This window comes from Lynx canadensis, chromosome C2, assembly GCF_007474595.2.
Source record: "Lynx canadensis isolate LIC74 chromosome C2, mLynCan4.pri.v2, whole genome shotgun sequence".
Classification (NCBI taxonomy): domain Eukaryota; kingdom Metazoa; phylum Chordata; class Mammalia; order Carnivora; family Felidae; genus Lynx; species Lynx canadensis.
In genome coordinates, this window is record NC_044311.2 from 41,381,838 (window position 1) to 41,446,422 (window position 64,585).

Consider the following 64,585-nt stretch of genomic DNA (forward strand, 5'->3'; position numbering starts at 1 on the left):
TGGTTCTTTTCAGAGGAAATTGTTCCATACGTAGCTGTAGATTTTTTTTTTGTCCATGAGAGGAAGTGAGTGCAGGATCTTCCTGTGCTGGCATCTTGAACCTCTTCTTCTGCTTGGTTCTTTTTTGTATCTGCCATGTCTCAGCTGAGCTTCCCCATATGTGTATTTAGCATGAACTTCTTTTTCGTTCTTGAACATACGAAAAGTTTTACAATCCTTATTTGTTTTTTCCACATCTAAGTCATCTTGGCTGTATTTCTATGGGGCCTTTTTTTCTTTTTCTAGATGACAGATCATAATTTCCTGTTACTTATGAGGTATATTGAGTCAACTGTGTGATGAAATACTGTTTGATATTAATGTATACTGTTAATAGACTAATTTACAGCCCTTCCCCTATTGCTGCCAACATTCCTCCTCCCCAAAAGCAAACCCACCCCCCACACCCCCCCCACCTCCACCCCCCCACACAAGCCAGAGGTAGAGAAAAGAAATAGGAAGCTTAGACAGGTGCATAGATAAATGATAGATCAATAAATTCTTATGTGTGCACTGATATATTTGCCAGAATATTCAATAAAAGAAGTGATTGGCTAGAAGATCACTAGGAATAGAGGGATAATTTTCACTCTATGCCCTTATCTATTTTTAACACCTTTATTGAGATATAACTCAGGTGCACAAATCAGTTGCTTTTAGTATATTTTCAGGGTTGTACAACAATCACCACAACCAATATTAGAACATTTCATTACCTTCAAAGGAAACCCTGTATCCCTTACCTTTCACCCAGATGTTTCCCATTTTCCACCACCCCCAGCTCTAGGCAACTATTAGTCTACTTTAGATTAGTCTCTGTAGATTTGCCTATGCTGGACTTTATGTATAAATGGGATAATGCAATATGTGATCGTTTGTGACTAGCTCCTTCAACCTTCATCTGCCTTGTTGCATGCATCAGTACTTTATTTCTTTTTGCCGCTGAATATTTCATTGTATTGATATATCATATTTATTCATAAATTGATGGATTTAAAATTTTTTACCATTTGTATGTATTATCTTTCAAAAAAATAAGGCATTATTATTGAAACGCAAGTAGTACAATGACTTTTATAATTATACTTTAAGTTTATGATCCATGAGCTTAAATTACTAATATACGGAACTCTGCAAGCTTTTAAACATTAAAAGCTGGGGGCGCCTGCGTGACTCAGTTGGTTAAGCGTCTGACTTCGGCTCAGGTCATGATCTCACGTTTCGTGGGTTCCAGTCCCGCATCCGGCTCTGTGCTGACAGCTCAGAGCCTGGAGCCTGCTTCAGATTCTGTCTCCCTTGCTCTCTGCCCCTCCCCCACTCATGATCTGTCTCTTTCTCAAAAATAAACAAACATTAAAAAATTAAAAAGAAAACATTAAAAGCTGAATGCTGCAATGACTGTTCATGTGCACATATCTTTTATGAAATGTGTGAATATAAGTGTGATGGTTAATTTTATGTGTCAACTTGACTAGCCTTGGTGCCCAGATTAGACATTTCTGGGTGTGTCTGTGAGAGTATTTCCAGATGAGATTAGCAGTTAAATTGGTGGATTTAGTAAATTTTCCTCCTCATTGTGGGTGGGCATCTCCAATCACTTGGCTTGAATAGAACAAAAGACAGAGAAAGGAGGAGCTTGGCCTTTCCCTCCCTACTCCCCCCCCCCCCCCCCCCCCCCCCGCCTTCATTACTTGAGCTGGCGCATCTCATCTTTCTTTGCCCTCAAACTAGGATTTACACAGTCTGCTTCCCTCATTCTTGGTATTTAGATGGAATTACACCAGGAGCTTTCCTGGGCCTCCAGCTTGCAGATAGCTGATTATAGGACTTCTCGGCCTCCACAATCATGTGACTCATAATAAATCTCTGTCTCTGTCTCTCCCCTACTGTCTCTCTCTCTCTCTCTCTATCACATATTATTGGTTGTGTTTCTCTCAAGAACCCTGACTAATATGTATAGGATAAGTTTCTGATAGTTTAATGAAATGCAGTTATATTAATAATTTAATTCATCTTTAATTCATTCACATATCCACATAATGGGAACCACATATATCAGAAGGGAGCTTCAACACTTACCTTTATTAGCTTATGATAGTTTTGTCATTATTTGGTTCACATAGAGGCAGAAATGAAGGCAACCCAATAAGTTACCCTGGGCAAAAATGTGACTCTTCTTTGAAGTATGTGCTTCAAATATTTCCAGCACTTTTTAATGGGCTTGGGTGGTAATGGATTTTAAATCACGTCTAACTTACTTTCCAAACAGTTTGTCAAAACTGAGTCTTATCTGAAAAAAACTATAGAAACACTTTTTTTCATTTTCCCATAATTTTTATTCTCCCTTCCATTTTCTTCAATTTCTTGAGCCAGAAAATTTCTTGGTCATATTAGAAGGCTTACAACTTGAAAGATACAATTGACCTTAAAACACAATGGGTCTGAACTACTCAAGTCCACTTACGCATGTATTTTTTTCAGTACACTACTCTAAATGTATTTTCCTTATGATTTTCTTAACATTTTCTTTTCTCTAGCGTAGTTCATTGTAAGAATACAATATATAATATGTAAAGCATATATGTGTTACTCAACTCTTCAGTGAGATTTTTGGTCAAGACTAAGCTATCAGTAGTTACGTTTTGAGGAAGTCAGAAGTTACATGTGGATTTTCTGCTGTGCAGTTAGTTGGTCCCCCTAACCCCTGCATTGTTCAAGGGTCAACCGTATAGTACTCGCTTATTCACTTTAAAGTGTGCACCACGGGGCACCTGGGTGGCTCAGTCGGTTAAGCGTCGGGCTTCAGCTCAGGTCCTGATCTTGCGGTCCGTGAGTTAAATTCCTGCGTTGGGCTCTGTGCTGACAGCTCAGAGCCTGTAACCTGCTTTGCATTCTGAGTCTTCCTGTCTCTCTGCTCCTCCCCTGCTTGTGCTCTGTCTCTGTCTCTCAAGAATAAATAAATATTAAAACAAAACAAAACAAAACTTAAAGTGTGCACCAGGTCTTACTTGGTTTTGTTATTTTGGCTAGACCATAACTATGTGAAATAATAGAAAGCTATTGGTAAGAAGCCAACGAAAGCAACTGCTATATTTCATTATAGTTGTGGCTTACGTTTTTACTACTTGATCCTTCACTTGACAAATCTGTTCCATTTGTGGGCTTTTCCCCAACAACTTCCTGGCTAGCCCTTTCCTAATCCTTTGTTTATCCTCAGACTAAACGTGGGCCTAGATATTCCTAAAGTGATTCCTAAAATCTGTTCTGCAGATGGCTTTTCTAAATATAGCCTTCATATTTAGATTTTAAATTGAGCCTGGAATCTTTTATTTCATGTACATTTTATATTTCACCTATGTATGTCCTGAAATATTGTACCGTGTACAATATAATCACATTACTGTACAGCAAGGGAAAAGATAACAGTTGTTTCAACTGAATATGTAGGGTATTTTGCAAAGAGGAAGGATCTAGAACTAGAAAAATGAAGTCATGGAAAATTCAAAGCTGAATTTATACAACTGAGAATATTAGCTAGCTCTTAGAATATGAAAAGTTAATAAATTCAGCATTTAGAGCTCTAATGGAATAAGGAAATTGAAGCATATCAGGTACCTATTCTGATATAATTTCATTCACCAGATAGTTTTAAGTATCTTCTATGAACCATATATTTAGGTTCCTTGGACATCACAAAGAGGATGAATAGTGAATAGTGTCTTCTTTTGAAAGCACAAACTTAAAAAAATTTCTTTGGATCTGTGAAACAAAAATGAGTAACAAAAACTGACTCAGTAGCATGTGATCTCTGTCTTACATGCATGAAGATCTGATTTATGGGCTGGGCTGGGTTCAAGTGATATACATTCTATAAGCAATAATTGATGCCTACCTCCCTAGTAGCCACCACTTGTTCCCACTTTTAAACTGATTTTTTTTAAGTTTATTTATTTTGAGAGAGAGTGAGAGCAGCACATGTGACTGGGAGATGGGCTGAGAAAGGGAGAGAGAATCCCAAGCAGGCTCTATGCTGCCAGTGCAGAGCCCATGGGGCTCAAACCAATGAACCATTAGATCATGACCTGAGCTGAAGTTAAGACTCAGATGCTTACCCGACTGAGCCGCCCAGGCACTCCCTGCTCCCACTTTTAAAGATAAACAAAGCTGGACACTAGTTTAAGTGGTAAGATCAAATTTTAATTAGTAATATTCTATTGTAATAGGGAAAAGAGTTTAACATGGCTTTAACTTCAATTTGTATAGAGGGTGACTGGGTGATACAAAAGGAGTACGAGGGAATAGGGCAGGAAATGAGTGAGGCCTCAGTGAGTCAGGGAAGTCAAAATTACAAAAAGTGGGAGGGGGGATTGGTTTAGTGAAACCCCCTTGGGTTTGATAACCTGACTATTGACCTTAGGCTCCTAGTCTCCCACAGAAGCTAGAATACCATATCTCAAGTCTTGACCAGAACAAACAGTAAGTTCTTTTGGCAGCCTTGACTTTTCTCAGGCAGGTACTTTGAGGGAGCTGAGGGTCATCATCCTAGGGATATGGTCTTGGGCTGTTAGTGTTTTGCTCAAGTCTTTGCGGGCCAAGGTTGTAGTCCCATCAGGAAGAGGGCTGAGCAGAGTCTGGCTAGGGTTTGGCCAAAGAGAGAGTTTGTCATCACTGCATCTTGATATTTCAGGTGCTTTGACTCTCACTACGAGTTCCCAGTGTTACATCTCTTCCGCATTATTACTTTGCCTCCCACATACCAAGCTGCAGGATGAACCCACCATGTGTAGAAACAAAAAGATAAAAAGACATTCTTGATGTTGAAAGGAAAAATAAAAGAATTGTCATTATTACCTTCCATTTTTCGCCCATTTCTCAATCTTGCCACATGTTGAGGGTGGAGAAGAAAGGGAGAAGGTCAGGGAGTGAAGAGACGATATAAGACAGGATAGTGTGATGGGGCACCTGGGTGGCTCAGTCTTGAGCATCTGACTTCAGCTCAAGTCATGACCTCAAGGCTGGTGAGTTCAAGCCCCACGTCGGGCTCTGTGCTGACAGCTCAGAGTCTGGAGCCTGCTTCGGATTCTGTGTCTCCCTCTCTCTCTGCCCCTCCCCTGCTCATGCTCTGTCTCTGTGTCTCCCTGTCTCTCAAAAATAAACAAACAAACAAAAAAGACACGGTAACCTGAAAATATTAAAGTTCATCTGGCAACAGGACCCATAGCAATGTAGTAGGTGCTTAGAAAGCATTCTAATGAGGAAATCTAATCCTTTCTTTATGAATCTTAAAATGTCTTGGAAGGTAAAAAATAATGCAGTTCATGATAATGTAAATATGGAACTCAATTTCATGAACATAAGGCTCAAGTTGGTATTTTGACATGTTCTCTACATTGTGTGAAAAAGGGTTTGGAGTGGGTGGGTAACAATTTTACAGTGGAAAGGAGATGATATATTTATATTGGGCCAAAGAATGGCTATGTCACCTTGTGCATGAGAAGTAGATTGATAATGCCACAGAACTGGGGACACTATAGCTTCAGAAAGGCAAACCCAACAGAGCCTGTGGCATGCAGCTTAGTTAGGATTGAATGTTGCTGTCAGATGCACCAAGAGATGAAAACAGGGAAAGGATTTAGCGGAAAGAATATCCAGCTGGGTTCCAGACAGGCTGTACTGGTTCTTTCATTATCCTGGAAGAGGTTGCAGTACAGGCAAGCATAGTATATTTATTTATAAATTAATTATTTATTTGAAAAATGAAGGCCCCAAGTTTCCAAGTAGGGAACAATGGATTTTTTGCTTGGAGAAGAGATTGCTGCAAAATGGGCAATCAAGTTACATTAATTCAGAGTATAAATTACCCAAGTGAAAGGAATGAAAGCAAATGATTCCATCTGTTTTATTTTCTTTCTCGGTTTATTCTTAATATCTTGATAGCATGGCTTTTTAAAAACAATAAGATTGCATCTTTATATATGAAAAAGCCCCCAAAAGGAATATGGAGGTATGAGTTCCAGTTTGGCCATGGACAAGACATTGAATCTTTATTCTTCTGTATTATTGGCATAATAATGCCAACTTGCATGTTTTAAATAATCTTTGTGAAGATTAAAAGAGAAAGGGCTGCAAGCCCCATGAGGGCGGCTTCTTCAAATCTGTGGCCAGGGATTAGTACAGTTCTGGCACAGAAGGTAATTAATAAGCACTTGGTGACTATTTCACAATTGAATAGTTATTCGAATGAAGGCTTTTTTAAAGTTTTCTTTATTTATTTGAGAGAGACAAAGACAGCACAAATGGAGGAGGGGTCGAGAGAGAGGGAAAGAGAGAGTTCCAAGGAGCAAATTCAATGCAGAGCTTGGACTCATGAAACCGTGAGATCATGACGTGAGCCCAACAAGAGTTGGACGCTGAACTGACTGAGCCACTCAGCTGCCCCTGAATGAAGGTTTCTTAAAATAACATTGGAAAGAACACTTTTCTTTTGGATTTTTCAGCCTGGCTAGTTTGATACTTCTGTGTTTTATTTGTTTAGATTACATGGTGATTGTTTCTCAGCTAATAGAATCAATAATTTCTGCAATATAACACTTTTCCTCCAGTATAAGAACATACTAAAATCTTCCTTATCTATATATTTTGGACAAGTTCCAGGCTATTTGAAAACAGTGAATCTGTTTATAAGAAGATGAAAGAATTCCCCATCTATCAATGTTTACTTCTCTAGCTCTTGGAAAATAAACGTAAAGGTTTGCAGAAACTCATAAAGCTACTGACATATTAAAATTTCATCAAAAGATAAATTTCAACTCTTGGAAAATAACAAAAAAAAAGTGGTATATATTTTGGGATATAAATCATTAGAATAAGGCAATGAAACAAAATAATAGGAAAACCAAAAGCCTTAGTTAGTCTATGCTAAAGAATTTTTCACATGAAAAGTAAAGTGGTACATTAGCCCACTATTGTGTTCTAAACAATCTTGAGAACTGAGAGAAAATTTTCCTTTGCTGTTATTCATGGAAGCTTCAAGAGAATTGAAATGATACTTAAAAACAGCAAAAACAACCAACTAAACAAAATGTACAACAACCGTATTTCAAGAAAGAACTGACTGTGATGATCCTGATTTCAACGTACAACATGTCGTAGAGAAAGTTGTTTAGTTATGTAGACGATAGATACACAGAGAGAACCTTGAAGGAGAAAGTAACTGGTTTCTTTGTCAACATGAGAAAAATTCACAAACTCATTAAACAATCAAGGCGTGGTGATATTTTTTATTGTTTGAATTAAGGAGATGTTGGATTGACTTACTATACCAGTATGATTATCTTCCAAACCCAGCAAATTGGTGGATGTAGACACAATCTGAACTCTACGAAGATTCCCTTTGCGTGTATCACTGTAATTCGTCCTCAGCAGGGAAAGAGGGAAGGTGAACTACAACAAAGCTGAGTGATGCAGTACTGCACCTTCCTACTTTGGATGCACAAAATTCTGGAACAACAGAAGGAGTTTATAAAAATAAGATAAAGAGAGATTGTGTCAAAACTGATTAAATCCTCTAGTGTTTATCAAAAAGCTAGAGCCAATGCCAGAAGAAATATAAGACGCTCATCAAAGAATGAAAAAGATAAAAATTTGGCCTAAGGCTTGAAAGGGAAAAAAGAAGCCAAAAGAAATTTTCCAGTAAGTGTGACAAAATCAACACTTGGAAGATGATTCTTTTCAGAAAAGAGGTACGTTTTAAAATAAATTTCTGATGTTCATTTCCCCCTAAAGTGTACTCAATGAGAGTGCACATGGTTCCCAAATACAGGGTAGGTAAATTTGATGAACATATGAGTTTCATCCACATCTGGGAAAGCTAATCACATGAAGCAGTGATTGGCATTGGTCTCTGGAGGAGGAAACCTGGGAAATATCATACTGTCTTCTACTCACGGAGAAAGCAGAAATGAATCGTTGGGGGAAGAGTCTCAAACTCTCTCATCTGTGTTGAAATTCCTTGGCGACAGATGCTCAGAGGGAATGAGAAAAAAATACTTGAGGGGCGCCTGGGTGGCACAGTCGGTTAAGCGTCCGACTTCAGCCAGGTCACGATCTCGCGGTCCGGGAGTTCGAGCCCCGCGTCAGGCTCTGGGCTGATGGCTCAGAGCCTGGAGCCTGTTTCCGATTCTGTGTCTCCCTCTCTCTCTGCCCCTCCCCCGTTCATGCTCTGTCTCTCTCTGTCCCAAAAATAAATAAACGTTGAAAAAAAAAAATAAAAAAAAAATACTTGAAATTGCAGCTAGACAAGGATGATGCAAAGTGTGAAGGATAAAAGGTAAATAGATTTAAGATCCCATATATTTTAAATATATCTAAGTTTTTTTCCTAAGTTTATTTCTTTATTTTGTGTGAGTGAGAGCATGAGTGGAGGAGGGACATAGAGCGAGGGAGAGAGTATCCCAAGCAGGCTCTGCACTGTCAGCATGGAGTACGATGCGAGGCTTCAATTTCCCAAACTGGAGATCATGACCTGAGCTGAAATCAAGAGTCTGATGCTTAACCAACTGAAGCACCCAGGTGCCCCTATTGTATATATATTCAAATGAAGAAATATACAAACACTTTGTTATTAAAAAATTTGGATCAGATAAAATAGTATACATGAATGTATTTTGGAAATATATTGAGCCAAGACAAATTTGGATTCCTCATAGTTTATATAATCTGAAGCTGAATTCTCTGATGAGCTAATAAGGACCAAAGAAAATTCTTTTATTCACCTCTTGGCTCTTTGTCTCCTCATTTAACATTATGGCAAAGATAATGTGGATAGTGAATAAAAAAGCAGATAAAAATGTAGGTGAAAAATAATACAACACTTTCCCCAACTACTTATTTGCTACAACAGCCCAGTAAGGTAAAAGGGTTTTTGTTAGGACTCTGCCATTAACTTCTATTCTGTAAGCAGGCTTTTGTTTTGCTTTGTTTTGTCTATAACAATGAAGTTTAGCATGCCTTAGGCCTGAAACCTAGACTTCTAAAGAAATTCCATTATATGGACTACAAGGTCTTTTTCCTTGTTTTTTAAAACCTCTGGTCAAAAGAATCACACTGTAGGTATATGACAAACTTCTTTTTGAACTAACTTCTTAAGATATAACATTGCATTAAAATGGTATATATTTGGGGCGCCTGGGTGGCTCAGTCGGTTAAGGGTCCAACTTCGGTTCAGGTCATGATCTCGCAGTTTGTGGTTTCAAGCCCCATATTGGTCTCTGTGCTGACAGCTCAGAGCCTGGAGCCTGCTTTGAATTCTGTGTCTCCCTCTCTTTCTGCCCTTCCCTCGCTTGCTCGCTCTCTCTCAAAAAAAAATAAACATTAAAAAAATAAATAAAATGGTATATACTTGCCGTTTGCTTTGCTATCTCTCTGCAGCACTCATGTTACATTCTAAAATTTTGGCAGAAGAACTATGTTAGTTAACAGTAATGTACTGAATGAATACTGAGGTATTTTCCAGGCTCCAGATGGGAAATGCGTTTGAGCTTCAGAATCTATCTAGAATCATTATTCTCAACCCTAGCTGCTGCTTAACTTAGTCTGACAGGAGTTTTAAAAAATCCACGCTCCACCCAAAGAGACTCTGACTTAACTATTCTGGGGTAGGGACCAAAAATTAAGTATTGCTTCTAGCTGTAGTATTTTGATGGAACCATTATATCTCCTCTTTCTCTTTCTTGCCTCTCTGTATGGTATTTGTTTCTCATTACAGCCTGGCTTCCCTGATTTCGATGGTCCCTGAAGCAACTGACTGTGGAATGAGGGGGGGGTCATCTTGTAAAAGCCTGGCTCCCTCTGTCATAACCTCTAGATGAAGTGTGGTCCATGTCCACGAGGGGATATGCAGTGTCTAGAAAAAGGGACCCGGAGCAGCTGATATAATAGCACCCGGTTATAGAGGAATTACCTACGGCTTTTACCTCTCTTTCCCATGCTGACATGTTAAATAAGACGTTTCATCAAAACTCCTCTAACTACATTTTTTAAATAATATTGTTGATTGATTGTTTTCACTTTCATAATGAAATTATTTTTCCTCTGAAATGATTTTGTGTTTATTAGTTTTCATGAAGACTTTTTTCCTCTTCTATGCAGATACATGTATCTGCCACATGGTGGCAGCCAGCATGTTCTTGAACCTTAAGTTCATCTGCTGGAAGGGGCTGCAAGGGGTGGAAAGATGGGGAGAAGGTGTGGGAGTGTTGGTGAATGGCATGGGGCATGATTTTCTTTTCTGACTACCTGGTAGGGAACCACGAGAGCAACAAAGCCTCTCTAAGAATAGGCTCGTTGATCATTCAGCAAGAATTTCATAATCTTTGAAAATTGACGACTCCCAGACTTAAAGTGGAATCACCTGCTTCCTTCTGTTCTTGAAACTAGTCCTTTCTTACCTTTTCCCCATCACCAAAAATGTATTCACGTTTAGCTGTTTAAAGCTTTTGAAGCTAAGACTTGTCCAGTTAGGAAAAAATAAACAAATATAATGTTTCGGGGGCGAGTTGTTTGGTTCTTTGCTACCAGGTGTGTTTTATCCCTCATATCTCTGCATTTATCACTCAGATAACGGGCTTGTCTGATAAGGGAGAGGAGGGTTTTGACAGTGTCTCTTCAAAAAAACATTGGAAAAAGGCTCATTTTGACATCAATTTGGGTCTGTGCTAACTCATAGCAGAAGTCATCAGGTCACAGGAGATTGGCGCTCCCTGCAATGTCCACACTTCTCAAAACCACTAAATTTTGCTGTGATAAACAGTACGTGCTGGTTAGAACTGCAGCCGTTGGTAAATAAATTCAATGCACTGAAACCTTTTGGGAATCTGACACACCTTGACCAATAGGTCTAATTCTCATAATTTGGGGCCACTGTTAAACTAAGAGAATTACCACCACCACTATGAGCCCATTGACCCACACATGTTTATTTAAGAAACATTAACTTGATTTGAAGCATTTCTGTTTATATATAAGGCACACATTTTTTCCCACAGTCTTCCTCTATTAAAATTAAAATTAATTAAGAAAATAACAGGAGAATAATACACAATGTCTGTCTCTATGAAATCCAGAGTGATGCTAATGCTGTCGGTATGGGGATGCAGGATTGTGTAGTTTGATAACTTAGACTTTGTGTTTAGATGGTGCCAGGTTCAGATTTCAACTCTATCATCATGCAACATTGGGAAAGCTACATAACAATTCTGAATCTCACTTCTTGCATCTAAGAATGGTATTGTGGTTTTTGATAAGAGTGTTTTATACTTTAGATGGGTTACTGAATGTGGCCAGGAGGTAACACTGGGCTGGGAGAGTTTTTATAATGGTATTTCTCTAGCAGCAATCTGATGCCTAATTTGACCTCAGAGTTCCTGTAAGGAGGCTCTAGGAGAAATACTTACACAAATCATTTAAAAAAATTTTTTTAATGTTTTATTTATTTTTGACAGAAAGAGAGACAGAGCATGAGCAGGGGAGGGGCAGAGAGAGAGAGAGACACAGAATCCGAAACAGGCTCCAGGCTCTGAGCTGTCAGCACAGAGCCGGACATGCGGGGCTTGAACCCATGAACCATGAGATCATGACCTGAGCCGAAGTCGGATGCTCAACCGACTGAGCCACCCAGGCGCCCCATACACAAATCATTTTTAAATGAATTTTATTGAGATAATAGATTCACATGCTTTGTAAAAAAAATAATATAGAACAATCTTTAAACCTTTCACCCAGTTCTCCTGCTAGTCATTTTGTAAAACTAGTTTAACACTACATCCAGGATATTGGCTTTGATACTATTGAATCTTACTTAGATTTCTCCAGCTTTATTTACACTCCTGTGTGTGTGCATGCGCACACGCACGTGTGTGTATATGGGGGGATTTAGTTGCATACAATTTTATTACAATTGTAGGTTTGTATATCTAGTACCGCAGTCATGATACTGAACAAGCCATTATCACAAATATCCCTCATATTGCCCCCGTATAACCACGCCCACCTACCTCCAGTTGTCCCATATACCTTATCCCCCTCACTACCACTAGAAACCAGGAATCTGACCTCCATTCTAAAATTTTATTTGAAAGTGTGGTATAAATGGAATCATGCAGTATGTAACCTTGGGGATTGGCTTTTTTTACTCCATGTAATTCTCTGAAGATCCACCAAAGGCATATGTACCGATAGTTTGTTCTTTTTATTACTGAGTAGTATTGCTTGTACGTGTACCACACACTTTGCTCTTAACTATTCATCTGTTGTAGGACATCTGGATTATTTTTAGTTTCTGGCTGTTATGAATAAAGCTGCTATGATTTTTTGTGTGAATATACATTTCTTTTTCGTTGGGACACATGCCTGAGATTCTGTGGTAGTTGCATGTTTTTGTTTTATGAGAAACTGCCAAACTTCGAGAGTGTCTGTATCATTTTGCATTTTTTTACCAGCATTGTATCAGTGAACTGTTTTCTTGGATCTTTGCAACATTTCATGTGGTAACCATTTTTCTTTTGGCCATTTTGATAGGTATACATTAATGTCTCATGGTGGTTTTAGTTTATATTTCCTAACGGCTAATGATGTTGAACATCTATTTTTTTCATAAGCTTAGTTGCCATCTGTATATCTTCTTTAGTGAAATATCTGTTCATGTCTTTTACCATTTTCTAATTCATTTTTTTTTATCTTACTGTTGAGTTTGGAGAATTTTTAAATATATTATATGGGTCTTTGTTGGTTATGTGGTTTGCAGTTATTTTCTCCTTGTCTGTAGCTTGTCTTTTCATCTTCTACCTTCCTTCCGCTTGCCATTAGGCTTACCTTGCCCCCTTTTATCTAATTTCCTATCAGATATATGATTTGCACATATTTTCTCCCATTCAGTAGATTGCTTGTTCATTTTGTTGATAGTTTCCTTTGCTGCGCAGAAGCTCTGGAACTTGATGTCGTCCCACTTATTTTTGTTTTAGTTGCTTTTTTTTTTCTTTTTTTTTTTTTTTTTTGGTGTCAAATCTAAAAAATCATCACCAAGACCAATGTCAAAGAGCTTACCACTGTTTTCTTCTAGGAGTTTTACAGTTTCAGGTCTTACATTCATGTCATTAATCTATCTTCAGTGATTTTTTGTACATGGTATCAGATAATGGTCCAGTTCGTTCTTTTGCATGTAGCTGCCCAGTTTTCCCAGCACCATTTATTTATTTATTTATTTAACATTTATTCATTTTTGAGAGAGAGAAAGAGAGAGAGAGAGAGAGAGAGAGAGAGAGAGAGAGAGAGAGAGAGAGAATAAACAGGGGAGGGGCAGAAAGAGAGGGAGACACAGCATCCGAAACAGGCTCCAGGTTCTGAGCTGTCAGCACTGAGCCCACCACGGACCTCTAACCCACAAACCGTGAGATCATGACCTGAGCCAAAGTTGGACGATCACTCGACTAAGCCACCCAGACGTCCCTTTCCAGCACCATTTATTGCAGAAACTGTCCATTGTATATTCTTGGCTCCTTTTTCATAAGTTAATTGACCTTATTTGTGTGGGTTTGTTTCTGGGCTCTCTATTCTGTTCCATTCATCTATGTGTCTGTTTTTATGCTAGTACTATGGTGTTTTAATAAGTAATATTTTAAATTGTTGAATACAATGTAAATTAAATGACTATCTATGAATCCCCCAAATAATGGTGAAATGTTGCAATAATGAATATAATATGCAGAATATATAATTCACGTGATATTATGTTCTTAATCCTAACTCCATAACTGTTATTTAAATATCGTAAAATCTGGTCTTAAAATGATTTTTTAGTGATCTAACTTGTAATTGGTAGCTCACAACCAAAATGAAGGATGTCAACAAAAGGCAAGGAAATTTTTTAAAAAAGAATGGATTGTTTTAATAATTATTTTTCTAAAAATAGCAGCAATACTCTAAAGCCACTAATTTGCACAAACTTTTTATAATACTTTTAATTGTTTGTAAAGTCACTAGAAGAGAATGCACACGTTTATTCATGTATATTATTAGAACTTGCAATGGAAGTTTTCATGGCCACATTTTAGTGAGGAACATGGAAAATTTCATAACTTGTCCAGCATCTAGTAGGTAACATGTGATGGAAGTAGTATTCAGACCCACACTTGCTGCATTTCAAAGCTTATGGTTTCCCATTCTAAACCAAATGACAAAGATTTAGCTTGCTCCAGTACATAAAGTGATACTGCCCTTTGGTCAGGACTGTCTTCATGGGCTTGAGAACTATGTAGTAATACAGAGCCCTGTACTGGGTTTAATGTGCAGCTACTGCCATCTTGAAATTTTACTTGTGTTTGAACAAGTGACACTGAATTTTTAGTTTGCACTGGGAAAACTTTGGATATTTCTGGAAAATATCTCATCAGCTCTTTTAACAGTCATCATGTATAAAGATATGATAAAACCTATCCTAATCGATAAACAAGATTATTTTGGAAAATTCTGAGACTGCTCCATTTCTTACCATTAGAAAAATAACTTCACCTTTCAGATATCCATTGTCTCTTTCCTAGGAGAATGGTATTCATTGACCATGAATGTGCTATGCTCACTTGTTGCTGAGGAGCTCTTCAACAATGGTAATGTTTCTGGAGTTCTCCAAAGGAAGATATCCCACTGGGAATTAATGCCCCTTCATTTGACTTGAGCACACCTTTTAAAAGCAAACAATAGGACTTGGAGCAAAATTAACTTCCTCTGGTTTACAGAAGGGATACTTTGACCCTTCTTTATATTTTTTTTGGTTACTTAAATTTTATTTTATTTTTTATTATCATTATTTTTTAAATTTACATCCAAGTTACTTAATATATAGTGTAATAATGATTTCAGGAGTATAATTTAGTGACTCATCTCTTACATATAACACCCAGTGCTCATACCAAGTGTCCTCCTTAAGGCCCCTTGCCCATTTAGCCCATCCCCCCCACAAAACCCCTCCAGCAACCCTCAGTTTGTTCTCTGTATTTAAGAGTTTCTTATGGTTTGTCTCTCTCCCTGTTTTTGTATTGTTTTTGCTTCCCTTCCTTTATGTTCATTTGTTTTGTATCTTAAATTCCACATATGAGTGAAGTCATATGATATTTGTCTTTCTCTGATTTTGATTAACATAATACACTCTAGTTCCATCCACATTGTTGCAAGCATCAAGATTTCATTCTTTTTGATTGCTGAGTAATATTCCATTATATAATTTTATGTGTGCGTGTGTGTGTGTGTGTGTGTGTGTGTGTGTGATAGTACTGCAATAAACATTGGGTACATGTGCCCCTTTGAAACAGCACTCCTGTATCCCTTGGAGAAATACATAGTAGTGCAATTTCTGGGTCATAGGGTCATTCTATTTTTAATTTTTTTTAATGTTTATTTATTTTTGAGAGAGAGAGTCAGAGCATGAGCGGCAGAGGGGCAGAGAGAGAGAGGGAAACACAGAATCCGAAGCAGGCTCTAGGCTCCAAGCCATCAGCACAGAGCCCAATGTGGAGCTCGAGCTCACAAATTGTGAGATCATGACCTGAGCCGAAGTCTGATGCTCAACCTACTGAGCCACCCAGGCACCCTTCTATTTTTAATTTTCTAAGGAACCTCCATACTGTTTTCCAGAGTGGCTGCACCAGTTTGCATTCCCACCAGCAGTGCAAAAGGGTTCCTCTTTCTCCACATCCTTGCCAACATCTGTTGTTGCCTGAGGTGTTAATTTTAGCCATTCTGACTGGTGTGAGGTGGTATCTCATTGTGGTCTTGATTTCTATTTCCCTGATGATGAGTGATGTGGAGCATTTTTTCATGTGACCATTAGCCATCTGATTGTCTTCTTTGGAAAAGTGTCTGTTCATGTCTTTTGCCCATTTCTTCACTGGATTATTTGTTTTTTGGAGGTTGAGTTTGATAACTTCTTTATAGATTTTGGATACTAACCCTTTATCTGATGTGTCATTTGCAAATATGTTTTCACATTCCATCAGTTGCCTTTTAGTTTTGCTAATCATTTCCTTTGCTGTGCAGAAGCTTTTTATCTTGATGAGGTCCTATGAGTTCTTTTTTGCTTTTGTTTCCCTTACCTCAGGAGACATGTCACCAAAGCTGGAGGCATCACAATTCTGGACTTCAAGCTGTATTACAGAACCAGAAAAGACCCCTAATAGCCAATGTAATGTGAAAAAGAACGGTAAAGCTAGAGGCATCATAATTCTGAACTTTAAGCTGTATAACAAAGCTGTAATCAAGATAGTATGGTATTGGCACAAAAACAGACACAAAGATCAATGGAACAGAGAACCCAGAAACAGGCCCACAAATGTATGGCCAACTAATCTTCAACAAAGCAGGAAAGAGTATCCAATGGAAAAAAGACAGTCTCTTTAGCAATAGGTGCTGGGAAAACTGGACAGTGACATGCAGGAGAATGAAACTGGACCACTTACTCATACCATGCACAAAAATAAATTCAAAATGGATGAAAGACCTAAATGTAAGACAGGAAGCCATCAAAATCCTAGAGGGGAAAACAGGCAACAACCTCTTTGATCTCAGTCGCAGCAACTTCTTACTTTGACACTTTTTTAAATTCATCTTCAAAATAGTTAATTTGTTGATGGGGAGCAGTGTGGGAGAGAAAAAGAGAGAAACAGACAGACAATAACACTATCAATAGACTTTGTCTCCCACCAGAAAGAATGTATTGGTCTCACATTGTGTTCCTATAGCACTTTTTATAAATCTCATTAATTGCCCTTATCACCTGTTAGTGTTGTTATTAGTTTAAATGTGTTTGTTCCTTGTTAGGTTCCTGAAGTAGTGGAATACATTGTTGTTCATCTTTTTTATTTTTTGGACCCCTAAAGTTTAGTCAAATTTTGATGGAATGTTTGATGAAATGAAATGCCAGATTTCCCTTGTACTCATATTTTGGTAATTATACATCTCAATCACAATTATGCATTTTTCAGTTGAGTTATATGAAAACTTCCCCAAACTAACACTTAATGAATCCCCCAAATGGATGCGTAAGTGCTTCATTACCTAAAAGCAATGTTTCCAATTAGTTTCCACCTCTGGATTTTATTTTCCCACTGTGATTTAGCTAATGTTTTAGCTAAAGAGAAAGTCAGCCACTGATTAAACTAGTGTTTTAGCGTAAAACAAAATGAACCATTATTAACATAAATCTTTCTCCAATAGCATTTGACAAAATCCACTGCTAATTATTTAGCCAACTACAGATGTCCTTGTCAGGTAGTAGGATCATAAAGATTCGTTTTGCTTTTTGCTTCCTTTGATTTTCTTTTTCCTGGAATATGTCAATATGTCATTTGCATACTAACTATGCACTTCTCTTGAAAGACACAGTGCAACTGATGATATGGTCTTCACAGAAAAGGGCAATTTTTTTTTTACATTAAGAAAAAGAAAAACACATATATATTTCAGGAGTCATAAGACCAAACTATTCAAAACCTTGTGACCAGTAAAAAAAATTTTAAAGCAGACTTGGAAATACCAATATTGCACCAATTATCAAGTATAAAGCATGACAGAACAATTCTGAACTTTTTTTTTTTTTTTTGGTCAGAGCAGTGGAATGCTGGAGCCAGCTTGCACAGGCTAACAAGAATGAAGTATGAACTTGTCTTCCCAACTGTTCGTTCAGTGACATCACATGATAGATTGAAATCAGCTGTCATGGGACTTTGTTCACCAAGGTAATCATCAACCGCTATAAACCAAGGCCTTTTATCTCCCTGGAAAGCTAATGATTGGACATTTACCAGCAGACCACTGGGTAAGATTTGGCTTGATTTCACAACAAGAAAATTACAAGAAGATAAAATTACAGACTAAAATCACTCATGAACATAAATGTAAATATCTTTAACAGAATATCAAATAATTAACCCAGCAAAAACAAACAAAACATTATGATTGATATCATCCCACATCAATCAATGTGGTTCACCAGCCTATCAGAATAAGGAGAAAAACCATATCACTTTATCATCAGATGCATAAACGTCATATAATTAAATTTAAACTGGTAAAAATCTCAGCAATTTAAGAATAGAGTCAAACTTTCTCATTATGACTGAAAGTATTTACCAAAACCATAAAGCTAACAACACATATGAGTGAAATATGAAAAAAAACTCACCTTAAAGAAAGTTGGGAACAAAGCAAAGGTATCTACTGCCAATACTTTTTTTTTCAATTTACTTAATTATTTTAAGAAAGAGAGAGAATGTGAGCTGGGAGGAACAGAGAGAGGGAGAGAGAGAGATTCCCAGCAGGCTCTGTGCTGTCAGTGTGGAGCCTGAGGTGGGGCTCAAACTTATGAACCATGAGATCATGACCTGAGCTGAAACCAAGAGTTAGATGCTTAACTGACGGAGCTACCCAGGCACCCCAGCTGCCAATACTTTATTCACTATAATATTGGAGACCCTATCCGATTAAAAAAAGCAAGGGGAAAAAAGCAAATCCATAAAGACTGGGAATTATAAAGTATAATTATTTTTATCTGCCAACAACAATTGTGTGTACAAAAAACTCAAAAGACTTTACAAAGAAACTACTAGAACTAATAAGTAAATTTAGCAAGGTGATAGTATACAAATCAATATGCACAAAATGAATTGTATTTCCATATACTAGAAACAAAAAAATAGAAAATAGAATTTAAAAGATGCCATGTACAAAAGCACCAAAACATCAAATATCTAGTAAAACATGGTTATGAAAAATGTGTAAAAGCTCTCTACTCTGGTAACTGTAAAATTAGATGACAGAAATTAAAAACATAAAAGATACACCATGTTCTCAGATTGGACGTTTCAATATTGTTAAAATATCATTTCTCCACAAACTGATTTATAGATTCAATGAAATTCCAAACAAAAACCCCAGCAAGTTTTCCTTTACTTGTTTTTGTCGAAAATGTAGAGTAGCCAGAAACCTCTACGTGTTTTAGCTGTGTTTGGCTTTAGTGATTTTTCACATGCTGTTCACTAACACATTAAAAGTTAATTTTTAAAAATTCTCCACGTATCCCCAAATTTCCTGCTATGTGACAGCTAGATAGTCCAAAAAAGAACCTGCAATGTAAACTTGAGGAACATCAGTGCATAAGGAATGGCACAGGAGGAAATCTAATAGACTGGGAATGAGTGAGAAGTGGGGAATCAACCGCAGGGATTGGGTTGTCAGGAAAATAATGAAAGGGAAGAGTTCAGAAGTTAGCACCAAATGCCCAGAGAAATCAAGTAAGGTAAGATCTAAAAGGATCTCTTGTTGAAGATAAGAGAATGGTGGAAATGCAGAAGAAATCACAGTGACTGGGTGGTAAAAGGAGGTAAGTGGAGAAAGAAAGTAGGGAATAGTCAAGCTTATAAGTGAAAAAACAACAAAAATTTTAGAGGTAGATATGCAATTGAGAGGAATTGGAAGAAAGTAAGAAAATTCTATTGAAGTACTGATAAGAAAGATATTTTGGAGAGTAGTTCCTAAAGTTGGCTGCACATGAGGCTCACCTGGAGAGCTTTTGAAAATTCCTGTGTGTATTTAAGTGCAGAAGGTATACAGGAAATCTCTATGCTGTGAACCTAAAACTGCTCTTAAAACTAGTCTATTTAAAAAGAAATCCAGTGCCCAGGCTGTCTCTTAGAGGAATGAAATCAATCACTGGAGATAGGACCAAAGCACCGATAGCTTTTTTTTTTAAGCTTCCATGTGATTCCAATGTGTAGATAAGTCTGAGAACCACTGCACTATTCTAATGCTTCTCATACTTGTGACAAAATTACCTGAGAATTTGTCAAAACAGAGAGGTCTAGGGTGGGGCCTATGAGTTTGCCTTTTCTAAAAACTCCCAGATTGTGTTGAGGTTCATGACTCATAAACCACACTTCCGGGAACATTCTCCTCCAGGGAGAGAGATTGAAGATAGAGAGAAAGGAGTAATTGAGTGGGCAAGATGCTTTGGCGGGGGAGGTGCGGGAGAAGCATGTAGATCACCAGTGGCTTGGTTGCTTTTCAGATGGGAAGAAAGGCAGGTGCGTGTGACAAGGAGAAAAAAAAGGAACTATGAATGTGAATTCAAATAAATTTGTTGGTGGATTAGCAGAAACTTAAGTAAGTTCTGCTTTCATGACTCCGAGCATTTTAGGCTAGTACTGGGGATATAGAATGGTCAGATGTATCTAACACATACATAATCATGAAATGATCATTTATAACAATTACTCAAGTGGCATCAAAATTAAATTCCAGACAACACCCAGGTTACATTGATGTATGTAATCAGGACACATTAGCCCAAGAAAGTGTGTGCAGCTGTAACCATATTGACTCTAGCATTTGTTTTCTCACATAAAAACCAAGAAAGCAGTGCTGTACTACCAGTATTCCCAATATCTGCCCCAAAGCAAAGATGACTCTTTTGCTTAGAAAAAGGACAGTCATTCAATAGATTTTTGGGGTGTAAATGTATGGAATCCATGCTAGACCAAACTAATCCAAACCCAAAACTTTTCTAGTCATCCAGTAGTTTGAACACTAATTGTCCATAATTATCCTACAGGATTTGTTTGTGGAACAGATGCCAGCTGATCCAATTGCATTGCTAGTTGCACCGGGAATGATGGTTTTACAGGATGGTTGTGGAACAGTTCTGAGAACACAGTCCTTCAAGAATAGAAAGGGCCAGGGGTGCCTGGGTGGCTCAGTCGGTTGAGCGTCCGACTTTGGCTCAGGTCATGATCTCGCAGTCTGTGAGTTTGAGCCCCGCATTGGGCTCTGTGCTGACAGCTCAGAGCCTGGAGCCTGCTTCTGAATTTGTGTCTCCCTCTCTCTCTGCCCCCCCCCCCCCCCCCCGCTTCTGCTCTCTCTCTCTCTCTGTCAAGAATAAATAAACATTTAAAAAAATTAAAAAAAAAATAATAGAAAGGGCCAGCAAGGTTGACATCTCACATGCACTTTCAAGGGCAATAAATACTGAAGTTTGTGGTAGAGATGGGAAAGTTCCCAATGACAGTTCTTGTGAGTTGACAAAAATGTTATGGTTTTATTCCATCGATGATGCATCCTGCAGTATGTACCAGAAGATACCACGATGTTTAGCCAAACAACCATGATGTTTAAAGATAGGGCCATTTGGATGACTCTGGTGGTCCTCTAAATTTTTAATAGGCCTTTATGATCTGCTCAATTTGGTCCCTTCAGCAGCTCACAGAATTCTAGCTGAAATCTGGTAATGTATTCCAGTGCAAAGGTTCTCAAAGTGTGTCCTCATTAGCAATAGCAGTAGTGTCACCTGAGAACTTGTTAGAAATGCAAATTATTACCAAGACTTATGGAATCAGATACTTTGGGGTTGGGGTACAGCGATCTGAATTTTAATAACCCCTCCAGATGATTTTGATGCATGCTAAAGTCTGAGGACCACTATTTTAGTGAATGACCAGAAGTTAATAACCAGGAGCCCTGGGGTTTTCCAAAAATGTCAGCACTCACGTGTCAGTGAACTATTTTGGTGGAGGACTTGGAAAACACTTTCTAGCATAATCTACTTTTCTCAGAGAGTGATAGGGTGTCATAGCCACCTACATAGTTGCTGACACTAACAGGTAATATATTTTTATAATCTTTTATAACGTCTTATTTTGGATCACATTTTAAAATTCTAGTCGCCTTGTTCTAAAATTCTATTGGATTGGTTCTGTCAGGCAATTAAAAATCCCGTTTGCTCCCTATCAGATGTACTTCCTGGCTGATAATTGTGTGAGCATATGTGAGTCCCACATTTTCACATATTCAATATTTTTTTCAATGAATAAATTTTTTTCAATAAATAAATTTATTAAATACATAAATTCACTAAATTTCAATAAATGAATTTATTCAATAAATTAAAAAAATTGAAAAAAAATGAGGCACCCCATTAATGCTGCTTCTTGGCCGTTTCACATTCAGAAAACAAATACACAACAAACTCACTCCAGTTTATGTAGCTGTTATCTTCAATAACTGATAGAAATCAGGTACTCTTGGGGTGCCTGGGTGGCTCAGTCGGTTGAGTGTCCGACTTCGGCTCAGGTCATGATCTCACAGCTCTTGAGTTTGAGTCCCGTGTCGGGCTCTGTGCTGACAGTTTGGAGCCTGGAGCCTGGAGCCTGCTTCGGATTCTGTGTCTCCCTCTCTCTGCCCCTAACCCACTCGCATTCTGTCTCTGTCTCTCCCAAAAATAAAAATAAACATTAAAAAAAAAAGAAATCAGGTACTCTTTAACGTGTTAATAACAACGACAGCTATACTTAATGCAAATACCCACTGGCCTCAATAGCTTCGTCCCTGCTATTAGCAGGGCTTCGCTACTCCCCCAGCCACTCCTCATGTCATCATGTCATACTAGACGCTATACTCTAGAGGTACTCCATGTGTTTTCAAAAGGCAGTCTGTGCCTGTTAGTTCCCCCACTGCATGCTGTTCTCTGGTTCCTGTGCTCTCGCTTCCATTTATCCATCTCTAAAATCATCTGAAAAAACCTCAACTACTCCGTAACATGTTATGAGAGTGTCAGTGTTCATACCAAGGACACTGGGTGTAGGTGCTATCAAAGCTTCCAATCCTCAGGGCGTTAGAAGAGCATCACATCATCGATAAAAGTAGGTGTAAACTTTGTCCCGGAAACTATTTCACCTGTGTCAGAATGCCTACATGGTCTCTTCTTGATCAGCTTTACCAGATTCTGGCCCCCAGTGCCAAAATCAGAAAGGATGGGACGGGAAAGAGACGCCATAGCTTATACATCTCTCTCCTTCTCCTGTAACTCTTTAATTGCCTGAGATGTATTTGAGAAGTTGTGAGCTGAAGACAGATTTATTTTTTCCAGCATATCCTACATAAATAGTTTAGAATCTTGTACTGGAATGTGAGCATTGAAATCTTAATGTTTTTTGCTTAGTCTTCGGATGCCTGACCAAGGCAAAAGCAGATATATTCAATTTTAGCATTCTCTTAACAACTTCAGACAAAACTCCTTTCTCCTCTAAAAAACTGTTTATATCTCTATAAATTGAGGCAAACAAACAAGATACCAGTTTGTGAATAGTGTGTTAGTATTTCTTCATGTTTTGTTGTGGATATGTGGGTATCTGAACTATCAACATTCAGTTAAATGTGGCTCTAATAACACTGTCTAACATATACTAAGCATTCAGTATGTATGAGGCATTGTGCTAAAAATTACCTAATTTTGGGGTGCCTGGGTGGCTCAGTTGGTTAAGCGTCTGACTTTGGCTCAGGTCATGATCTCGCGGTGCGTGGGTTTGAGCCCCGCATCGGGCTCTGTGCTGACAGCTCGGAGCCTGGAGCCTGGTTCAGATTCTGTGTCTCCCTCTCTGCCCCTTCCCCACTCATGCTTTGTCTCTCTGTCTCTCTCTCTCTCTGTCTCTCTCTCTCTCTTTCTCTGAAAAATAAACATTTAAAAAATTATCTAATTTTATGTTCCAAACAATGCTGTAAGTACTTTTCCACATAGAAACTTTAGACGGGCTGAGTACCTTGCCCCACTGATCAAATGCTGATCCAATCAGACCTAGATGAAGAGGGAAAACTGGATGTGTCTTCCAGATGTTGCAGGCAGATAAGTTCACAGAAGAATTGTGAACGAGACAGATAATGTGGAAATGAAATTGCTGCACAAAATTTTGGAGTAAAAAAATCATGTTAGTTTTCTTCTTTAAATTAATTTGCTTCCAAGTTTTTCTCACTAAGAGAATTCAGTCTTATGTATTTTTTTCCCTGAGGGTGTGTGGGATATCCTCCCGCTAAAAGGTCTTTGGGAAGACTCCCAGGGAATGTAACAAAGAGAAACTTGGGAAAAAGTTCATAGGCCAAGATCCTGTAGTCCTCTATAAAGCAGGAAAATATGATGTTCTATATGTGAATCTCCCAGGCCACAGCACCAAATAAACATTTTAGACGTACGTGTGGGTCCATTTACCTCAGAAGTGGAGTGCATGACTATTAGATGAGCCACTTTTGACTTCTTCACATTTTTTATTTCATCTTTGTAGAACGATCTAGGTAACATATATTCGAAGCATGAGCTTTTGCAAACAAAAAACTGCTCTTTTCTTCTGCAGACGGAGATCCCTACCACCTGGACAGGATTTATCCAGAGCATGAAATGGCAAGCCCTAGTGACAAGGGCTGTCCTATCCAGACACTTTTTGTAAGGAAAAGTAACCTTCATGTGGGAATAGTCAAGCCTCATTTTATTAGATTTCACTGAGTCTCTATCCCTTTTGGTTCCCTTTGGAAAGTATCTGTGTAGTTCTGATGTAGGGTGACCTGTTCTTTGGAACTTACTCTTCATCGAAACCAACCATATCTAAGAGGCATTATAAATAATTATTAGTTAATTACACAGTGAGGTAGAATTGAAAAATAAAATCACATAAGAAAAACTGTTTCATAGGTAACACTGTCTCAGTTTATTTGGGCTATTATCAAAGAACAGCATAGACTAAGTAGCTTATGAACAACAGAGATGTATTTCTCACTGTTCTCAAGGCTGGGAAGTCCAAGGTCCAATTACTGGCAGATTAAGTGTCTGGTAAGGGTCCACTTCCTGATTCATAGTTGGCTGTTTTCTTGCTATATATTTATTTTATTTTATTATTATTTTTATAATATATGAAATTTATTGTCAAATTGGTTTCCATACAACACCCAGTGCTCATCCCAAAAGATGCCCTCTTCAATGCCCATCGCCTACCCTCCCCACCCTCCCACCCCCCCCGCCCCAATCAACCCTCAGTTTGTTCTCAGTTTTTAAGAGTCTCTTATGCTTTGGCTCTCTCCCACTCTAACCTCATTTTTTTTCCTTCCCCTCCCCCATGGGTTTCTGTTAAGTTTCTCAGGATCCACATAAGAGTGAAAACATATGGTATCTGTCTTTCTCTGTATGGCTTATTTCACTTAGCATCACACTCTCCAGTTCCATCCACGTTGCTACAAAGGGCCATATTTCATTCTTTCTCATTGCTACGTAGTACTCCATTGTGTATATAAACCACAATTTCTTTATCCATTCATCAGTTGATGGACATTTAGGCTTTTTCCACAATTTGGCTATTGTTGAGAGTGCTGCTATAAACATTGGAGTACAAGTGCCCCTATGCATCAATACTCCTGTATCCCTTGGGTAAATTCCTAGCAGTGCTACTGCTGGGTCATAGGGTAGGTCTATTTTTAATTCTTTGAGGAACCTCCACACTGTTTTCCAGAGTGGCTGCACCAGTTTGCATTCCCACCAACAGTGCAAGAGGGTTCCCGTTTCTCCACATCCTCTCCAGCATCTATAGTGTCCTGATTTGTTCATTTTGGCCACTCTGACTGGCGTGAGGTGGTATCTGAGTGTGGTTTTGATTTGTATTTCCCTGATGAGGAGCAACGTTGAGCATCTTTTCATGTGCCTGTTGGCCATCTGGATGTCTTCTTTAGAGAAGTGTTTATTAATGTTTTCTGCCCATTTCTTCACTGGATTATTTGTTTTTTGGGTGTGGAGTTTGGTGACTTGCTATATTTTTATATGGTGAAAGCACAGGGGAGTTCTCTGGTGCTTCTTGTAAAAGGGCACCATTGTCATGAGGGCTCCACTCTCATGACCTAGCCATATCCCAAAGGCCATTATCAAATACAGTCACACTGGGGATTTCAACATATGCATTTTGGGGAATGCAAACATTCAGTCTATAGCAAACATAATTCAAGAAACATCACCTGTTCTGTTAATTGTGATATTATACAATGTCACAATAATATATTGTGCTGCAAATAAGTAACATTTTGCAGTGACTCCCATAAAGAAATTGAGTCTATTTTTCCATTCCTTGAATCTGGACTTGGCTGTGTGACCTGCTTTGTCCAATGGGACATTAGTAAGCATAACTGAAGCAGAGGCTTGAAATGAGCTTGAACATTGTGCTTGCGTTCCTGATGCCTTTGTAACAGAGTTAGTCATCATGTGTAGAAGCTTTGGCTAGCCTCCTAGATGATGTAAAATATGAAGCTTGGTGCTCCTATTGTCTCGGACAACATATGAATGAGGCCACCTGGGATGAGACAGTCCCCAAGCAATCTGTTAACTGACTGTACACGCAAGAGTGAACAAGGTCTTGACCTGGAGAACTGTACAGCAGAATCCTGGGCTAAATAAAATGATCGCTTCAAGTTCCTAAATTGTGGTGTGGTTTATTATGCAGAAGAAATTTATACAAATAATTATAGTGAAATAAAACTTTATTTAAATATTCTCAGTGAAAGTTGTTTAATTTTGCTGAAAGCTGGCAAAACTTATGGCCAGTGTTCAAAGTACATGTAGTCCTAGAATAAAATGAAAAAGGAATGTAATTAGGTTGGTTTTTAAGGTGCAGGCCTTAGACATGAGAGTGACTTTAGGGTCTTGTGTTATAATAACGTGATTATAAAACCTATTAAAGGAGAATTCTGAGAATCAGACCTATAAGAAAGCAACTTCTAAGGGAATAAGAATGAATATTTGTCTACTCTCAAACACACCAAAATAATAAATTTGAATATAAAGGCCCTTAGAGAACAACAACTAATTCTACTTCATTTTTTGTATATTTTTTCATCATGTATACTTAATATAAAAAAGTGTAGGGATAGAGAAGGGAAAAAGTTGTATTTCCAATCCCTGCAAAACTACCACTAATATTTTGATTCAAATTCTTTCCAGACACGCACAATTGGTTATATTAATATGCTTATAACCTATTATTTTTACTGCATAATATATTCTGAGTATTCATGCCATTAAAGTTCATTTACTGAACATTTAGTTTGAGTCTTGAACGTTCTGTTTTAGAGATGTCTCATAATGTGTTTTTAATAAATCTCATATGGTATATTTTAGGTTGTTTTAGCTTTTTAATTTATTAGAGTGATGTTTGCTACATAGAGTATACATTGCTATTTATTAGAGTACACATAATTATTTTTCTGCATTTGTATTAGTTTTTTAGAAGAGAGTAAAGCATATCAAATATATGAACATTAAAAATTTTAATGGATAACTGTAGCTCATGACTGCCTGATTTCCTAAACTTTCATCAGCATTGAGACTTTGTCATTAGAAAAAATGAAAAGGGGTATTTCATTGTTTTCTTTTTTTGCTTCTCTTCATATGTTTTTGAAAACATTTTCTTATGATTATTGGTTATTTGTATCCTCTGTTTAATGGTTGTATGAATTATTTTTTATATTCCTTTTCCATTTCTGTTGGGAATTTGATATTTTTTTCTCATTTAAATAAAATTTATATTAATATAAGGATATTATTTATTCCTTGGTCATATTTGAAGCACATAATTCCTTTATTGTTTGCTATTAAATATTTAATATTATAATTTGTTTTAAGGTACAGAAGTTTAAGGTATTGTAATTTAGTAGTTTGTTACTTTGTGATTTATTTACTTTAAAAATTCTTTCCATCTAGAGATCAGGGGTGGGTGCTGTTTGTTCATTTATCTTTGGTAAATAATTCACCATCTCCTTCCTTATGTTTGGTTTGGGTTTGTTCTGTTCTCTTAAAAACCTTTTAGAGATGAAAGTTAGCTCATTAATTTTCCACTTTTCTTCTTTTCTTCAGCAAGTATTTACAGTTATACATTGCTCTTTAACTTTACTTGCATCCCAAAAGATTTGGTGTGTAATATTTTAGTTAGTATACAATTTGATATATTTTAAAATTTTATTATGTGTTACTTTTTACCCCTGAGTTATGTACACATTTCTATATATATAAAATATTTTTAAATGTGTATCTTTATCAATTTCTAATTTAATTTTTTTTAACGTTTATTTATTTTTGAGACAGAGAGAAACAGAGCATGAACAGGGGAGGGGCAGAGAGAGAGGGAGACACAGAATCCAAAACAGGCTCCAGGCTCTGAGCTGTCAGCACAGAGCCCAACGCGGGGCTCGAACTCACGGACGGTGAGATCATGACCTGAGCCGAAGTCGGACACTCAACCAACTGAGCCACCCAGGCGCCCCAATCAATTTCTAATTTAATGTTATTTGCTGTGACACCAAGATCCAAGTGATACCAGTTCCCTGATTTGTTGAGACTTATTTCTTGGCCCATTATGAGAATAATTCTTGTAAAAACCTTTTTTTGAGAACAACTTATATTATCTACTTGTTTAACACAAAGTTCTACATGCATCCATTAAATCAACCTTACTTTTTTTGGTTCACATTTTAAATAATTTTACTATATTTCTGTCTCCTACACCAAGTAAAAATCGAAAGGGGTGCATAAATTTCCCACTATGATGAACTTGCCATTCTCTGACAATATAACATTTTTCTCAGTGTTAAACATTGATAAACATTGTATAACACTGATCTTAGGGGCACAAAGTCAAGAATTATTATATTTCTTTTGAATGGAATTTTTATTATAATGTGGTTACCTTCTCAATCTCTGTCCCTAATGTTTTTTTGTCTTAAAATAAAATTTTTTGGTATTAGCTTTACTAGCTTTTGTGGTTAGTATTTTTCTGTTATACATTTACCCATATTTTCTTTCTTTACATTTTTTTTTCATTAATTTAGATTTGTCACCTATTAAGAACCTGGGGATAATTTAAAAATCTAATTTAGGGGTGCCTGGGTGGCTCAGTCAGTAGGGCATCTGACTTCAGCTCAGGTCATGATCTCGTGGTTGGTGGGTTCAAGCCCCACATCAGGATCTCTGCTGACAGCTCAGAGCCTGCAGCCTGCTTCAGATTCTGTGTCTCCCTCTCTCTCTGCCCCTCCCCCACTCATGCCCACTCTCTCTCTTTCTCTCAAAAAGTGCATAAACAGTAAAAAAAAAAAATGTTAAAAATCTAACCTAACAGTTTCTATTTTTTAACTTGCAAGTTTTTCCCATTTACATTTATTGTGAATACTGTAAACAAAATTGTATACAACATATTTAATTGATATCTTGATATAACTGAATAATTATTTTCTACCATTTCAATTTTCTATTTCTTTTTGCCCCAACTTTCTCCATGCTTTTCTCTCCCTTTTCCCCCACTGTGGGTTTTGTTTGTTTGGTGATTTATTTGCTTTCTGGTATTTTATTCCCACTTTTCCTCTATACTAGTTTCAAATTTCCAGTCTTTTTGTTATTTTACTCATTACCCATGACATTTTAACATGCACATTTAACTTATCTCCTGAACAATACAAAGACCTTAGAACATTTTAATTCTAATAACTTCTCATAACTCATATATTTTTATTAGCTAGTATTTTTGTTTTGTTTTTTTTTTGACCTCACAAATTAGATATTTGCTATTATTTTATTTTTAAAAACATGTTTACATTAACAAATGTGGCTAGCATTTTATTTGCTCATGAATATTATTGAACCTCAGATGATCGTTTTCAGAGCATGCTCCTTCTTCCTGAAGTGTTGTATACACTTTACAATAATCTAGGTGTTGTAAAAATCTGGGTTTCTTGACATGCAAATTTATTTATTTTACTTTCATCTTTAAGATATAGTCTTGAAGAAAATAGAATGTGAGAGTTAAGATTTTTTTTAATGTTTATTTAGAGAGAGAGAGAGGGAGGGAGCACAAGTGGGGAGGGGCAGAGAGAGGGAGACACAGAATCAGAAGCAGGCTCCAGGCTCTGAACTGCCAGCAGAGAGCCCGATGCGGGGCTCAAACCCACAAACTGTGAGATCGTGACCTGAGGCAAAGTCAGACCTTAACCACTGAGCCACCCAGGCGTCCCAAGATTGTTTTTTAATCAGTACCTTGAAGGTATCATTCTACGGTCTTCTGGCTTCCACTGTTTCTGTTGAGAAGTCAGTTGTCAGTCTCATTGCTTGCAGGTGATTTGTCTTTCCTTTGTGGTTACTTATTTTTCTTTGCTATTCTGCTTCACTCTTAACATCTATATTTAGATGTTAATTTTAAATTATGTTACTTAGGATATTTGTCCTTTATGTATCACTGAGTTCATATTTCTTGGTTCTGAAATTTTCTTTAGGAGTTGCCTGTTCTCCTATCTTATTTGGAACTCTTGATTTTCATATTGATTTGTCTCTCTCTACTACGTTATGAATATTTTCTCTACTGCATTTCTTTTTTCCCTTTTTCTTCAGTTATATTCAACCTACCACTTAATCTGTTTTTTTTTCTGTTTCTCCAAATTTTTAATACTATTTATGAGGCATTGTGTGACCCAGACCTGCATATGTCTCTTGCCATTTTTTATCATTTCATAATATTTAGAGAATGAAGGTAATTTCTTATGTTCATTTGGCTCCAAAGACCCTAATATAATCAAGAGCAATATTTTCCTTCTTAAAATGTCTACATATCTATAGTTTCCAAATTAACAGTGATTACAAAAAGAAACTTACAACATTTTTAAATTGTAGGAAATAACAGTAAGTTACAATGAACAAGCCATTTTGTTCCTATTTTTTAGCAATTTAGTCTCATTTTTCATCAAGGATTTCAACTTCAGTGATCATGTTTACAGGACACTCTAGTTTTTACATCCTTTGAAATGTGAAAACTAAATCCATGATATGATTTTGGGGACTTAAAACTAGACCAAAAAATACAATTTGCGGTCAATCTAGATTTGAGCAAAAGTATTAGCAAAGGTGCAATGGTAACCTCAGAAAATATGATTTTAAGCTAAATAAAATAAAAATAGCCTCACAATGAGGAAACTTGCTCCAAGCATCAGCGCTTTTATCTTAACATCAAGATCCAATGGAAACTGGATTCCAAATTTATCAGCATTGGTGAATAGTTCCCTCATAAATCCAGCCCATTTTTTTGAAATTTTGCCAAGAACTATTTCTTCATCCAGAGACAATAAAAGAAAAAAATATATATATATATGTATGTATGTATATATATAATCTTAGATGAAAGATCTGAAATAAAAATAGGTATTCCTATCTCGATTTTAGTAATTAAATATAACCCATATGAGTTATAATCATGTTGGTCATTTCCTGCAATAAATAGAATGTGCAATATGACATATAATAACTTGGAAAAACACCTACAGACAATATCTATCTAAAAGATGTTCAAATTATTGTACACAATTGATTATACAGTCCACCCTTGAATAACACAGGGGTTAGAGGTGCTAAGACCCCTGGCAGTTGAAAGTCTGTGTATAACAATGGATTCCCCAAAACCTTAACCACTAATAGCCTACTATTGACAAGAAGTCATACTGATAACATAAATCAATTAATATATATTTTATGTTATATGTATTATATACTGTATTCTTACAATAAAATAAGCTAGAAAAAAGAAAATGTTATTAAGAAAATCGTAAGGAAGAGAAAATATCCTTACGCTACTGTACATATATTTATTGGCAAAAATCTGCATATAAGTGGACCTGTGCATTTTAAACCTGTGTTGTTCAAAGGTCAGCTGTATATGATACATATGGTATTTTATATGTGATAACTTTATATTACATATAAATTATTTCAATATATATGCTTAATAAATATAATTGCTTAAATTTGACTTGAGAATCAATTTAACTTTAAATGAAAACCACTAGTTTTTCATCTGTTTTACACAGTTAGCTCTTTATTGAGATCTTAATTTTCTGAATCCCTCTACCCTTTCTCATCCCCTTTTCTCCCTACTTATCTAAATTCCCTAGAGCATCACTTCTCATACCAACTAATATTTATTTCTCAATATAAGAGATATTCATATAAGATAATATTTATATAAGAAAATAAATTTATCTGTGATAACTCCTACTACTTGTCTGGTAATGAATGCCATGGAGGAAAAGGTAGGCTGATGTAATGGAATACAGTTGGGAGATAATAGGCAGGCTTAAAGAATTGGGGGGGTGATTTTACAGGAAGCCTCTTAGGCAAAGCACCATTTAAGTTGAGACTTAGAGGATCAATAGGAATTAGTGATCAGGGTAGTAGTGAGAGAGTCAGCAACATGTGAAAAGGCCCTGAATTGGGAGGGGCTGGAGCAAAGTGAAGAATGGGGCTAGTTGCAGAAAATGAGAAAGGAGAGGTATGCAGAGATAGATCATACATAGCCTTGTAAGTAACATTAAGGAATTTGGGAAAAGAAAGATATGGAAGAGTTTTGTGTAATCTTGTCAAAATTTCTCCAGTGTTTTCGTAACTAACTGGCAATGCCACTTTCCCTCATCCTTAGCCTAATATCTTATATTTTACATTGCAAAGAAAATGGAAACTACTTGACAGGAACTTACTAATTCCTAGAACGTCATCTTCTCTAATAACATGAATAGTCAATTAACACTTATTTTGTATGTTATATATATCATATACTGTATTTTTTTATTTTAAAAAGAGTGTGCACATGTGGGGGAGTAGAGCAGAGAGAAAGATAATTTTTTTTTAATGTTTATTTTTGAGACAGAGAGAGAGACAGAGACAGAGTGCTAGTGGGGGAGGGGCAGAGAGAGAGGGAGACACAGAATCCGAAGCAGGCTCCAGGCTCTGAGCCATCAGCACAGAGTCTGATGCAGGGCTCGAACCCACAAACTGTGAGATCATGACCTGGGCCAAAGTCGGATGCTCAACTGACTGAGCCACCCACATGCCCCAAGGGAAAGGGAATCTTAAGCAGCCTCCATGCTCAGTGAGGAGCCTGATGTGGGGTACAATCCCATGACACTGGGATCATGACTTGAGCCAAAATCATGAGCCAGACATTCAACTGACTGAGCCGCGCAGGTGCCCCTCCTATATATATTTTTACAACAAAGTAAGGTAAAGAAAAGAATATGTTTTTAAGAAAGTCATAAGGAAAATACATTTACATTAATATATATGTGTGTGTGTGTATATATATATATATATAGAGAGAGAGAGAGAGAGAGAGAAATATCTACATACAAATGGACACAGACAGTATTGTATCTATGCCAACACTCCCTACTTCCTTCCTGTTATGGTGAATATGATGAATAAGCTATTTCTGCTCCCATTTGAAGCTTATTTCCTATATGTGCATTAGGTCCCATACCAAGTAAGAGCAGAATTCATCAAATATTTAACATCTACTGTTTCTCCACACTTTCCCTCCCATTTGGAGCCTTTCCTTTAAAATCAAAACATGCTGAGGATATACCTTTCAAAAATACCTTCCTATCCACCTTGTGCCCCATTCAGCCAGGAATAGGATTAGGGTAAAGCAGTGAGATAAGTCACAAAAGTGCATAGTCTGTTTCTGTCTTAAATTTTTGTTTATAAATTTGTTCATAATGGATATGCATTATGATTTTAATTTTTAAAAAGATTGATTTTAAAAAAGATTATATTCAAGTTATCATTTGCCTGAATTATTCAGTTTTTTGGTGCTTTCTTAAATTTTGTGCCCAAGATGAATGGCTTACTTCCCTTACCATAGTCCCTGGTCCTGTAACTCATTACTCCTTTATCTGTTTCCTACTCTTCATAACCAAAAGTATTGAAAGGGCTGCCCACATTCATTCACAACATGACTTTTTCACAGAATTGTACTTCCCTTTCTTGCTCATTCTTAGAGTTTACCCAAAGAGTGCCAGCTATAAAATCACTTTGTTTCACGCTTAGAAGAAAGAGGAAGTATTTTATACAAAACCTTAGAGAAGGCTCCGAAGATATCTGAATAAAGTAGGATTTATTATATCGTGTAAGATATAAAACAATACACGGAAAGCATTTTATTTTTTTATGTCATTAATAATGAACCACTGTAGCTTTGGCTTCTAGAGTTTTATGCACAGGCCACTCTGTTCCATTGGTTTTCAACTTGAAATACAAAAGAGTAGAATCCTGTGTGTTCATTTTATTCATTTTTGAAACTAACCATGTTATTGTCATAATTCATTTGCTTAAATATGTTTTACTTAATCAGTACATGCAGGTGCCAATCAGATCAGTAATTACTAAACTGAATTAACATAATTGTAGAGAAGGAAAAAAAAAAAACGGAGACATGATTTCAGATTAAAAAAACAAGCAAACATGTCCTTAATAGAAGACCGAATACTTTTTTCCAATCAAATATTTTATCAAACCAACAGTATTCTTAGGAATATTGCTTAGGAATGTTGCTTAGGAAACCAGATTTAACTAAGTGTAGTTAGCCGGTTGCTTAGTTTTGTTAACTATATTTAGTATTTTTAGTAGTTAACCTCCCAAATTATTATCTGAATGTTGGCCATAATCTGAGAAATGTATCAGTAAACACATAAAAATTTAACAAAATTGTATCATAAGAGTTTCAGAATTTTATAAAAGTTAACACGAATATTTATATAGCATTTATATATAACTTATTTATTATATTATTATTTAAAATTTATAATCAATGCCCAATTTATGTCATTGTTCATTGCAATAAAGCTTAATTTTCTCTTTCACTACTCCTTGAAATATTAAATACCATACTTGTTGTTTAATAACTACATACTTGAAATACAGCTTAAAAAGATGCCCTATGGGCACCTGGGTGGCTCAGTCGGTTGAGCATCTGACTTTGGCTCAGGTTGTGATCTCACAGTCCATGAGTTCAAGTCCCGCGTCGGGCTCTGTGCTGACAGCTCAGAGCCTGGAACCTGCTTCAGATTCTGTGTCTCCCTCTCTCTCTGCCCTTCCCCTGCTTGAACTCTCTCTTTCTCTCTCTCTCTATCTCTCAAAAGTGAATAAATGTTAAAAAAAATTAAAAGAAAACTAAAAAAAAGATGGCTTATAATCACAAGTGTGTAAGCCTCAATGAAGCAAGGAAACTATGCGTTAGAAACTCAATTTAAAAAATAGTCAAATAGTTATAACGTCATGATAACATTTTTATCTTATTTTAATCAGATTTATTAATATATTAGAAAACAGTCAACTAATTTGAACATGATTATTTTTTTTTTTTTTTTTTTTTTTTTTTTTTTTAAATTTTTTTTTTTTCAACGTTTATTTATTTTTGGGACAGAGAGAGACAGAGCATGAACGGGGGAGGGGCAGAGAGAGAGGGAGACACAGAATCGGAAACAGGCTCCAGGCTCTGAGCCATCAGCCCAGAGCCTGACGCGGGGCTCGAACTCACGGACCGCGAGATCGTGACCTGGCTGAAGTCGGACGCTTAACCGACTGCGCCATCCAGGCGCCCCAGAACATGATTATCTTATAATACTCACATTAAAATCTAAATCCGTGAGACAGCTGGAAAGCATACATGGCCCTCTAATTTTCATTACATCCTCCTTATTCTCATTTTTTATTTTAAACTTTGGCAAAAATGGGTGAAAGTATTGATACACATATCCAATTTTTTCACCAGGAGGAGCTTCAACTTTTAGCTACAAAAGATTGAGAAATGTAGTATTGGCCAAATGAGATTTATTTTGATTTGTAAGCAGCAAATTAGTTATATGCTACCTATTAGTGTTTTGTACATGTGAACAGAACTTTCTGTGTTTAAAGCATGCCCTATGTTTGGGAATGGACGTGGAAGTGAAAAAAAACTAGGATGTAGACATTGAACCCCCCAAATTGAGACCTGATGCTGCTGTTCACTTACTACATGAAATGTGGACATGTCCCTAAACTCTCTGTAACTCATTTTCCATTTGCAAAAGGGGGATAATAACATTTTTTAGGTGTTTATGAAGATCACTTTTTAAATTGCCATGCTCATGAGACATGTCTTAAACCCCAGTCGCACCGACAACTGTTCTATTACCAATATGTGAAGGACTTTTGTCCCTCTATGCAAATGTAAATTTGAATTCACTAAAGCACTTTAAGTTGATTGTGATTTAATGCCCAGTTCAGGGCACCTGGGTGGCTCAGTTGTTTAAGCACCTTAGGTCGTGATCTCAAGGTTGGTGAGTTCCAGCCCTGCGTTGAGTTCTGTGCTGACAGCTCGGAGCCTGGAGCCTGTTTCAGATTCTGTGTCTCCCTCTCTCTCTCTGCTCCTCCCCCTCTCGTGCTCTGTCTCTCTCTCTCAAAAAATAAATAAACATTAAAAAAAAATTTTTAAGTAAAGCCCAGTTCAGAGATTGGTTGTATAAATTATGGTGTACCATCTACACGATAGGTTATTATCCAAGCATTTTTAAGTGTGGAGGAAGCTATATACATACTGATGTAATCTTCAAGTTACATTGTTTTGTGTTAAAAAATTAGAGAAGAATATCTGCCAATTTTGTTAAAAAGACACATGTATGGCATACATATGTGCATATCACACAAATATTCATAGAATAATGCTGGTAGAATAGTTAAACTTGTAATACTAGTTCTTTCTGAAGAAGAATACAGGTGGCTTAAGAAACGAGAGTTTGAGAGGCATTGTTTCTCTGGAATATAATTTTTTCTCTTTTTCTCTTTTTTTTCTTCCTTCCTTCCTTCTTCCTTCCTTCCTTCTTCCTTCCTTCCTTCCTTCCTTCCTTCCTTCCTTCCTTCCTTCCTTCCTCTCTCTCTCTCTCTCTCTCTCTCTCACCATGTATAAGTATTCCTCAGACTGCTAAGTCAAGAAGGTGGCAGTGGTGATGTAGCTTGTGAATCTTCTCAAAACTCTCAGAGAAAAGGACAGGACAAGTATGATAGCTAAACAAACAAAACCACTATCAAATTCTTTATCAAAAGTAGATGCAAAAATTATAGCTCCACATCTCAAAATACAAGTGGATGTAGTGAGACAAGTGACAACAACAAGCTATTCCTGAGATCCTAGGAATCCAGATATCACTAACAAGAAAGGAAAGAAAGGGATCCCACTCAGTGAAAGCTCAAGGGACCAGTCTGAGAAACACAGCTGAAAATGGGATGAGACTTCACAGCCCCTAATTCATTGACACTCCATTCAAAGGCTGAGAAGTACATGCAGAAAAATTCAAATAAAAACCACACTATTTTGGAATAGAAAACTTTGATAAACCTAAAGATCTTGTGATCTCCATTGCCTGAAAAATATTTACAGTATTGTGTATTATTCTCACTCTACAGGTATGTGGTACAAATACATAATTCTCTAACATATTTCATTCTGGAAAATCTTGTGTAGCCAAACCCAATGTTGTAACATACTGCTCAGTGTTGAGGCTTTTTTGGAAGAATTCAGATACATTCTCAATCATGTAGAAACAATATTTACTGACCTTTTGTACGTAGCAGTTTCTCCAGCAACAGCTACTTCTTAGAGTTCTATGCATAGTAATGACATCACGGCCTACATTATCATAAATTGTCATGGTAAAAGGTCTTGAAGGTCCACAGAGATATAGGAGGAAACAATTACTTCTTTCTTCTGCATAATAAATTCTGTGTCCTTGATTGTTCATGACTTCATATTTTTTACTAGTTGCAAAACAACCGAGAACTAAAGAATGAAACAATGTGGTGTTTTATTAGTGATGGGAGACATGTAAATTGCCTATTAAATTACCTTCAAATATGCAACTTAGGTTTGGTAATAAATTACTTGACTCTAAGTCACTTATCTTCATCGGTGTCTTATTTTTGCCTTACAAAAACTAAAACAGATATAGCTACTCTCTGGTCCCTTTCACTGCTAAAATTCCATAATAGCTTTTTTTTTTTAATCATTTTTGAATTTCTGAGAAATTAACTCTATTTACTGTCATGTTACTATTATGTTTTGAATTATGTTAAATGTTATTCCTCTTCATCTTTTTCTTCCTCAGGATATGAAAAAGACATTCAGTCTTTAATCTGGATAGTAGAACCCAAGAAAAAATATTTTACTGATGCTAAACTGGAGACAGTAAGCACTTTTATATATTATCCACATAAGATAATAATTAAATTCATCTCTTTTGCAAGCAAATGGAAATGTTATCTTTTGTCCTAATAATTTCACTTCTGTGATCATACAGAAAAAAGTCCTAAATTTGTTCAAGTGATTTCTATACCAAATGTTCACTTCTGCCCTACTTAGAAAAGTAAAATGGAAACAAAGAAACAAAGTAAATACCCAGCAAGAGGCAATAATAGTATCCCCTTTGAGGATTATTGTGTTGCTTTTAAAAATGTTGGGTTTTAAGTATGGAGGGTCCTGAAAAAGTTAAAAATAGAACGACCTATGACCCAGCAATTGCACTCCTGGGCACTTACCTAAAGGATACGAAATACTGATTTGAAGGGGCACATGCACCCCAATGCTTATGGCAGCATTAACAACAATAGCCAAACTCTGGGAAAAGCCTAAGTGTCTATCAACTGATGAATGAATAAACAAGATGTGTGTATATACAATGGAATATCACTCAGCCATCAAAAAGAATGAAATCTTGCCATTTTCAATGACACGGATGGAACTAGAGTTTCTTATGCTAAGGGAAATAAGTGACTCAGATAAAGACAAGTACCATATGATTTCACTCGTATTACAATTTAAGAAACAAAGCAGATGAACATAAGGGAAAGGGCAACAAAAAGAAAGAGGGAAGCAAACCATAAGAAACTCTTAACAATAGAGAACAAATTGAGGGTTGATGGAGGCAAGTGGGTGGGGGGATGGGCTAAATGGGTGATGGGTATTATGGAGGGCACTAGTTGTGATGAGCACTGGCTGTTACATGCAAGTGATGAATCACTAAATTTTACGTCTGAAACCAATTTACCACATATGTTAACTAAGTAGAATTTAAATAAAACCTTGAAATCTAAAAAAAAAAAAGTTGGGTTTTAAGATAAATAAAACCAAAAAAAACCCCATTAAGTGAATAACTCTAAAAAAAATTGCATAGACAATGATTAAAAGTGATTTAAAAAATTCATCAAAGGAATATTTTTTAAAAGCCTTCAAAGGAAATATATCAGTAGTTGTACAAGGATGATATTTTTTCCTACCTTTTATTAAAATTTCAGATGTTCTTGAATGAGTATGTTTAATAAGTATATGTTACACTAATATACATTTAGCATTTCATTTTAATGTTAACCTTGGAAACAGGTATTTACAGAATTTCCTCATTTTTTAATGATTTTGGTGGCCTATGAACATAATTGTTTTCATATTACAAAAACATTTAAAAGATATTCATTTTTATTTAATATTCAAAGATAAATCCTGATTCAGTATTGATGAAAAAGTATTTTGACTGCCTTTTAAATTTAATTTCTTCTTATGAGTAGGAATTACATAGGCATGGCACGAATTTTAAAAATTTTTAAATTTTAAAATTAAAAAAAAAATTTAAATGCACACACACATTATTATATGCACTACTTTGTAATTATTTTTGATACTTAGCAATATATCTTGGAGCTATTCCTGACAATTCTGTAGAGCTGTCTCATTCTTTTAAATAAATGCACAATGTTAAATTGTATGAATGTATCATTTAGAGCAATTTTTAGCCTTCATCAGAACCATCTGGAGGGCTTGCTAAAACACAGGTAGTGGAACCCCACCTCTAGATTTTGTGATTTAGTAGGTCTGTGATGAAGCTTGGGAACTGGATTTCCAACATGTTCCCAGATGATGTTGATGCTGGTGGTCTGGCAACCATACTTTGAGAATAAGTAGTTTGGAAAATTAGTTCCCTATAACATAGATGGTTAGATTTTTCTCAATATTTTTGCTATTTCTGTGACTACTTAAATTGTTAAGTATTATAAGTACTATAAATTATAACTGTGGCTTTTTCTGTCCTATAAATTCTCACAATTGGTTTTTCCTTCTCTCATTAATTTTATGGCTCCATACTATGTATTTTATTTAAGTATATTCACCCACATTTCAGGGAAAGCCCAGGTCTGACTCTTTGATTTTCTCAAATGGCTACCATTGTGTCTTGTTCATTATAGGTATTCAGTGGGGATTCTGGAATAAATGGTCATTCATAAAATGAGTCATTTAGTGCAGGGCAGCAGGAAAAAAAAACAAAGAAAACATTCATTTTTGAATGCCAAAATTGAAAAGTTTTTGTGAATAAAACCAAACCATAAATGTCTATTTTAGTCTTAGATTCTCTAACGTGTATACACAGAGTCACAATGGTGATAATTTTTTTTAACTAAACACTGATTTAATTTTATTTACATGTATCATAGCCTCATATACATGAAACAAATACTTGTACTAAGTTGAGGAGATAGAGGTAAACAGTTGCATTCTAAAGAACAATTTCTCTGGCTTGGGAGTGGAATTGAACTGCCCAGAAACTTACCTGGATTCTGCTTCTCCTAGCAGAATTCCTGAAGGATCTGCAATCACTGCTTCTCTGAAATACCTGTATTTGAGGAATTTAGGATGGGAAAACTCTTTTAGGAAATAGACCTACTGTTTAGCAGGACTAAAAGTGCAGACTAGAATTTTTAGGAATGATCTGGAGCCATTACCTTTGTCCTTTTCCATGAGAAGACTACTATTGTATTTATCTATCATTGACTATGGACTTCTGTATATTCTCACCATACTTCAAGGTTTATTTTTGCCCAGTCACATGAAGCATTTTAATGTATAGGGAGTGGATGAGCTACAGCACAAGTTATACATTCAAGAGTGAATATATCTGTGTGTTTGGTACATACCTTCCAGAAGATCGAAACGTTGACACACTAGTAACTGATGTATCTAATAGAGTAGAAAATAAAGATAGGTAGTATGAAGTAATTAAATTAAACTTAAAGTATCTACCAATAAACATATACGTTAATACCTATATTTAGGACATTTAAAGTAATTGACCTATTATTGACATCTCTCTATTTTCTGTCAAATGTTATATACTAGTCTAAATGTGAGGTAGGTTTTTTTTTTTCTTTCTGGCCATCCATATACAGTATACTCTAAAAATGTTTTTGTTAAGTATTAAACAATTACAAGTGCAGTCAGACATTTATCCAAAGCACAATTACGAGTTAAATATAATTATAAAGATGTCTTAAATAGAAACCCAAACCCATCATGCAAGCAGGTAACATTCCTCAATGCTCTCTTTAGGGAAGTAGAAGATGTGGGAAAAAAGGTCGTCTGTTCCATGTGAAAGATAGTGAAGACTAGAAGACTTTACATGCTATAAGTGAAATTCTGTGACCAAATTGATAGGGTTGCTAGATTTAGTAAAACAAAATAAAACAAAGCAAAAACACCAGAATGCTCAGTTAAACTTGAATTTTAGCTAAATAATGAATAATTATTACCATAACTATATGCCAAATAATGCATGAAACATTAACCTAAAAAATATTTGTTTATCTGAAATTCAAATGTAACTCAGTGTCTTGCATTTTATCTGGCAATTCTACAAATAGACAAAAGCAAAAAAGAAAAGAGGGACTGGAACTCTCTGCCACTGGTGGGTCACACAGAGACTAAAAATAAAACAATATATATGTACCCTTATACTTATTGCAGCATTGTTTACAATAGCCAAGATATGGAAGCAACCTAAATGTCCATCAATAGATGAATGGATAAGAAAAATGTAGTATATATACACAATGGAATATTACACAGCCATCAAAAAAGGATGAAATGGTGCTATTTGAGACAACATGGATGGACCTAGAAGATTTATGCTAAGTGAAATAAATCAGACTGAGAAAGACAAATACATATGATTCCACTCATAAGTGGAATCTAAAAAACAAAACAAAAAACAAATGAAAGCAGAAATCAGACCTATAAATATAGAGAAAAAACTAATGGTTGCCCGAGGGGAGTGGGGTGTAGGGAGTTGGGCAAAAAAGGTGAAAGGGAGTGGGAGATATAGGTTTCCAGTTATGGAATGAATAAGTCATGGGAATAAAAAGCACAGTGTAAGGAATACAATGATATTGTATTAGTGTTGGGTGTAATAGGACAGATGTTAGCTATACTTGTAAACATAGCACAAAGTACAAACCTGTCAAATCACTAAGTTACACATATGAAATTAATATAATATTGTGTGTCAGTTATACTAAAAAAATAATGAACCCACGAGTCACTAGTTGGTAATTTACACAGACCAACATCACAGTGAGAAAATACAATTACTAATTCAAATGCTGATGCCGGGAAAAAATCTAGATTTCCTCAAAGCTAGTTCTGTAAATGTTTTTGAGAAACCTTGTTGATAAAAGCACCTTTTTAGTTTGTAGTATCAAACACCACTACCACAAAGACAAAAAGATAAATGAGCTTAAAACAATGGAAGCAGAAGCAGGTGTTGCATGCACATGAGGAGTTTAAATATTTTGTCTAATGAATACAATGATGATAGAGTCCAGGTCATCTTCTAAGTGGCGGCTCTTAGCCTCAAAGATTTAGATTCCTTTCTAGTTTTTACTGTTGTGTTTTCCAGCTTCTCATCTGGAACATTGGAAGGAGCCTGAGAGTGTGCAAGGGATACCTCACTACCAGAGCTTAACTGCATTTCTCTGAAAACATTCTGAATCAATAAAGGGCTTGCAGGGCTGTCTGCAGAAATGTGTAGACAAATACAAAATAACAAAATGATCTGAATTCTGGAGCATGAGAAATCTGAAAACATGGGAGGCAGTGTGGCTGTGGAGATGTGAAAACAAAAAGCAGAAAAGAAAATGTGAACCAGGAGAGAGTCTAAATGCAATCATCTGTGCAGTGTGAATGTTATTTCAAAGGAGGCAGGAGGGGCGCCTGGGTGGCTCAGTCGGTTAAGCGGCCTACTTCTGCTCAGGTCAGGATTTCACGGTCCTTGAGTTTGAGCCCCACGTTGGGCTCTGTGCTGACAGCTCAGAGCCTGGAGCCTGTTTCGGATTCTGTGTCTCCCTCTCTCTGACCCTCCCCCGTTCATGCTCTGTCTCTCTCTGTCTCAAAAATAAATAAACGTTAAAAAAATTTTTTTTTTAAAAAAGGAGGCAGGACCGTCTGGTGTGTTATAAGACTGGTCACACGGGGGCACCTGAGTGGCTCAGTCAGTTAAGCATGACTCTTGATTTCATTTGAGGTCATGAGCTCACGAACCAAGAGTGTGGTGCCTGCTTGGGATTCTCTCTTTCCCTCTCTTTCTGCCCCTACCCCATGCTCGATCTCTCTCTCTCTCTCTCTCTCTCTCTCGATCTCTCTCTGTCTCTCTCTCTAATAAAAAAATTAAAACAAAAACAAAAAACAATGGGTCATACCATAAGACGATTTGGTCTTATACAGTGAATAACATCTTTAGGTTTCAACTGTTCTTCACTTATTACCATGATTTATATTTAAAAAATTAAAAAAACAACTTGGGCAATACTCAGATCCTACATGGTATCACTTTATGAGCTGTTGCTGTGTCCCCACATACACAACACTTACTAGGTTTTTAAACCATCTTTAAACCAGAAGATCTGGTAGCTTAGGAATTTCAGAGAGAAATTGGGAGATTGATAAGATCTGCTCCTTTGCATGTAAGGGAGCATTGCTTATGAAATATACCCCCACTAAATGAGCTTGATAAGTATGAAATACATGGAGACATACCCCCTAATTCCTAAGAAGTGGAATTATAGGGGCTCCTGGGTGGTTCAGTTGGTTGGGCATCCGACTTTGGCTTAGGTCATGATCTCATGGTTCGTGAGTTCTAGCCACGCAATGGGCTCTGTGCTGACAGCTTAGAGCCTGAAGCCTGCTTAGTATTCTGTGTCTCCCTCTCTCTCTGCCTTCCTCTGCTCGTGCTCTGTTTCTCTCTCTCTCAAAAATAAATAAACATTAAATTTTTTTTTAAGAAATGGACATAACTTTCAATTTATTAGGATAGAAATATTAAGAAGATTTGCCATAGTTAGGGCTTTCTTAAGGAGAAACATTTGTCAATTAATTTAAATGTGAAGTTTTAACTTTTTTTTTTTTTTTTTTTTTTACCACAGGAAAAGGAAATGAAGAGGGGTGGGTTAAATAGGTGTTGGGTACTAAGGAGTGTACCTGTGATGAGCACCAGGTGTTTTATGGAAGTGTTGAATCACTGTATTGTACAGTAATACAACACTGTATGTTAACTGACTGGAATTAAAATAAAAACATAAAAAAAAAGAAAAGGGAAATGAAAAACTATCAGTCTGTAAAGTAGGTTCACAAAATTTTTTAAAGACTTATTAAAATATTTTTTAATTCAGAGAAATATCTATACTGTAATTTAGAATAAAAAATTTAACGTAGTTTTTACCCTTTACTTACATTCAAAATTGAATCTTCTTAGATTGATATCATTGTTTGCGACAAGTTTATAATTAAGCACTGAAAATGTAAATAACCTTTTTAAGAAGGAACATACATACTCTTTAGCTTTTAAAGTATCGAAAACTAAGATGAGGCCAGTGATTAGTCATGTGAAATGCCAAACTTAATTATTCAGAGACAGCATGACAGGAAATTAAATCAGAATTGATTGAATAAACAAGATAGTAATTCAGTGTCATTAAATCTGGTAGAGAACTGGAGACAATCTTCCTAGTAATAGTGCACATTTCACGATTGCATATCGGGCTTCCCATACCTAAGTAGATAGACAAACTTAAGATTCCTGAAGCCAGTTTTTACTTACATTCTCAAAATCCAATTTCCTACTTTAAAAAGCAAGTATTCATTTTTAAATGGACTTTTCAGGAAATACATTTGTAAATGGCAATGTTATAATGTCTACAATGTAAATTTACTACTTCAATCAAAATTTTAAATTAAATGTAAAAATCTTAATGTTACAGGTAAAATACTTCAATCCGCAGTCAAAATGCTTTCCTATAACACACATTGTATTTTGAAACTATCAAATTCATATTCTTGCCATTCCAACCAGAAGCACATTACCATACCTGAGTCAGATATTCCAATCCAGGTGGACAATTGGGTATTATCCCTGGTGTTTGCATCCATTGTATCATGGACTGACGATTACGAAAAGCCATAGTCAAGATTATATAAATACTCACGCATGTGACAGATGGAAGAGATTTCTCTTTTTATCTCTAAAATCTAAAATGAAAGAAACATTAACCTGGTTTGAGACAAGAACCAACTGCAATTTCAGGTTCATTTTTCTTTATTTAATGGTGTAAACATCACCCATACTGATTTTTTTTAAATTGGTTTCAACTGGAATATTTAGAATTTTATTCTCAACTAAAACCAAAAAGGAATCTCAGGCATACAAGAAATCCCAGTTGATACCAGTATCATAAACTGTGTAATTGTTACCCACATTCCTATGTGGCCCTTGATCTTTTTAAATACACTTAATTCTTTAGGTTCAGAATCAATTGACAATGATTAGGTGCCTTCTTTCTCTTCAGTGTTGAAAGACATGTTATGGTGGACATAACAGTTTGTTCTGCATAAAGATCAGACAAAAATTTTTAAATTGAGGTTTGGAGAACCATCTATCTCTAGTTCTGTGATTCTGACAAACTTAGAATAAATATATATGGAGTCAAATTTTTCTTTCTGGCCCTGAATAAAGTCTCATTATTCTCTGTATTTTCCTCAGGTTGTATCAGAATTAAACTTACAAAATAAATGCACAAACCCGTGCCTCTAGCTCAAAATTTAGGAGGATGATTCTAAGTGCTTATAAACACATTTAAGGTGTTACAGAATTCATTACATTGTTTTGAGGCAAATATTAAAGTTTACTCTCATTCAGGTACATTAAAATAAAATAAGAAATAAGTAAGAGATTAAAAAAAGAAAAAGAAATAAGCAATGACAACATAAATGTAAGAGATGAACATCAATCATGGTAAGAGAAAGATGTGTTTTGGAAAAGCATTTACTACAGAATATAAGAGTGAGTTTTAAATAGATTGCATTCCAAATAATCAGATTATGAAGTTAGAGCTAAGATAAAGAGAAAGGAAGAAAAGATGGTAGCAAAAGAGAGAAAAAAAGCAAATTGAGATTTTTTTTAGTTTAGCTGTTTATTTACATTTTTATGATTAAAATTTTGAAGAACAGCAAAATGTTTTACAAAGTGGCTAGCACATTTTACAGGAACACTGGCAATGTATGAGAGTTCTAATTTCTCAGTATTCTTGCAAACACTTGTTATTTGTTTGTCTTTTTAATTACAGGTACCCTAGTGGGTTTGAAGACATATCTCATTGTGTTTTTTACATGTTCCTAATGACTAATTTTAGTGAACAACTTTTCATGTGTTTTGGCCACTTATATATGTTTTTTGAAGAACACTGTCATCAAACCCTTTGCCCATTTTTACCTATGTTATTTGTCTTTTTATTGCTGAATTATGAATGATTTTACATGTAATGCCCCCAATTTCAAATCCGAGAGACCACCAAGGAGCAGATACCGAGGCAAATGCACGAGGGTTTATTTGTAAGCTTGAGCTTGGGCCCAAGTATACCCGACACAACGGAGCAGGGACTTGGACCCCTAGGTTAAGAGGCGTAGCAGTTTTATAGGGGCCAGTGGCCAATGAGATTGTAACACACCCAGAAAGTTGCATAGTCATGTCAGTCCACACGCAGGTGGCCAATTGCATTACAATTTACCCTATAGTAACTGTTTGAACTAGCCTATCACTCTGGTCAGAATTGGCGCACAAGTTTGGCGGGCAAAAGGCGGGGTTTGCATTCTTTGACGGTTAGGGGTTCCGCATTCCTATATGAGCCGGTTTCCAGTAAGGGTGTGCTCAGCGGCTTGACTAGGGTGGGGGAGTGTCTTAAGCAATAAGTAGGTCATGTGGGGGTTATACATGAGATAGTGGGTGTAGCGCAAAATGGAGTTAGTCTTGCTCTGCTTGTCCAGGGGTTGGGGATTTTTGTTAAATTCCTTGGATCCCACATACACATTTTGGATTAAGTCCCATTATAATATACGCACATATTTTTACCTCATTGTATAAGTTGTCTTTCCACTTTCTTGATGTCCATTGAAGTACAAAAGTTTAAAATTTTTTATGTACTCCAATCTATTTTTGTTATTTTTGTTTATGCTGTAGATGTCATATCTAAGAAACCATTTCTTAATCCTAGGTCACAATGATTTATACCTCTGATTTCATCCATAGTATTAACGTTTTAGGTCTTACATTTGGATCTTTGATCCCTTCCAAGTTAATTTTTGTATATTCTGTGAGGTAGGGGTCCAACTTTACTCTTGTGCATGTGGATGTACAGCATCATTTGCTGAAGAGTTTTTTTTTTTTCATTGAATTGTTTTGGCACCCTTGTTGAAAATCAGTTGGCCATAAATGTAAGGGTATATTTCTGGATTCTCATTCTGTTCCATTCATATATGTCTATCTTTCCTAAGTACCGGTGTCTTTAGTTTGTAGAGGTTTAGAAAGGGAGAAGAGTGAGTTCTCCAACTTTATTTTGTTCCAAGATTGTTTTGCATACTTTGGATGCCTTGAGTTTCCACATAAATTTTAGGGTCACTTCATCAGTTTCTACAAAAAAAAAGCTACCTGTGATTCTGATAGAGATTAATTGATTATGTAGGTCACATTAGGGAACATTGCTATCTTAATAATATCAAGACTTCTAATCACAAGGATCTACAAAATTTCATTCCTTTAGATGTTCTTTAATTTCTTTCAATAATATTTTCTGTTTCAGAATTTTATGCATCTTTTAAAGTTTATTCCTAAATATTTCATTTTTTTGATGTTATTGTAAATATAATTTTTTTTGGAACAATTCACTAGAAATATAATTGATTTCATTTCATTTATTGTAAATACTGCAAGTTTATGGAACTCATTTTTTATTTTATTATTATTTTTTTTTTTTTTTAATTTTTTTTTCAACGTTTATTTATTTTTGGGACAGAGAGAGACAGAGCATGAACAGGGGAGGGGCAGAGAGAGAGGGAGACACAGAATCGGAAACAGGCTCCAGGCTCCGAGCCATCAGCCCAGAGCCCGACGCGGGGCTCGAACTCACGGATCGTGAGATCGTGACCTGGCTGAAGTCAGACGCTTAACCGACTGCGCCACCCAGGCGCCCCTGGAACTCATTTTTTAATTCTAATAATGTTTTAGTGGAGCCCTTAGGGTTGCTATAGAAGATTATGCCATCTCCAAATAGAAAAAGTTCTATTTTTCTTTCTAATTTAGTTGATTTTATCCCATTTTCTTGCTTCATTGATCTGACAAGAGCTTTTAAGACAATGTTGAACACAGACACACCTTGTTTTGTTGCATTTCATTTCACTATGCTTTGCACATATTTCATTTTTTACAAATTGAATGTTTGTGGCAACACTGCATCCAGCAAGTCTATCAACACCATTTTTCCAACTGCATTTGCTCACCTCATGTCTCTGTCACATTTTGGTAATTCTCACAATATTTTAAACTTTTTAATTATTACTATCTTTATTATGGTGATCTACGATTGGTGATCTTTGATGTTACTATTGTAATTGTTTTGGGGTGAAACAAACATTAACTGAGTAATGTTTTTTTGTGTTCTGACTACTCCACCAACAGGCCACCCCCCTCCTTTTCTTTCCTCTCCATTGGTCTCCCTAGTCTGTGAGGCATAACAATATTGAAATTAGGACAACTAATAACCCCACAATGACCTCTAAGTGTTCAGGTGAAAGGAAGTGTCACACATCTCTCACTTTAAATTAAGAGCTATAAATGATTAAACTTAGTGCAGAAGCAATGTTGAAAGCTGAGGTAGGCCAAAAGCTAGGCCTCTTACACCAAACTGCCAAGTTGTGAATGCAAAGGAAAGGTTCTTGAAGGAAATAAAAGTCCTGCTCCAGTGAACATAAGAATAAGAAAGTAGAACAGCCTTATTGCTGAAATGGAGAAAATTTGAGTGGTCTGGATTGAAGATCAAACCAGCCACAATATTCCCTTAAGCCAAAGCCTAATCCAGAGCAAGGTCCTAACTCCCTTCAATTCTACGATGGCTGAAAGAGGTGAAGAAGATGGAGAAGACAAGTTTGAAGCTACAAAGATTGGTTTATGAGGTCTAAGGAAAGATGCTGTCTTCATAACTTGAAAGTGCAAGATGAAGTAAGTGCTGATGTCGAAGCTGCAGCAAGTTATCCAGAAGGTCTAGCTAAGATCATTAATGAACATGACCTCACCAAACAACAGATTTTCAGTGTAGATGAAGCAGCCTTCTATTGGAAGAAGATGCCACCTAGGACTTTGTTAGCTGGAGAGGAAAACTCAATACCTGGCTTCAAAGCTTCAAAAGACAGGATGACTCTCTTGTTAGGAGCTAATGCAGCTGGTGACCTTAAGTTGAAGCCAGTGCTCATAGACGATTCTGAAAATCCTAGGGCCCTTAAGAATTATGTTAAATCTACTCTGCCTGTGCTCTGTAAACGGAAGCATCAAGCCTGGAAGACAGCACATCTGCTTACAACATATTTTGCTGAATCTTTTATGCCCACTCTTGAGATCTACAACTCAGAAATAAAAATTCCTTTCAAAATATTACTGCTCATTGACAGTGCACCGGTATCCCAAGATCTCTGATGAAGATGTAAAATGAGATTAATGTCATTTTCATGCCTGCTACCACAACGTTCATTCTGCAGCCCATGGAGCAAGGAGTAATTTTGACTTTAAAGTCTTAATATTTAAGAAATGCATTTTGTAAAGCTATAGCTGTCACAGACAGTGATACTTCTGGTGGTCTAGGCAAAGTAAACAAAACCTTCTGGGAAGGATTCACCATTCTAGATGCCATTAAGAACATTTGTGATTTATGGGAAGAAGTCAAAATATCAGTATCAACAAGAGTTTGGAAGAAGTTGATTCCAACCCTCATGGATGACTGTATGGGGTTCAAGACTTCAGTGAAGAAAATTACTGCAGATGTGAAAATAACAAGAGAACTAGAATTAGAAGCGAAACCTGAAGATATGAATTGCTGCAATCCCACGAAAAACCTGAACAGATTAAGAGTTGCTTTTTATGGATGAACAGAGAAAGTGATTTCTTGAGGGGCACCTGGGTGGCTCAGTCAGTTGGGCCTCTGACTTTGGCTCAGGTCATGGTCTCGCCATTTGTGAGTTTGAGTCCTGCGTCTGGCTCTGTGCTGACAGCTCAGAGCCTGGAGCCTGCTTCAGATTCTGTGTCTCCCCCTCTCTCTGCCTATCTCCTGCTCGTGCTCTGTCTCTCTCCTCTCTCAAAAGTAAATAAACGTTAAAAAAAAAAGTGTCTTCATGAGGTCCCAATAGTTCATTTTTGCTTTTAATTCCCTTGCCTTCAGGGATATGTCAGGTAAGAAATTGCTATGGCTGAGGTCAGAGAGGTCTTTTCCTGTTTTCTCCTCTAGGGTTTTGATGGTTTCGTCTCACATTCAGGTCCTTTTCAGTTTATTTTGAGTTTATTTTTGTGAATGGTGTGAGAAAGTGGTCTAGTTTCAACCTTCTGCATGTTGCTGTCCAGTTCTCCCAGCACCATTTGTTAAAGAGACTGTCTTTTTTCCATTGGATATTCGTTCCTGTTTTGTCAAAGATTAGTTGGCCATACTTTTGTGGGTCTAGTTCTGGGGTTTCTATTCTGTTCCATTGGTCTATGTGTCTGTTTCTGTGCCAATACCATGCTGTCTTGATGATTACAGCTTTGTAGTAGAGGCTAAAGTCTGGGATTATGATGCCTCCTGCTTTGGTCTTCTTCTTCAAAATTACTTTGGCTATTCAGGGCCTTTTGTGGTTCCATATGAATTTTAGGATTGCTTGTTCTATGACCCAGCAGTAGCACTGCTAGGAATTTACCCAAGAGATACAGGAGTACTGATGCATAGGGGCACTTGTACCCCATTGTTTATAGCAGCACTCTCAACAATAGCCAAATTATGGAAAGAGCCTAAATGTCCATCAACTGATGAATGGATAAGAAATTGTGGTTTATATACACAATGGAGTACTATGTGGCAATGAGAAAGAATGAAATATGGCCCATTGTAGCAACGTGGACGGAACTGGAGAGTGTGATGCTAAGTGAAATAAGCCATACAGAGAAAGACAGATACCATATGTTTTCACTCTTATGTGGCTCCTGAGAAACTTAACAGGAATCCGTGAGGGAGGGGAAAGAAAAAAAAAAAAAGAGAGGTTAGAGTGGGAGAGAGCCAAAGCATAAGAGACTTTTAAAAAAAAATTTTTTTTAATGTCTATTTATTTTTGAGACAGAGACAGAGCATGAACAGGGGAGGGTCAGAGAGAGGGAGACACAGAATCTGAAACAGGCTCCAGGCTCTGAGCTGTCAGCACAGAGCCCGACATGGGGCTTGAACTCACAGACCGCGAGATCATGACATGAGCCGAAGTCAGCCGCTTAACCGACTGAGCCACCCAGGCGCCCACATAAGAGACTCTTAAAAACTGAGAACAAACTGAGGGCTGATGAGGGGTGGGAGGGAGGGGAGGGTGGGTGATGGGTATTGAAGAGGGCATCTTTTGGGATGAGCACTGGGTGTTGTATGGAAACCAATTTGACAATAAATTTCATATATTTAAAAAAAAAGTGGTTTCTTGAAGATCCCTTGAAATGGGATCTACTCCTGGTGAAGATGGTGTAAATATTGTTGAAACAAATATGAAGAATTTAAAATATTACATAAACTGGGTACAGCAGCAGAGGGTTGAATAGATTGACTCTAATTTTGAAAAAAAAAAAAAATTCTACCGTGGCTAAAATCCTGTCAAAAAGCATCACATACTGCAGAGAAATTCTGCCTTCATGAAAGGAAGAGTCAATTGATGAAGCAAACTTTATTTTTGCCTTATTTTAGAAATTGTCACAGCCAGCCATCCTAACCTTCAGCAAGCACCACCCTGATTAGTCAGCAGCCGTTAATATTGAAGCAAGACCCTCCACCAGCAAAAAGATCAGTAATCACTAGAAAGCTCAGATAACTAGCATTTTTTGGCAATGAAGTATTTTTATTTTATCCATATCCTCTCTAGCATTTGTTATCTTTTATCTGTTAATAGCTATTCTAACAGGTGTGAGGTGGTATCTCATTTTGGTTTTGATTTGCATTTCCCTGTTGATGAGTAATGTTGAGCAGCTTCATGTGTACCCTTTGATCATTGGTATTTCTTCTTTGGAAAAAATTCCCCTGCTCTTTTTTTAATGAGATTTTTTTTCCTGCTGTTGAGTTGTATGAATTTGTTATATACTTTGTTTAACCTTTATCAGATGTGTGATTTTTAAATATTTTCTATTTTCTACCGTTGGATAGATTGCCTTTCCATTTTGTTGGTTGCCTGTGCTGAACAGAAGCTTTTTAGTTTCATGTACTCCCACTTGTTGATTTTCCCTTTGCTTTTGGTGTCAAATCCAAAAAATAATTTCTAATACCAGTGTCAAGAATCTTAACCCCTTGCTTTCTTTTAGGATTTTATGGTTTCAGGCTTTACTTTCAAGTCTTTCATTCGTTTTGAGTTGATTTTGTGTATGGTGTAAGACAATGATCCAATCTCATTCCTTTGCATGTGGCTACCAGGTTTTCCAAGCACCATTTATTGAAGAAACTATCATTTTCCACTGTATATTATTGAAAAATTAACTGACCAAATGCTCATATGGGTTTATTTCTGGGCTCTCTGTTTTCTTTCATCTATGTGTCTGTTTTTATGCTATTACCATACTGTTTTGATTAGCATTGTGTTGTATACAGTTTGAAATCAGCATGCTTCCATTTTTTTGTTCTTCTCTCTTAGCATTGCTTTGGCTATTGAGGGTCTTTTGGGGTTAAGTTTGAATTTTAGAATTTTGAAAATTTTGTTTTTGAATTTTGATAGATGACTTTGGGTATTATGGGCATTTAACAATATTAGTTCATCTGATCCAAGAATATTTCCATTTATTCGTCTCCTTCAATCTTTTCATTGATGTTTAATAGTTTTCAGTGTAAAGGTTTTTCACCTCCTCAGTTAAATTTATCCCCAAGTATTTTATTGTTCTTGATGCCATTGTAAATGAGATTGCTTTCTTAATTTCTTTTTCAGATAGCTCTTTGTTAGTATATAGAAACAGAACTGATTTCTGGGGTACCTGGGTGGCTCAGTCAGTTGAACGTCTGACTCTTGGTTTTGGCTCAGGTCATGATCTTGTGGTTCATGAGTTCTAGCCCCACATAGGGGTCTTCACTGACAGTGTGGAGTCTGCTTGGGATTCTCTGTCTTCTTCTTTCTCTGACCCTACCCCGCTCATGTGCGCACGCTCTCTCTCACTCTCAAACAAATAAAAAAAGAACTGATTTCTGTATGTTGATTTTATGTCCTGCAACTTTACTGAATTTGTTGATTTGTTCTAACAGTTTTTTATAGAAATCTGTAAAGTTTTCTGTATATAAGATTATGTCATCTACAGAGAAAGTTTTACTTGTTTCTTTCCAACATAAATGCCTTTTATTTTTTTCTTGCCTAACTGCTGTAGTTATTATTTCAAGTACTATGTTGAATGGTACTGGTGCAACTGGGCTCTATTGTCTTATTCCTTCCTGATCTTAGAGGAAAACCTTTCAAATGGTCACTGTTGAGTCTGATATTAGCTGTAGGCTTGTCATATATGGTTTTTAAGATGTTGAGATAAATTCCATCCATACCCAACTAGTTGAGAGTTTTTATCACAAAAGTATGTCAGATTTTGTCAAATGCTTTTTCTGTATCTGTTGAAATGATCATATGATTTTTCTTTTTTATTTTTACTAAGGTGGTATATCACATTTATTGATTTGCACATGTTGGAACAGCCTTTCATCTCTGGGATGAATTCCATTTGATCATAGGATGATTATTTTAATATGTTGTTTAATTTGGTTTGCTAATATTTTGTTGAGGATTTTTGCACCTATATTCAGCAGGGATATTGACTTCTAATTTTCTTTGTCTGTAGTGTCTCTGGTCTGGTTTTGGTATCAGGATAATGCTGGCCTTATAAAATGAGTTTGGGAGTGTTCCTTGCTCTTCAATTTTTTGCAAGTTTGAGAAGAATTGTCACTAATTTTTTAAACGTTTGGCAGAATTTACCAATGAAACCATCTGACTCTGAGCTTTTCATTGTTGGAATGTGTTTGATTACTGATTCAGTCTCCTTTCTAGAAATTGGCTAATTCAAAGTTTCTATTTCTTTATGATTCAGTCTTGGTAGGTTGCATGTTTCTAGGAATTTATCCATTTTAGGTTATCTAACTGATGGCATGTCGTTGTTCATGGTACTCCCTTATGATTCTCTGTATTTTTGTGGTATCAGTTGCAATGTCTCCTTCATTTCTGATCTGATTTATTTGTTTTCACTTTTTTTTTCCTTAAAAGTTTGTCAATTTTGCTTATCTTTTCAAAACCCCAGTTCAATTTTGCTGATATTTTCTATTGGTTTTCTGGCCTCTATTTCACTTATTTCTCTCTGATCTTTGTTACGTTTTTTTCCTTCTAACTTTAGGCTTAGTTTGTTCTTTTTTTTTTTTGTTTTAGTTTCTTTATGTGTATAGTGGGGATGTTTATTTGAGATTTTTCTTTTTTTCCTCATGTAGCTGTTTCTTGCTATAAACTTCTTAGAACTGCTTTTGCAGTTTACAATTTCATTTGTTTTAAGATATCGTTTGAACCCTCTTGATTTTTTTGACCCTTTGGTTAAATAATAGTATTTTGCTTAATATTCACATATTTGTAAAATTTCTAGGTTTTCTCCTATTATTGATTTCTATTTTCATACTATTGTCATTAGAAAAGATATTTGGTATAGTTTCAATCTTCCTAAATTTGCCAAGAATTGTTTGTGTCCTGACATAGGATCCATCTTGGAGAATGTTCCCTGTATACTTGCAAAGAACATGTATTCTACTGCTGTTGGATGGAATGTTCTGTATATTTTTTAGATCCATTTGATTATAGTTCAAGTTCAGTGTTTCTTTTTTGATTTTATAACTGGATGACCTAGCCAATGGTGAAAATGGAGTAGTGAAGTCTCCTATTATTATTGCATATATTCCTTCTGATTTGTTTGATTTGTTTGATATATTTAGCTGTTCTGATGTTGGGTTCATATATAATTGTTTTATCCTCTTCATGAATTGAACTCTTTATCATTCATTATATAATTACCACCTGTCTCTTGTTACAGGATAAGTCTATTTTGTCTGATATAAATATTGCTATCTCTGTTCTGTTGGTTTCCATTTGCATGGAATATCTTTTACCATCCCTTCACTCTGAGTCTCAGCATGTCTTTAAAGTGAGTCTTGGGGTGCCTGGGTGGCTCAGTTGGTTGAGTGACAACTTCAGTTCAGGTCATGATCTCACGGTTTCTGAGTTAGAGCCCCATGTCGGGCTTTGTGCTGACAGCTCAGAACCTGGAGACTGCTGTGGATACTGTGTCTCCCTCTGTTTCTGCCCCTCCCCCACTCCTGCTCTGTCTCTCTCTGTCTCAGAAATAAACATTAAAAAAATTTTTTTTAAGTGAGTCTCTTTTTTTTTTTTTTTAGAATACTAGATAAGATTTTTTTTTTTTTCAACGTTTATTTATTTTTGGGACAGAGAGAGACAGAGCATGAACGGGGGAGGGGCAGAGAGAGAGGGAGACACAGAATCGGAATCAGGCTCCAGGCTCTGAGCCATCAGCCCAGAGCCCGACGCAGGGCCCGAACCCACGGACCGTGAGATCGTGACCTGGCTGAAGTCGGACGCTTAACCGACTGCGCCACCCAGGCGCCCCTAAGTGAGTCTCTTATTGGCAGCATATAGCTGAGTTTTGTTTTTGTCCTTTCAGCCACTTGATGCTTTTTGATTGGTCACTTTAAACGTTTACATTTATACTATTGATGGATAAGGAATTTCTAATACCATCTTACTGTTTTCTGGCTATTTTATACTTCTCCTCTTGCTGTCATCCTTTGTGAATTGATGATGTTCCATAGTGCTTTGCTTTGATTCCCTTTTCTTTATCGTTTGTGTATGTCGTGTAGGTGTTTGCTTTGTTGTTACCATGAGGCTTACATAAAACATCTTATAGCTATACCAGTCCGTTTAAAACTGATAACAACTTAACTTCAGTTGCATACAAAAATTCTACCCTTTTATTCCTCTCCCTCACATTTTATGTTTTTGACGTCATAATATACCTCTTTTTATATTGTGTATTCATTAACAAATTAGTTATTTTTAATCCTCTTGTCTTAACTTTTATACTGGAGTTAAGTGATTAACACACTATCATATTATAGTATTAGAGTATTGTGAATTTGATTATATACTTACCTTTACCAGTATGTTTTATATTTTCATAATTTTTCATGTTGCTAGTGTTCTTTCATTTCGGTTGGAAGAACTCCTTTCAGTTATTTCCCCTTCATTTCTGAAGGACACCTTTTTCAAGTAAAGTATTCCTGTTTGGCAATATTTTTCTTTCTGCATTTTGAATATATCATCACACTCTATCATGGGTTGCAAAGTTTCTGCTGAAAAGCTGTTGATAGACTTATGGTGGGGGTGGGGGATTCCCTTATGTATGAGATTTTTTTCTCTTGCTATTTTTATAATTATCTTTCGAAAAATAGACAGCTTTTATGGTAGTGTGTCTTGGAGAAAATATTTGGAATTGGAATTTGGGGGGAACCTATGAGCTTTATGAACCTGGATGTCCAAATCTGTCCTCAGATTTGAGAAGTTCTTGGCCATTATTACTTTAAATAAGGAGTATGTCCTCTTCTTCCTTTCTTATATTTCTGGGACTCCAGCAATACTTGGATTGCACCTTTTAATGGTTTCATATAGTTCACATAATCTTTTTTCATTCTTTTTTCTTTGTTCCCTTCTGACTGGATCATTTCAAATGACTTGTTTGCCACCACAGATTCTTTCTTCTGCTTGATCAAGTTCTCTATTGATGCTTTGTATTGCATCTTTCATTCCATTCACTGGAATGGATTCTTCAGCCCCTCGTTTCTGTTTGGGTCTTTTGTATGTTTCTTTCTGTGAAACTTCTCATTTGTTCATGAATTGTTTTGCTAATTTCATTGAATCATCTTTGTGTGTTTTCTTGTGGTTCACTGAGCTTCCTTAAAGCAACTCTGTTGAATCTTCATTAGGCAAAAAAACAGATCTCCGTTTTTGAGCGTTTGGTTATTGGAAAATTATTGTGTTCCTTTGGTACTCTCATGTTTTCTCGATTTTTACGTTTCATGAAGTTTTGCACTGCTGTCTTTACATTGAGGAAACAATCAACTCTGTAGTCTTTATTGCCTGGCTTTTGGAAGAAATACATTGTCAGCCCAACTAGGGCAAAGCCAGGCCAGGTGCTGAGAGCCTCCTGTTTGCTTTCCCTAGGACAGAGCTGAATGCTCAAGTCTGTGCAATTTTTTTCCCGTTCTGCATAGCTGGGCCTGCAGAACCAGCCATCTGTTGGGCGTATGAACAGAGAGATGGCCATGGGGAGGGAATATGTATTTGTGAGGCACACGGAGTGTTACGGGTGCCTGTAAGCCAGATCTGCAGGGGAGGCATCCCCAGCGGCTTATGGATGGTCTGCAGATGGAGTCTGTGACAGAGCTGGTAGGATCCATGTCCTTTGATGCCCTCCCAGAGCCCTAGATGCATTCTCTGAGCTGCGTCCTCATCGTTCCATTCAGTATTCAGGGTAGAGTGAGAAAGAAGTGGGCCTCTTCTTCACATCTGGGGAAACTGGGTACTCGCCCACATATTCAACTTCCCTCCATGCAGAGATCATGAACCAAAAAGGTCTCTTGGCAATGAGCTCTGCTGCCTTGGGGAAAGGGGAAGGGTGATGTGGATAAAGTGAAGCTATTGTTCTTACCCTCTCCAGTGTGTTTAATCTCTGATTTTTTTTTTTCTCCAGAGGTATGCTGAAATATCTCTGCTGGACCCCTGGACTTCACAAAGGTACTCTCATGTATAGGGGACTGTCAAAACCAGTCTTCTTTGGGGAATGTGGTAGAAAACTCTGGTTTTGTCACTGAATAATATTATTCTCCCTCATCACAGTTTTACAGACAAAAAATATGAGCCTTAAAAAGTTTTGTTGTCATTAAGATTTATAAACAGAGGAGCTAGAAAGAGAACCCAGGTATCCAGAAGACAAATAGCAGGAGTCATTGAGATGGATCAAGGAATGGAGTGGGTAGTATGGATGGAGAGAATGCATCAGGGCAGAAAAGAGGTGGCTCATGGAGAATCAGTTATATGTTATATATGTGGCTAATTGGAAGTCAGAAATAAAAGATTTGTTACTCAGGAGCTATGATGTTTATTTTCCTGTTCTCTAGATAGAAATATAAATGTCTGCTTCCTTCTTTGGATACTGAGCACCTTAGTGGGATCTCAGAGATTTGTCCTAAGCCCAGGAACCCAGGCATCCTCTCCAAAAAAGGCAGCCATATTTTCCCTTATATCAGAATAGCAGCAGTAAAGCCTCCGCAAATTTATAGATCCCTTTTCCTAAAGACTACAGTTTCCTAATATGTTATAACATCTCTATTAGGCCACAAAGAGGACCATAGACATAAGAAGAGGGCAGAAGTCATTTATGGTGACTGAGAACTGGAAACTCCACGTGAAATTGCTACCTGGGAGGTGAATTAGAAGAGGCTTGATCCTCTGTGTGGCCCCCACATCCACAGTCTCTCAAAATTGTTGTGAGGAAGAGATAGGATGCCCGAGCAGTCACAACAAATAAACCTTCCATTCAGAACTTTGAAGCTAATTAGTTCTATGAATGCTTAGATGTGTACCAGGATATAAAGCTGATGGTTCTCCCACACTGCTGGTCCCCACAGTCCCAATATTGGTTTATTTTTTGCACCTTGTGCAAGGGGATGCTGTTGAGAAGTCCCCCTTAATAAGCCTTCATCCTGATTAGCACACTGAAAATCTCTCCATTTTCTGGGTCAGGAAGGTGCCAATGAATATCCCAGAACTGTACCCTGTTGGCCCTAGTAACCTGAGTCATAGGTTGCAAAAAACTGAAACAAATAAATGATTAAAACAAATATAGAGACATTATGTCTGACTTAAATTCTAGTATATCCAGTTTTGAAAGAGACATGTTACCTCTTCACAAACCCCTTTATCCAGAGTTGCCCTCTTAATTTCCTTCTTTTTCGGTCATTGAAAACAATAAGCGATGTTTCCTACTTATATAAAATTATCATGTATATAGAAACCTTGAAAACCAAACTTGCTAAAGGGCTATCTTCATACCATGGGCTGTATCTTAACCATCTTAAAAACATTAGAATCTCAGTTTTCTTACCTATAAAATATACTTTCGGGTTTCATCTAGTTATACAATTCTACAGGTGTGCATATACTCTGAAATACTGCTTTTTGAACACTAAAGGAAATTCAGTTATTCCTGTGTTGGTATGTAGAAATCAACCTGAATTAAAAATATGAGTTCACGGGTGCCTAGGTGGCTCAGTCACTTAAGCCTCTGACTTTGCTCAGGTGATGATCTCACAGTTTGTGAGTTCGAGCCCCGCGTCGGGCTCTGTGCTGACAGCTCAGAGCCTGGAGCCTGCTTCGGATTCTGTGTCTCCCTCTCTCTGTTCCTCTCCTGCTTACTCTCTGCCTCTCTCTCTCTCTCTCTCAAAATTAAAAACTAAAAAAAAACAAAAAAAAACTTTTAATAAAATTATGAGTTCACAATTTTAGATAAAACTTTAAGGCAAGTAAAATTGAGAAAACAAAAATACGAAAATGAAACTATGGCGTGTGTAAGTTGTTCAGTAAGTATACACATATATATAATTATCATTTGAATCAAATGTCAAAACCTAAACTTATGTCACAAATATACATTGTAGTATAGGAGAGCACTTATTTCCTCAATGTGGGAAACACTAGTATATCCAATACCAAGACTGAGTAACATTACTTTTTTTAATTGTCTCAGAGCATTTTCTGCATCATCTGAAATTCACAAGAAATGCTTACAGTGTAACATCATTCTGAGTTGAGAATCAATGGTGCATTAACAATAAACAGTAGTAATAGTAAAACATGCTTATTTAATCCTGACAAAAACCTTAAAAAGAAGTAATTATTAGCCTAATTATAGAAATAAAGAAGTCAAAGTTTAGAGAGGTTTCATTAACGTTTTTTCCAAAATCACACAGCTAGAAAATTCAGGAGCTGAAGTCAAATCCTGATCGTATTTTGATTTGATAAGCAAACTGCTATAGTTTTACCTATGTCTTACATCTCCTCATATGACTGAATTTAATTATCTACCAGTAACGCTGAATTCCATAAGGCTCTACGTGTTGCAGCAAATACTCGGCGCCCAGAAGAGACAAATGACAAGCACTTGGGGAATCAGAAAAGACTTTATTTTGCACCGGTGCCGGCCCAGCGGAGTGACCTCCAAAGGCTGAGCATCTGGCTCGGGTTTTACTGATCTTTTATAATATGTGCTTCCGGGTTGAGCAGACTAGTATCGTGGAGCTTCTGGTTCCTGGCTGCTGGCTGATGCAAGAGGCAAGCAAGATTGCAGAACCCAAAAGCATGCAAGGGGAGTAGCCGGCCTCGGACGTCTGGCTGCCCCTTTTTATTTGCGTTTACCAGCTTTCCTCCTCACAGAAGTCAACTATTCAGGAGACTTCTGTTAATAGATTGGTTTGATGAATTCTCTAAATATCAACTCCCATAAAACTGAAGAGGCATGGAGGTAAATCTGGCATGATTTAACTGAAAATTAGATCAGTTCCACCCTTCACAGATAGAGATTTGTGACCTATACGATAAAACAGAAGAGTGCCAAAAATCAAGTATAAAAAAAAAAAAATAGGCCTCTCATTAAATTACGTTTCATGGACCTTTGTTACTTTAAGCCGGAATCTTGACCTGAGTGGTATCACCTGGGAACACTGTCTGATCTTTTGGCAAAATTCCACAAGACTTTGTTCCATAACTTGACCACAAGAGAAGACCTAGTTCATTTTATGTCTTTGGACATTGTATAGTTAACAAAGCGTGATAAGAGTCAACTCTTTCTCTTAAGGGTATGGTTGCTTTAATTATATGCATCAACCTTTTCAGCAGGATAAGAAAATGTAATAAAATCAGCTATCAGTTTAAATCTGTTTCTATTGCTGGGAACATCCAGTTTTCTTACTTCAAATCCCATTTCTTGCCTACAGTCATAAAAAAAAAAAAACCATGATAAATACTGTTCACAAATATGCCAGGTATGGCAAAACTAGAGAGTCAATACCCCGCATATGAATACGTATTGCTACTTTTACAACAGCTGGCAGAGCATTTTTTTCCATGTGATCCTGTTAATGTGAAACAAATTTAAATGAACAAGCTCATTTATAAAATACAGGCTCATTATGGTTTCAGTTGACCTTCTTCTTCCTTAAGTTATTGTCTACTCTGCAACTAACATTTATTAAAATTTCAACATCAGATAGCTTTAAAAACTTCATAATTACACTTTCTCAAAAAGAATGCCACTTAAAATTTATTTTTAATGTATATTTATTTTTGAGAGAGAGACTGAGACAGAGCACAAGCAGGGGAGGGAGAGAGGGGAACACAGAATTGGAGGCAGGCTCCAGGCTCCAAGCTGTCAGCACAGAGCCGCACGTGGGGTTCAAACTCACTGGGGAACTGCCAGATCATAACTTGAGCTGAAGTCGGACACTTAACTGACACCCCATCTAGTAAAAATAATGTTTTAAGAAATTACGAAAAAGAAGAATACAAATAAAATTTTCTCTTTCTGTATCCAAGAAAAAGAAAAGGAGAAAAAGAGAAAGAAGAAGAAACAACAAAAAACAAAACAATTTAAACAAAAGCAAAAAAGCAAAAAAAACCCTAAACCCAAAGAGATGAACCACCAAACACAATAATGAAACCCGAATAAAGTTACATCCAGTTTCCGCTGGCATTCAAACTATAAAGCACTCTATATTCCGTACACTAAGCAGGTGAAGAGACTTGCGGTGGTCTTCTAGGGTGCTTGGAGGGCCCAGTTGGGTGGGGTGTGGTGTAAGGGCTCCATTCTCCACTAGGTGGCACTGCTGAGCTTACCGGGTGGTTAGATGTGTCGCACACACGCATCTGTGCGCATGTGCAGGAGAGGTGAAAATGGTGTCACCCAGCTTCCTGGTTTCTGACTCAGGAACTCTGAGCTCTCATTGACCCGCAATCAAGCACCCATCATTTGTCTCGGGCTTCTGTCCACTCTCCTCTTCTCCACTGTCCAGCCCAAGGCATCAGCCTGCCAGGTGGCACTCCCTCCTGAGTTTTATCTCAGATGGAGCTATGTTTCCAAACCCCTTGCTTCTGAGAGTCCTGCGGCTTGGACCTGCTCCAACCCTCTGGGGAAGGGTCTCACTGAGCAATGGCTGGGTGCCGACCAGCCCCAGAAAACTTACTGCGATTGCACAGAGGCAAATTTTAGAGATTATGGTGAATCATAACGCAGAGCAGGTGCCAGGTTTCACTGCATTCTGGCATCTTTGCTCCAATACCAGCAAACGTGGCTGTTCCCCCCCCAGGGTCTGCCGTGACCTTTGCCTATGGGGAGGCCATAGGGCCTCTACCAAATGCCCTCCAAGCAGGGGAACCGCTTCTCTCCATGTGCCCCCGCACATGAACTCTGGGACCTCACTGCCTCCTCCTTGGGATTTGCCCTTCCTCCCCACCAGAGCACCGCCAGGTATTGAGCTCCATAATTTCTGACTCTGCGGTCCCCTGTTTTATAGAGTCCTAATGGTATTGAAACCCTGTCCTTTCTTCCTGTCAGTGGTTTTGGAGAACACATTTCTTGTTCAGTCCCTTGTGTGTGTTTCCATTCTTTTTCTTTCTCTCTAGCTACTTTCCAGGGGAGTGCTTTTCCTGTATTCTCCCAACGTGCTGCACTCTACCCCCACCCCCTTTCTCTGTCCTCTCTCTACAAAAACAGCTCCCTACCCTCCACGGCTTCTCTCTCCCCCGGTTCACCTCTCTGTGCCGCATACCTACCACATCCTGTGGCTCAAGTAATGCAGATTGTTGTATTAATCCTCAAATCCCTAGGTGTGCAACACTTTTTGCTGCTGATCCAGCTGTATTTCAGGGATGAGAGAAAGATGGGAACTTCCATGCTGCTCTGCCATATTGGCCCCTCCCCCCGAAATTTGACAAACTTCTCAAGTTTTATTTTGACATCCATGTTTCTTGTTACCGTGATTTAAATTGCTTGCTTCCAAAACAAAACAAATAAAAAAAAAAATCTAAAATAGATAATAGATACCTGGTAATACTAGAGACTAATTCATTTTAACAAGACATTAAATGTCCTGCTGTGGCATGCTCTTCCCCATTGCCTGCTGTATGGTCCGTGGTTAAAAGGCAGATATTAAAAGGCAGGGACCAAATAAAAATAATATTCAAGAGAAAATACACTGTCAAGCAAATTTGAAAGTAATTTTTGATATGAAAATATTGAGCAATTTTTCACCCATATATGGGTTAGTAGAATAGGAGAAGCCAATGAACAGATAAAAAATATCCATGCAAATGATTCTGGTAAAGGTAAGCATTACCAGCCAGGAAAAAGATAACGATATGTTTTATTTTTAATTTTTTTAATTATTATTTACTTGTTGAGAGAGAGAGAGGGAGAGCGGGGGAGGGGTAGAGAGAGGGGAAGACACAGAATCCAAAGCAGGCTCCAGGCTCCCAGCTGTCAGCCCAGAGCCTAATGCAGAGCTGGAACCTATCAACCATGAGGTCATGACCTAAGCCAAAGTCAGTTGCTCAACTGACTGAGCTACCCGGGTGTCCCAAAAGTTAACAATGTATTGCTATTAGAGTGCTTATTTATGTTAAATATAATTAGACATCTCTCACTCTATACTTAAAAAAAATCAGTTCCAAGTGGATTAATGACCTATGAAAACAAACCTGCAAAACAAAAGCAAACACCTCAAAAATGCAGACCATGAAAAAGAATTGATAAATATGGCTATTCAAATTTCTGCACACACACAAAAAGACATCATAAATAACCTTAAATAAAAGCCCCAATCTGGGAGAAGATATTTGCAATGCATATAGCTTATAATAGATTGGTAACTGAAGGGGCCCCTGGATGGCTCAGTTAGTTAAACTTCTGACTTCAGCTCAGGTCATGATCTCATGGTTCCTGAGTTCGAGCCGGTGTCGGGCTCTGTGCTGACAGTTCAGAGCCTGGAGCCTGCTTCACATTCTGTGTCTCCCTCTCCCTCTCTCTCTCTCTGCCCCTCCCCTGCTCACACTGTCTCTCTCTCTCTCTCTCAAAAATAAACATTAAAAAAAAAGTAGATTGTTAACTGAAAAATAACTCCAAATCAATAAGAAAAAAGATAAGCAAACCAACAGAAACAAAAGGCTCAAGTATGTAAAAAGATAATATTACAGAAAATATGAACATTCAACAAACAAATGAAAATACGTTTGGGGTGCCTGGGTGGCTCAGTCGGTTAAACGTCCGACTTCAGCTCAGGTCATGA

General features: G+C 36.9%; 1 protein-coding gene across 1 annotated transcript; it reads right to left on the reverse strand.

The window, feature by feature from the left end:
- Window positions 1-26,472: 26,472 nt before the first annotated feature.
- On the reverse strand, window positions 26,473-45,049 carry LOC115522820 (phospholipid scramblase 2-like). Its single transcript, XM_030328428.1, has 6 exons — window positions 44,957-45,049; window positions 40,736-40,778; window positions 37,336-37,556; window positions 35,366-35,532; window positions 30,880-31,036; window positions 26,473-26,502 (listed from the first exon to the last, which is right to left on the reverse strand). The coding sequence occupies exons 1-6, from the start codon at window positions 45,047-45,049 to the stop codon at window positions 26,473-26,475; spliced, it is 711 nt and encodes a 236-aa protein (XP_030184288.1).
- Between the last annotated feature and the right edge of the window lie 19,536 nt (window positions 45,050-64,585).

Coding starts and splice junctions, on each gene's coding strand:
- LOC115522820 (XM_030328428.1), bottom strand. CDS start 45,049: ATGGCTTTTCGTAATCGTCAGTCCATGATACAATGGATGCAAACACCA. Junction 37,557..40,735: donor ACGTTTCGATCTTCTGGAAG/GTATGTACCAAA, acceptor TTCATTCTTTAG/TTCTCGGTTGTTTTGCAACT. Junction 35,533..37,335: donor GAAACTGCTACGTACAAAAG/GTCAGTAAATAT, acceptor AATCTTTTGTAG/CTAAAAGTTGAAGCTCCTCC.